The sequence below is a fragment of the Chelonia mydas genome, chromosome 2, assembly GCF_015237465.2.
Source record: "Chelonia mydas isolate rCheMyd1 chromosome 2, rCheMyd1.pri.v2, whole genome shotgun sequence".
Taxonomy (NCBI): Eukaryota; Metazoa; Chordata; order Testudines; family Cheloniidae; genus Chelonia; species Chelonia mydas.
This window is the reverse complement of record NC_057850.1, coordinates 25,924,194-25,996,282: the sequence shown is the minus strand read 5'-3', so window position 1 is coordinate 25,996,282 and position 72,089 is coordinate 25,924,194. Positions and strand designations below refer to the sequence as shown.

Below are 72,089 nucleotides of genomic sequence, written 5' to 3'. Positions count from 1 at the left end.
AGTGACATTCTGGACTAGCCTTCCAAGGGAAGCAGTGGGGGCAAAAGACCTATCTGACTTCAAGATTAAATTCAATAAGTTTATGGAGGAGATGATATGATGGGATAACATGATTTTGGCAATTAATTGATGTTTAACTATTCATGGTAAATAGGCCCAATAGCCTGTGATGGGATGTTAGATGGGGTGGGATCCGAGTTACTACAGAGAATTCTTTCCTGGGTATCTGGCTGGTGAATCTTGCCCACATGCTCAGGGTTCATCTGATCACCATATTTGGGGTCAGGAAGGAATTTTCCTCCAGGTCAGATTGGAAGAGGCCCTGGGGTTTTTCGCCTTCCTCTGCAGCATGGGGCATGGGTCACTTGCTGGAGGATTCTCTGCACCTTGAAGTCTTTAAACCATGTTTTGAGGACTTCAGTAGCTCAGATATAGGTGAGAGGTTTATTGCAGGAGTGGGTGGGTGAGATTCTGTGGCCTGCATTGTGCAGGAGGTCAAACTAGATGATCATAATGGTCCCTTCTGACCTTAATATCTATGACTCTATGAGATCAGTAATTCTGAGGCCTTGTCTACATTAGAAAGCTGTCCTGGTAAAAGTTCTGCTGCATTGTGCCACCACCAAAGCTATTTCAGAAGAGTGTGTTCACACTTGGCTGCTTCTGCCACTGGATTGTGTCCACAGAGCACCAGGCTGTATTGGCAAAAAGCATATTCCGTTGTGGGTATGTATCCAAGCTTCTGTGCTGCATTCAGGCTGCACTACCTTGTGGGTAATTGTCACTGTGTACTGTGGAACAGCCACTGTGCGTTATGGGATACCTGCACACTTCTCAGGGAATTGTGGCAGTTGGGGTTCAAATGCCCACAATCCCCTCTGTTATATCCCATAATCAATGGCTCATGTGTGTCATTTAAGAATCTGCTGCTACAAACATGGATGCATCACGGAGGAGCACAGCTCTCTTCTCCTTTGTAAGGTCAGGGCGTACAAAACTGTTGTATTTTGCAAAGATGCAGAGCTCAGACATACTCAACTGAGAATGTCTGAATAGTGAATAAATGTTTCACTGCTGGAACAGGACTTGGCATGAGACATTCAGACTGTGTCTGGGGATTTGGCCGAGTATTGAACAGTTCCTGACTTTCGGCTGTACTTTTCCATGCTGTCCACTTCCTGGTTGATGCACGTCCATCACACCTTGAGAGCTTCCTTCCTCTTCACCAGGATGCAAAATATCTGCGGTGGTTACAGGGGGGGTGGTCATGGCTCTGGAATTCTCATTCTCCTTCACCTTCTGGAAACCCTGCCTCAGTTCCTTTCCTGTTCAATGGCACTGGGGTCCTCTCTTTCCTTTGCTGTGTCATTGCAAATATTCTTATTCCTATGGGAGTGCCATAGCTGTGTCTCCATATGCTCCTCCTCCCCTGAGTGCACTGAAATTGAGCACCTCCTTCCTGCACCAGTCAGCAGCACGGGAACCAGAGTGAGGAGCCATGCTTTCAGCAAAAAGGTAGTAGGTAACAGGAAAAGAAGTGGCTGAGAAAACCACACCGGTCCTTTAAGAGCAAGGTGGACTTCTGCACACTGTAACCTGTGTGCACTAAGGGCTATGAGAAGGTCACTCCTGAAAGCAATGTTGCATTGTGGGATTACAGCTGGAGGACTGCTAAAACCAGTATGTGTGCGTCCAGACTGTCACTGTCCTGATAGAACTGTACTAGCAGGGGGCTTATATCACACCATAAAGCAGAATAACTGCGAGAAATCTCTCAATCTCTCCCATTTTATTTTCTAACATATTTACTCCTTTGCCCATTGCCTGGAATTCACCCCCTATTGAGAATAAAACTTTTGTCAGTAAAACAACATTTTTAGGTAGGATGGCAATCTTTAATCTTAGTGCCCCTTTTTTGAAAGTCATGTCTTGTGTTTGATCACTAATCCGCTTCTGAGCATTTCTTACCTTGTGGGTGGCTTCACCAGTTAGCCCCACAAAGGGACTGCTTCTTAAGGTTTTTTGTTTGTTTGTTTTTGAATGAGGCTTCTCTGCCATTGTCACACAGCACAGTGGGTCATCCAGAAACACAAGGAAGCAGCTGTGTCACTTTCAGAGCTTTACTTTAACTAGAGCCACACTGCTTACAACATAGGCACACAACTCCTGCATCAGAACCATTCTTTCCAGGTCTCTGCATTCCACTCAGCCTTCAGTTTCTTCTGTAGCCTTTGAAATTTCAGTTAGAAATAGTGACATGGGTACAGTTTCAGAAGAATCCTTTACAGCTCTCCAACTAACAGCCTCAGTTTGTTCCTCAGTGGAGGACTTTACCCCTTCCCTTGTGGCTTAATGCTCATCGTACAGAGAAGGACAGTTTAGGAGTTAGGGCACTGAACTCTCAAAATCTGAGTTCAGTTCCTAGCTATACTACAGACTTGCCCTAGTCACATAAAGTATATCTACACTGCATAAGAAACCTCCAGCAGGGGGTCTCTGAGCCCAAGTCAGCTGACTCAGGCTTGCAGGGCTCATGCTAAGAGGCTAAAAAATAGCAGCGTAGATGTTTTGGGCTTGGGCTGGAGCCCAGGCTTTGAGACCCTCTGTGATGGGTTGGATCACAGAAACCCCCTTGGGGCTGCCAACTGATGTGCCAAGACTACTTCTGCCCCTGCTTTCCTTCCCTGGCACCTTGGGACTTCAGTGCCCTGCCTGGTTTGAGCCAGACCTGCTAGCCTGCTGCAAACCCAGAACCAGGTCTGAACCACGTCCCCTAACAGCTGTAGGCTTAATTGAAAGCAGTTTAAGAAGTGTTCCTGTCTCTAACACTCAGATGCCCAACTCCCAATGGGGTCCAAATCCCAAATAAATCTGTTTTACCCTCTCTAAAGCTTATGCAGGGTAAACTAATAAATTGTTCGCCCTCTATAACACTGATAGAGAGATATGTACAGCTATTTGCTCCCCCTCACCACCCCCCAATATTAATACATACCCTGGGTTAATTAATAAGTAAAAAGTGATTTTATTAAATACAAAAAGTAGGATTTAAGTAGTTCCAAGTAATAGCAGACAGAACAAAGTGAATTACCAAATAAAATAAAATAAAAACACGCAAGTCGAAGCCTAATACAGTAATAAAACTGAATACAGATAAAACCTCATCCTCAGAGGTTCTCCAGTAAGCTTCCTTTTACAGACTAGTCTCCTTCTAGTCTGGGTCCAGCAATCACTCACACCTCCTGTAGTTACTGTCCTTTGTTCCAGTTTCTTTCAGGTATCCTTTGGAGGTGGAGAGGCTATCTCTTGAGCCAGCTGAAGACAAAATGGAGGGGTTTCCTACAGGCTTAAATAGACTCTCTCTTGTGGGTGGAGACCCCCTCTTCTTTCCTATGCAAAGTCCAGCTCCAAGATGGAGTTTTGGAGTCACATGGGCAAGTCGCATGTCCATGCATGACTCAGTTTTTATAGGCAGCAGCCATTGCCCACATGCTATCTTGACTGTCTCCAGAAGACTTCTTATGTGGATTGGAGCCTTCCAAGATCCATTGTTCAGTAAGTGTTTCTTGACTGGGCATTTAATTTGCACATTCCTTTCTCAAGAAGCTGACCAAATGCTTTACTAAGGCTACATAAAAATCAAGCAAGTACACAGCCAATATTCATAACTTCAAATACAAAAATGATACATGCATACAAATAGGATAAATAGATTCAGTAGATCATAACCTTTACAGAGATATGTTACATGGCACATGTAGCATAAAACATATTCCAGTTATGTCATATATAAACATTCATAAGCATATTTCCATAAAGCCTTATGCAGTGCACCATCACACCCTGCTCCCTCACTGGGTTTCAGATCATGGGGTCCAGCCCCAGCCCAAATGTTTAAACCAGTGTTTCTCAATTTCTGGCCCTTGGACCAGTGCTGGACCCTGAGATCTCCCGACACAATTTAGGAAGGCAACAAGCTGGTCCTGGTATCAAAAAGGTTGAGAAACTCTGGTTTAAACTACTATTACAAGCCCCATGAGCCTAAGTCAGTTGACCCAGGCTCTGAGATTTGCTGCCGTGGGTTTTTTATTGCAGTGTAGACATATCCTTAAATTATCCGTTCCTGATCCGTAAAATGGGGATAACACTTTCTTTCTCCCATCCACTAGCTGTTTTGTTTATTTAGATTGTAAACCCTTTGGGACAGACTTGAGACTGTCTCCTACTCTGTTCGTACAGCACCTAGCTCAATGGGGCCATCATCTCAGCTGAAGTCTCTAAACACTACTGCCATACAACCCTCCAAAAGTTCTTTGATAGTCCACAGTGCAACAACCTTCCTTATACATGCTGCTCTTGTTCCTTGTCCAGCCAAAAGGGTTGCTGCAGAGTGACACAAATGGCTCTCTTCAAGAGTTCAGGACTTTTATGGAAGCACCTTGCTAGTCATTGTTCATGATTCCATATTTCAGTCTTTTTAATTACTTTCTAGCTGTTGTCAGCCTGCCTGTAAAACAAAAGCTTGGACCAAAGAATCAAAGCTGGTTATCTCATGTGCTACTAAAGTGCCCTGGCTACTTGAAGGTTTTTTTGTTTTTTAACCAAGTGTCCTTAGGAACAATTTATATAGATTTTCATGTAAGTTGCTTAGCAAAACTGCCTAACTGGAATCTGGCAGAATTCATATCCCATGGGGGCATCAGTACAACAAAGAGCTGTAAGAGAACCAGATCTTTCATTTCGGGGGCCGAGGAAGTTTCACAATTTTGAAATTTCTTCCATTCTGGAATGGACTGAAAACAATACATTTCTAAATTTCCTCCCAACTGAAATTTTAAAAAAAAGAAAAGTTGCTTTGATAAAATTAAATGTTTTGTTCTGATTTCAACTTTTTATTTTAAAATGGAAGTCACTTTGCCATGGAAAATCAAAATGTTCCCGTAAGCACTTGCTTTTACTGCCATAGCACCCACCCCTGCTGGCAGGAAGTGGCACTGAGGTGGTCTTCACTTCTCGTGCTCCCTGGTGACCACTTCCTTGGCCCCATGATGGCCTGTAAGTCCAAACAAATATCTAAACTAATAATTCTTCTGCCTCTTTTGGCTACGCTGATGTTATCTGCCTTTTTTGCCCCTGCTCCTGGGCCCTACGGAGTTTCTCCTATGCTGCTTCTTCCCAGCAGGTTCTGCCACCAGGATCTCCAGCAGCTTATCTCAGGGATCTCCATGCTCTGTACAGATCCTATCGCAGGGCCACCCCACAGGATCCTGTCCTGCTCCCCATATCACCTCCAACCTGACTCCATCAGGCCTGTTCCCAGAGTGGAAGAAACCCCTGGCTCCTCTCTCCCAGGTCTCCTCTCTGGACTGAGTTTAAGTAGTGCTCTCTGATTTTTCACCGCTGGGGTCAGCCATTATAATTAAGTCTCCATTACACTCAGCTGGGAGGGTAGCTGGCTGGTCACAAGCAAGGTTGAGCCCAACTTGCTTTAAAGGGGTAGCCAGCCTGTGCCAGTTCCATTCCTTCTTCAATTTTTCTTTTGAAAGGAATTTTCATTGAAGGTGACAGGTTTCTGAGAAATGTTTTGCTTGCAAAAAATCAGCATTTTTTGACAGAAAAAATGTTCGGCTGGGGAAATTTCTGAACCGCTCTAATCATAATGCAATGGATTTTGTGGCTGATAGGCTAGGGCAGCTGGAGTACAAAGGTAGGTGGGGGAGAAATCAGCGCAACCAAGCATCTGTACCAGTTCATGACCAAGGACTTCAGAATGCGTTTGGAAATGTTAGTTCTACAAGTCAGGGTTAGACTAACCACGGGCCTTTTTAACTCACACAGGGATACAGCAATTGTCATATCAGGTCAGACCAGTGGCCCAATTTCTCCAAAATCCTATCTTCAGTGGAGTTCAGTAACAAAAACTTTAGAGAAAGACCCCATAATTGCAAATAATAGTCTTTTAACTCAAGTGGTAGTGGCTTATGCTTTTAGTACTTAGTGGCCCCCAGTTCAATCCCCCCTCCCTTAAAAAGTGGGGTCAACTCCATTCATATCAGTGATTTTGGTTTTAGCCAGTTTCTACTCTTCATTCCCCAATGAGAATGTGTATGAACCCAGAAGCAGTGATTATCACTACAGTGAAATTTAAGCCATTGGGAACAACATAATGAGAAGAGTTTGCTGAAGCAATTCTCTCACTTTATGCCAGGAATCCAATCTGTTCTTGGCTCTTACCCACTTATGAAGGCTGTGTTCAAATTTAGGTCTTACCATATATGGTCAAATACGGATCATATCTGTGCCTAAGGAACATTTTGTCTAACGTTATTTTCTACTGTTTCTTTCTCCTCCAGCTAAGTAACACTTCAGTTATTCTGAGAACACTCTCCCCATTATAAACACATCAGTATATATTGGCATGTTTTCTTCATATATGTCAATATGGAGAATGTTAGCAGCAGCGATAGAATTCCCATAGTCCAATTACTCTCCTGACATTTACTAAATAATTAACAGCCAAGACAAGACATGAATTGCTATAGTTTTCCTATAACCCTGTTAGGACAGATAGGCAAACATATTTGCTCAGCTGTTTCTCAGAATTTGTCACACACGAACTAATGGAGTGGTCAGAGAGACAATTACTTTTCCTCATCTAACTTTTGGATACCATGATTTACTTTTTAAAGGTGATCAGTAAGTATAAAAAAAATTACCCCAAATCCTAAATATAGGTTTAATTGCTGGATGCCTTATATATGAGTTGCATTTAGCCACACATAGGTGATTTTAAATTCATACACATCTTCTGCCTCTGCAAGTTTAAAAATCACTTATGTGCTGAATGACTTTTTAACGCTTTCTGTTTGAAAGGGTCAATATTAATCTGATTTTTCTGTCAACTTTGCAGCAATTTCAATAATAATATTACTTATTATTTAAAGTGAGATATTTACCTGTACTTTGAATCTCATTTGCTCAAAATTAAGCACATGCTGAAGTACTTTCCTGGATCAGGACCAAAGAGACCACTTGAGAGGATTCAGAGAAACAGCCGTGTTAGTCTGTATTTGCAAAAAGAAAAGGAGTACTAGTGGCACCTTAAAGACTAACCAATTTATTTGAGCATAAGCTTTCGTGAGCTACAGCTCACTTCATCGGATGCATACTGTGGAAAATACAGAAGATGTTTTTATACACACAAACCATGAAAAAATGGGTGATTATCACTACAAAAGGTTTTCTCTCCCCCCACCCCACTCTCCTGCCGGTAATAGCTTATGTAAAGTGATCACTCTCCTTACAATGTGTATGATAATCAAGGTGGGCCATTTCCAGCACAAATCCAGGTTGTCTCCACACACACACACACCCCCCCACACACACACACAAACCCACTCTCCTGTTGGTAATAGCTTATCTAAAGTGATCACTCTCCTTACAATGTGTATGATAATCAAGGTGGGCATTTCCAGCACAAATCCAGGGTTTAACAAGAACGTCTGGGGGGGGGGGGGGGGTAGGAAAAAACAAGGGGAAATAGGTTACCTTGCATAATGACTTAGCCACTCCCAGTCTCTATTCAAGCCTAAGTTAATTGTATCCAATTTGCAAATGAATTCCAATTCAGCAGTCTCTCGCTGGAGTCTGGATTTGAAGTTTTTCTGTTGTAATATCACAACTTTCATGTCTGTAATCGCGTGACCAGAGAGATTGAAGTGTTCTCCGACTGGTTTATGAATGTTATAATTCTTGACATCTGATTTGTGTCCATTTATTCTTTTACGTAGAGACTGTCCAGTTTGACCAATGTACATGGCAGAGGGGCACTGCTGGCACATGATGGCATATATCATATTGGTAGATGTGCAGGTGAACGAGCCTCTGATAGTGTGCCTGATGTTATTAGGCCCTGTGATGGTGTCCCCTGAATAGATATGTGGGCACAGTTGGCAACGGGCTTTGTTGCAATGATAGGTTCCTGGGTTAGTGGTTCTGTTGTGTGGTATGTGGTTGCTGGTGAGTATTTGCTTCAGGTTGCGGGGGCTGTCTGTAGGCCAGGACTGGCCTGTCTCCCAAGATTTGTGAGAGTGTTGGGTTATCCTTCAGGATAGGTTGTAGATTCTTGGTAATGCGTTGGAGGGGTTTTAGTTGGGGGTTGAAGGTGACGGCTAGTGGCGTTCTGTTATTTTCTTTATAAATATTTTATATTTTATTTTATAGTTCTTTATAAATATTTCTGTTTATTTTCTGTTATTTTCTAGTGGCGTTCTGTTATTTTAGGCCTGTCCTGTAGTAGGTGACTTCTGGGAACTCTTCTGGCTCTATCAATCTGTTTCTTCACTTCTGCAGGTGGGTATTGTAGTTGTAAGAATGCTTGATAGAGATCCTGTAGGTGTTTGTTTGAGGGGTTGGAGCAAATGCGGTTGTATCGCAGAGCTTTGCTGTAGACAATGGATTGTGTGGTGTGGTCAGGGTGAAAGCTGGAGGCATGTAGGTAGGAATAGCGGTCAGTAGGTTTCTGGTATAGGGTGGTGTTTATGTGACCATCGTTTATTAGCACTGTAGTGTCCAGGAAGTGGATCTCTTGTGTGGACTGGACCAGGCTGAGGTTGATGGTGGGATGGAAATTGTTGAAATCATGGTGGAATTCCTCAAGGGCTTCTTTTCCATGGGTCCAGATGATGAAGATGTCATCAATATAGCGCAAGTAGAGTAGGGGCGTTAGGGGATGAGAGCTGAGGAAGCGTTGTTCTAAGTCAGCCATAAAAATGTTGGCATACTGTGGGGCCATGCGGGTACCCATAGCAGTGCCGCTGATTTGAAGGTATACATTGTCCCCAAATGTAAAATAGTTATGGGTAAGGACAAAGTCACAAAGTTCAGCCACCAGGTTAGCCGTGACATTATCGGGGATAGTGTTCTTGACGGCTTGTAGTCCATCTTTGTGTGGAATGTTGGTGTAGAGGGCTTCTACATCCATAGTGGCCAGGATGGTGTTATCAGGAAGATCATCGATGGATTGTAGTTTCCTCAGGAAGTCAGTGGTGTCTCGAAGGTAGCTGGGAGTGCTGGTAGCATAGGGCCTGAGGAGCGAGTCTACATAGCCAGACAATCCTGCTGTCAGGGTGCCAATGCCTGAGATGATGGGGCGCCCAGGATTTCCAGGTTTATGGATCTTGGGTAGTAGATAGAACATCCCAGGTCGGGGTTCCAGGGGTGTGTCTGTGCGGATTTGATCTTGTGCTTTTTCAGGGAGTTTCTTAAGCAAATGCTGTAGTTTCTTTTGGTAACTCTCAGTGGGATCAGAGGGTAACGGCTTGTAGAAAGTGGTGTTGGAGAGCTGCCGAGCAGCCTCTTGTTCATATTCCGACCTATTCATGATGACAACAGCACCTCCTTTGACAGCCTTTTTGATTATGATGTCAGAGTTGTTTCTGAGGCTGTGGATGGCATTGTGAGAGGAGGAATTCATTGAAGGGACCAGGAGTGGCAAGGTAGGCTTGTGAACTGTCAGAATACAGATGGTAACTGAAGCTGTGTGAACCGATGAGATTATGCATAGAAATTGTATAGAGAAAGAGACAATGCAGGGCACTACGACCAAGCCTTATGGGATCATCACAGAAAGCAGCATTAAGGAGGAGGACCTGCCAAAAGAGACATTGAAAGGGCCTTTCTCTCCATCCCCTGGCATCTTGTGTGGAGATCAGCACAGCAGTATTTTATACCCCTTTTGCACAGTCTTGGTGTAGCTATATGTCAAGGTTCCTTCCCCACCCTGAACTCTAGGGTACAGATGTGGGGACCTGCATGAAAGACCCCCTGAGCTTATTTTTACCAGCTTAGGTTAAAACTTCCCAAGGTACAAACTTTGCCTTGTCCTTGAACCGTATGCTGCCACCACCAAGCGTTTTAAACAAAGAACAGGGAAAGAGCCCACTTGGAGACGTCTTCCCCCAAAATATCCCCCCAAGCACTACACCCCCTTTCCTGGGGAAGGCTTGATAAGAATCCTCACCAATTTGCCTAGGTGAACACAGACCCAAACCCTTGGATCTTAAGAACAATGAAAAATCAATCAGGTTCTTAAAAGAAGAATTTTAATTAAAGAAAAGGTAAAAGAATCACCTCTGTAAAATCAGGATGGTAAATACCTTACAGGGTAATCAGATTCAAAACATAGAGAATCCCTCTAGGCAAAACCTTAAGTTACAAAAAGACACAAAAACAGGAATATACATTCCATCCAGCACAGCATATTTTACCAGCCATTAAACAAAAGGAAATCTAACGCATTTCTAGCTAGATTACTTACTAACGAACAGGAGTTGTAAAGCTGCATTCCTGATCTGTTCACGGCAAAAGCATCACACAGACAGACAGACCCTTTGTTCCCCCCCCCCTCCAGATTTGAAAGTATCTTGTCTCCTCATTGGTCATTTTGGGTCAGGTGCCAGCAAGTTTACCTTAGCTTCTTAACCCTTTACAGGTGAAAGGGTTTTGCCTCTGGCCAAGAGGGATTTTATAGCACTGTATACAGAAAGATGGTTACCCTTCCCTTTATATTTATGACACTATAAATGATTACAAATGGTGCAAAACAGTGGAGAATCAGGCCTACAGAATAGCCAGAGTACATAATACTTGACATTTGTAAAATCAAATTCCATTCATTATCTAAACGTGGATCCAGATTTTGGAAGTGGCCCTGCATTTACTGTATTTGGCTGAACCAAATCCCTGGATCCAAAATTTCCCAAGCTTTGGAATGTTCCAAATCTCAATTTTAAATTTTGCCGATCAGATTGCAGCTCTAGTGAAACCTAGATGAGGTTTATCCATGGTTATCCTTCTCTCAGAGCTTGTCTACACTAGCCCACTGAATCAGTGCTGTTGCATCAATGTAGCGGGTCTGGTGAAGACGTGATAAGTCAATGGGAGAGCACTCTCCCATTGACTTCAGTACTCCACCTCCCCAAGAGGCGGAAGCTAAGTCAGCGGGAGAGCATCTCTCAATGACATAACATGGTGTAGACACCACGTTAGGTCGATGTAAGCTACGTCGCTCGGGGTTCAAGTGATTTTTTCACACCCCTGAGCAAGGTAACTTACATCAATTTAAGTAGCAGTGTAGACCAGGCCTCAGTCTCAGAAACATTTTAGCATAATACAAAATGGGGCAGATGTTCAACTGGTGTAAATTGTCAAACTTTGTTGGCTTCAGTAGATAACTCTATCTGAAGTCAATGGAGCTATGAAAATTTACACCAGTGGAAGATCTGCTCAAAGGTATTCATCCTTCTTTCTGTTTACACTGACTGTGATGTAGTATCTGTTAATCAGTCCTATAGCCAGATTCCTAAAAAACTGAATCACTAAATATTGCCAAACAAACATGAGAAAAGTAACTTAAAAAACTTCTCATAAAGTTGGTGGAGGAAATGGTTTTATCTTGTTCAACTTAACCAACAAATGATGAAACATTGACCTGACTTTTGCACTGTAGTTTTCTTTTCTTGCTTTAGGATAAGCATTTCATTCTTCCCCATATATGCCACTATTGCTTAGTAGATACCACCTGCTGAAAGGCCTCTTCCCACACCCTTATAATACTGTATGTTTGCTCTGTCACTTCTGACACTAATGGAAACAGCATTCTAAATACATTTTTACCTTTGAATATTACGATTTTCTAGAAGAGAAAAACAGATGAGTGGTAGTTTGCATCTCTACTTTTGTTCTGGCAGTGAGTTTGAAGGATATATGAACATACAGTTCCAAGCAAAGGGTCTTCTTACAGCATGTGAAACACATATCAGACAGGTGAATTTTAATCTTTCCAGATAAACTTAAAATTCTTTTAATCTCAACTTCAGAAGCAGCAGCAGGACACTTACTTTTACCTGCATGCACTCTTTCTAGACCAAGGCTTTGATTCTGTAAAGGTTGTGAAAAGGATTTCACAGATTGTATGATTAAAGAAATAGCTCTTTTATGTGTTCTTTATATATGCCTTTTTATGTATGGTAATTTGGCATTTCTACCTGAGAAGCAGAGAGAAAGAGATTTAGGGTTGATCCTGCCTGGTTCTGAGCATCCTCAGCTCACCCAACAGGAGCTAAATATCCTGAGTACCTCACAGAAAGCATTCAGTGCTTTGTGATAAAGCCCTTAGAAACTTATTTTATCTGTTCCTTTTTGCAGTGATGCATGGACTATTATTGTTGTTGCCAGTATTGTGGGAAAGGATTTCTTTCTTTTTTCATATCTGATGCCCCTTTTGTTGATATCCACAGGGATAGTATTTATTGAAGTTTTTGAAAATGTATTATCTTAAAGGACCAGTGTCTGGTTAAAATGAAGTTAAACAAAACAAACAAAGAAAAAAAATCCCACTTGCCCAAAGTCACAATTCCCATCACATGTTCCTGAGTATTAAACCAGAAGATTTCAAACATCTAAATGAACCCACACTATTTAGGATGTTTATTTTTTGACTTCCTCTTTGCTTGAATCTTGATTACACAATTAGTCTATTTCATCTTCCTTTGTCACTTTTTAGTAAGTTTCACTTTAAGATGCTATAATATTTGTGTCGCAAATAGCGCTAATCAAAAACTTTCCATCAAAACATTTTTGATGGAAAATGGCTTTTCAATTAAATGAAAATTTGTGTAGAAAAAAGTTCTGTTTTTTTTTACATCAGTTTGAACAAAAACAAACAAAAAAAAAACCCCAACATTTGGGGAAAAACACCTTTAAGTGGCAACAGGCAAACATTCATTTTCACCAAAATCTTTCCAGGGCCAGAGTGGGGTGGGGAGGGAGAATATAGTTTCCTGACCAGTTCTAATTGCAAACACTGCAAGAGAGTTTCTAATGGAATGTTGAAAACAAATAATGGCAACATCTCTACCGGGCTTATGTTTGGTAAAAACTAATTTTTACAAAACTTAAGTTTAGGGCCAAATTTGTTTTAACAGTGTTCTTCTAAATTCCAATAGTACTGTCCTGGTTTAAAAAATGATAGCATATGAGGGATCTCTGTGACAGCTGCTCTAAGCCCTAGCACGACAGGGCATTGCATGTATGTACACTATGGTAGCTCCCTGCCCCCATGTGCATCCACATCCCTATCTATGATAGCAGCCTTCAACAATGTGACCATGAAGCAACTTCCACCCCCAAGAAGGGCAATAGCGCTGAGGAACAGAAGGATGACCATACTGGGTCAGACCAATAGTCCATCTAGCCCAATAGCCTACCTTCTGACGGTGGCCAGTCAAATACAATCTGACTTGCAACAGAGATCTGCTTCAGATAAATTATTTGCTGTGGGAGCTTTAACAAATTATGTTAAGAGAAATTGTTGTATTTAAACTGGTTGAGCTTCCTTGAAATCTCCACCTTGCTATATCACTGGTGGAATAATTTTTAGGTCTGCTGCCCTTCCACTTCATCTCTTGTGTAGTCTCTGCTCCTATCCCTTGTGTGTCCTAAATACACTATCCCCAGCCTCATCTGTCTCCACCCCAGCCCCGCTCACCTCTGTAATTGCAGATGTGCTGCTTTGCACCGAGCAGTGATCCTGATACACCTGCCATGGGAGAACATGAGCCCCTGGAGAATAGATGTAGTCATTTGCAATTATCTCTAGTGGCCATATACAAAACAAAATGATGTTGACTTTTGAGGTTTATATGAAAAGCATTCCATATCTTTCTGTTGTTGTTTTCAATGAATGGATTCAAGTGACAAGTTTTATTATTAAATGATGTGTGGCCAACTGTCCTAAATATATCTCTTCCTCTTCATCGTGATCTCTTGACATAGCACCATGGTTGGGCTTTGCATGCAGCTCTCAAAACTGTGCATGGCTAGATGAGGAGGAGAAATGATGTTCAGAAGCTGTCTGACAAGTTCTTAATAGTAGCAAGCCCTTTACCAGAGCTACTTGTTTGGTCAAGTGGAGGCGAGTCTCAGTGTGGTCACTAGAATGGAAAATTCAGCCGATGCTGGCCTGCACCCAGGACATTATGGAGGACCTGTTACACCTTCAGTCTTCTGGTCTTTCATTCAGTTCATTAAGAGTACAACTGGCAGCAATCTCAGCATTTCATCTGCTCATCCAACAAAAGTCAGTATTTTTGAACTCCATGGTAATGACATTTCTGAGAGGAGTTACTCATCTCCACCTGCTAGTTAAAGAGACAGTTCCTTTGTGAGACCTTAATACTGTCCTAGCGGCTCTTCTGGGACCTCCGTTTGAGCCTCTGGCAACTTGTTCTGTCTCTTCTGTGTCCAAAAACAGCCCTCCTTGTTGCAACAACATCTGCAAGGACAGTGTGTGAGTTGTAGGTTTTGATCACAGAGCCGCCATACATAGAATTTTCCAAGGACAAAATGGCCCCGCAGCCATACCCTAAAGTTTTGTCTAAGATGTTTTTTCAGTTCATCTGAACCAAGTCATATATTTACCAGTATTCTTCCCTAAACCACATGCAAATTCGAATGAGAAGCAACTTCATTTGCTGGATGTCAGTCAATGTGTGGAGTTTTATCTGGATAGGACCAGACCTTTCTGTTCTTCACCTCACCTTTTGGTCTCTTGTGAGGGCCAAATGAAAGATCAAGCAATCTTTGTGCAGACAGTCTCCAGGTGGATAACTTCCTGCATCATGACAGCACATGAAGTAGCTCAGACTATATCTCCACAAAGATATAGATTACAAGCTCATTCCACAAGAGTCCAAGCAATGTTAATAGCGCTCCTAAGTGATGTTTCAATAATGGATATTTGCAGGGCGGTCACTTGGTTCTCTCTACATGCTTTTACCAAGCACTATGTCATTACTAATGTGTCTAGATCAGAGGCAAACTTTGGGAAGGCTGTCCTGCAGTCATTTAAACAGACCCCAAGACCCGCCTCCTATGAGTACTGCTTGTGAGTCACCTAAGTGGAATACATGTTTGCATCCACTCGAATTAGAAAAATAGTTATTTACCTGTACTGTAACAGTTGTTCTTTGAGATGTGGGTGAAGATGTGTCATGGAATACCCTGCACCCTTGGTCCCCTCCAGACAACAGTCTCTACCATGGATGTGTGGTGCAAAGGAATTTAGCAGGGCCAGGGAGATGCTGCCCTACTATGACCAGGGGAGGGGTGAGTGGCACAAGGTATGAGTTCTGCTAGGCAAAGTTGTCCGACATCAGTGCACTGGGCATGCGCACAAAAGGTAGGATATACATCTGCACCCACAACTTGAAGAACAACAGTCACAGTATAGGAAAATAACCATTTTTGATAGTGGATCACAAGTTGCATATGCATCGGCAATGTGAAAAGGCTAATATTCTGGGAGGCATTAATAGGAGTGTCATATGTAAGGCACGGAAGGTATTTGTCCCACTCCGCACAAATGAAGCTTCAGCTGAGGTCCAATTCTGGGTGCCACAACTTAGGAAAGATGTGAACAAATTGGAGAGAGTCCAGAAGAGCAACGAAAATGATAGATTTCAGAGTAGCAGCCGTGTTAGTCTGTATTTGCAAAAAGAAAAGGAGTACTTGTGGCATCTTAGAGACTAACAAATTTATTTGAGCATAAGCTTTTGTGAGCTACAGCTTATGCTCAAATAAATTTGTTAGTCTCTAAGGTGCCACAAGTACTCCTTTTCTTTTTGAAAATGATAGAAGGTTTGGAAAATTAGACATATGAGGAAAGGTTAAAAAAAACAGGGCATGTTTAATCTTGAGAAAATAAGACTGAGGGGAGACCTGATAATTGTTTTCAAATACGTTAAGTGCTGTTATAAAGATGATGATGATCAATTGTTCTCCAGGTCCACCAAAGGTAGGACAAGAAGTAATGGGCTTAATCTACATCAAGGGAGAGCTAGGTTAGAAATTAGGAAAAACTTTCTGACTATAAGGATAGTTAATCCCTGGAATAGATTTCCAAGGGAGGCTGTGGAATCTGCATCACTGGAGGTTTTAAAGAACAGGTTAGACAAACACCTTTCAGGGATATTTGATCTGCCTCAGCCTAATGGGTTGGACTAGATGACCTCTCAAGGTCCCTTCCTGCCCTACATTTATATGATTCTTATATTGGCAGCTCTCTCCTGCTCCCTACCACGGGAAAATTTTGAATTTGGAAAATATTGGTCTTGCAAGTCTTGAGAGCACAGTTCAAGGGTAAATTGTTATGGACCTTTCCATTGGTAAAACTATGCACAACATTACTAGGAGGAAGGTGCACATGGGTATAGTTCCCAGAGCAGGGCACTTGAGGCCTCCAACACAGTACAGCAGGGTAACTGCGAGCATCTTGAGGCACCCATGGTACCCACATTGGAATGCATCTAACCCTGCTCTGAACTGGGTTAAAGGACATGGTAATAAGACAACTGACAAGCTGCATCTGAGCCTATTTGCTTACTTAGGCTTAACACCTTTAAAAATGGTGGGTTACTTTCAGAAGAGGAGGGTTGTATTGTCTGAAAATAGGGTAGAAAACTCTGAAGAAATATAGAAAGTACTGTGTTTGGATTCTGTTTATTTGTAATGGAGCTAGAAGCTTTTGCATAGATAGTGTCAATGTGGGTCAATCCACAATCCCTGAAGTGACACCCAACCTGCAGAGGGATGATTTGTGTTCAAACCTGTGCCTCCAGTGATTTTTTTTTTCTCTTATCATTCTACTCTCTAGTCTTGCTGCATGCAGCCTTAGCGCATTGGAAGGCTATCAGCAGCTTTTACTTCTTCATTGGAGAGATGATAGCTTCTTGGATGTGAGCTATTAAATTAAAATGTGCGTATTCTGATTACTTATGCTGCATTACCTTCTATAATGCTCACATCTTTTGTCCTAAATTAGGCCACTTCATCATCCTTATCCAGCTTTCCCTAGGCCCTCCTTAGCCTATCCTCCTTTGTGCTCTGAAATAAACGATCTCTGGATTGTACACTACTAAGGGAGAGATTGTTTTTGCTGTGTTTGCACAGTGCCCAGCACAATGGGTGCTGCCATACTATAAATATTTACTACTACTAATATAAGCCCTCATTTTTTTAACAAATTGTAAAGCTACCGCTAAGGGGGAAAAAACAAAGAGACAAGTGCACGTTGGGATGAATAAATGATGTGGTTGAAGGCACAAGTAAGAGTGTGAGACAGGGAAGGGTTGCATATATGGGTGAGCAATTGAACAGAATGCAGAAAACTCACAGGACCAGATTTGTAGCATTGTCAGAGGCTGGTTTTACATGCTCATTATTAACTGTTTTACATGCTATTCAGGCTTTGCACACAAAATCTGATTCACTTGCAGCAAGGGTCGTGGAACCTGAAAATAAAACAGAGACCATAAAATCCAAATTGATTGACAGCGAATAAATAGCAAATCATATTGTTTATAAGAATGGTTTATAAGTTGAAAAGGCATTTTATGCCACTGTTACTGTGTGTGCCCTGGAGCAACGATGAGTCTAACTAGGCAGTGAGAATGTGAACTACCTGTGCAATCCACTAGTGGATACCCAACTCCTCAAAAGACAAAGCACTAGTGAACTGGAATGGGGTATATTGGCCCCTTTAAGGCCAGAGTGGGAAGTCTCAGGGATCAGTCTACCCATTTCTGGAGTTCTAGTCCAGATAGAGACCAAGAGAATGACAGACACTGAGAGAGAGGAAATGGTCCCCAGGCAACAACTGGTATCTGGAAAAACTCCAGGCTACTGTTCCTATCAGGGCCTAGAACTTTTAGTGTAGAGCAGGGCTGGCCTCCCCTCTCTCAGCCAAGCAAGACAAGCTCCCCCTTGCTTTCTCTAACATTTTGCAGAATACCACAGGATGATAATGATACTCACATTGCTGACTGCATGTCAACAAGACCCTCCACTTTGCTTTAGGCCACCAAAATGCACATTGTATCACCATTTTGCACCTGCTGAGTCTGTAGTAGAACCACCAGCTGTCAGGATTTGTGTAGTTGGCTAGGGCTTCATAAACTGGGGGAGAAGTGGGTATGCACGGTCTCTGAAAATTATGGTGGAAAGACAGATACCATTAATAGCTATGATGGAGGGCAGGAAAGAGTGCCACTCCTGAAAACCCCATGGTTCTTACAAATTCTTTGCTGGCCATACTGTAAACATTCAGAAACTGGCTAAAATGCCCCACTGAGGCCCATATATCATACAAACATAGAAATTGCCAAATTTGCCATACGGATCAGACAAACCCTCCAACTAGTCCAGTATCCTGCCTCTGACAGCAGCTAGTTAGTGCCAAATGCTTCAGAGAAAAGTAAAAGAACCCTATAGTGGGCAGTTATGAAAAAAAGCCTGCTCACAGATGTTTCTTCCTAACCTCAGGTGGTTAGTAGTTGCCTTATGTCCTGTAGCATGAGGTCTTATATCAGGGGTGGGCACACTTTTTGGCCCGAGGGTCACATCAGGGAATAGAAATTGTATGGCGGGCCATGAATCCTCACAAAATTGGGGTTGGGGTGCGGGAGGGGGTGTGGGCTCTGGGGTGGGGCTGAGGAGTTTGGGGTATGGGAGGGTGCTCTGGGCTGGGACTGAGGGGTTTGGAGGATGAGAGGGGGATCAGACCTGGGACAGGGGTGCGGGAACAGGTGCAGGTTCCGGCTGGGGGTGTGGGCTCTGGGATAGGCTGGGGATGAGAGGTTTGGGGTGCAGAAGGGTGCTCCAGGCTGGGATAGAGGGGTTTGGAGAGCAGGAGGGAGGACTGGGGCAGGGGGTAGGGACGTGGGGAGAGGCACAGGGGGTGCAGGTTCCGAGTGGCACTTACCTCAACCGGCTTTTGGAAGCAGTGGCATGTCCCTCCTCCGGCTCCTATGCAGAGGCGCAGCCAGGCAGCTCTGCATGCTGCCCCATCCGCAGGCACCGCCCCTGCAGCTCCCATTAGAGCGGGGCTATGTTGGCTTCCGGGAGCTGCATGGTGCGGCCCCGACTCAGCGCCTCAGCTGGAGCAGGGCCAAGCCGCTGGTGTGGCCCCCAACCCAGTGCCCCAGCCAGAGCGGGACCAAGCCTTGTGGTGTGGCCCCAACCCAGCGCCCCAGCCGGAGTGGAGCCAAGCCGCATGGTGCGGCTCTGACCCAGCACTTGCTGAGCCATGTGGTCCAGCCCCGATCCAGCACCCTGGCCAGAGTGCCGGACCAGGACTGAGATGGGTGGTCCGGCCCCAACCCAGCGCCCTGGCCAGAGCGCTGGAGCGAGGCTGAGCCACTAGTGCAGCTCGCGGGTCAATTTAAAATGGCTCATGGGCAGTAGTTTGCCCACCCCGTCTTATATCCTTTCTACAATAATTTATCCCATATAGCCCAACTGTGGATGTACTCGGCCTCTATAAACGACTGTCTTTGTGATTATACATCTTCAATGGTGGAGATAAAACTGTGGCAGTAAGCTCTTCAACATGATTCCTTTGGCCTACCAGCAGAAGCTGTTTGCATAGTGTTTGACTTCAGCCATCTTTTCCTCATCTCTTGTTGACCAGACCCCAAGATAATTGGGTGACATGGCCTTATCATAGTTTAACAGACTTGTATGCTCTCTACATACTATTGGCAGCTGAATCAGTGCAGTCTCACTGTTCCTCCTAGTAGCTGCATGTAAACATTGAATCAGACAGTGGGGAGACTAGAACCCTGTGGTTCTGTTTAAAACATTTCCTTGTACCCTTGCCACTTCTCTCAGGCAGGATAGCAGCATCCAGTGATCAACTGTACAGAATCCTGTGGAGGGATCTTAGAGTATGAATATGGATGTTTCCTCTTTAGTCATGAAAAAGAAGAGATTGTACACCAACACCTTAAACCTGATTGGGAAGGATATAGGGGCAGACATGTGTCTGGAGACAGCTTTTTGCTAGATTTTCGGTGAGTCTCCTTAGATACAGAAATAAGAGAGATTTGATGCTGTGTGAAAATTAGCAAAGGCCATTGTATCCACAGACACTGGTTGAACCAATGCCATAAATCAGCATGGATGTGAAGGAGGGATTGTCTGAGCTGGACACATTTGGCCAAAACACACAGACAGTATTGTGTGTATTTGTTTTCTGGTTTAAGTGGGGGAAAGAAGAGCAGTTCTGGTTCAAGCAGGGAAAAATATGAGGCAGTTCCTGCTCCCTTGCATTGGCACAAAAGATCAGAAGGTGTAATCCTGACAAGATTCAGAGAATTCCAGACCCCTGTCAGGTAAGAAAAATGTTAGGACTCTGAGCAAGATTCTCCTGCAAGCTTCACACACCAATTTTGGACACTTAGATCAGGAAACCATGCCCCTTGTGCTCAAGCCAGCTGCAAAGCTAGAAAAGTGATTGCAGGCATCCCTATGTGCACAACGTAAAGCCTCCCAGCAAAGAGGGACTGAACTAAGTCCCCTGCAGAGAGGGCATTCTGTTTCTCTAGGTGCTGGAGCTACATCTGCCAAGTGTTGACCACCCAGACATGTTGGGCAGTATTTTTTTATTTACTGTTAGTAACAGTGGGAGCCTGCTGGCCTGGAAATATATTCCTCTTATTTTTACACAGAGCCTCCACACAATCAATTTACGAAAGCAGCTTTTTATTTAGAAGTTGTTTTTATCTATATCTATACATACACACATTGCGGGGGGTTTACATATTTAAGCCATTAATATAAGAGGGCACTCAGTAAACTTTTTTACACAACTACTGACTTGACTATGGGAATCAAGTTTGATAGTTTAATCCTTAAAATAGTTGTATAATCGCTCTATACATCTTAAAAAGAAAAGGAGTACTTGTGGCACCTTAGAGACTAACCAATTTATTTGAGCATAAGCTTTTGAAGTGAGCTGTACCTCACAAAAGCTTATGCTCAAATAAATTGGTTAGTCTCTAAGGTGCCACAAGTACTCCTTTTCTTTTTGCGAATACAGACTAACACGGCTGTTACTCTGAAATCTATACATCTTAGAAAACATTATATTGCACAGCTTGATTAATGCTAATATCTTTGTTAGAATCATTTGTGCTGTGGTTTGGCTAGGGGAATGTTTTAGAAAGAAAATTACTACTTATTTAGTCCGCCAGGTCAAAGCTTCATTTATTTGTTTCAAGTGGATGAGGGCCGGATACCTAACCTCAGCAGCAGCTTAGTTCTGGTGGCAAGTCTGTCCCTAATAATCTTTACTGGTTGCTTTCTTCTTCCTAAACACTGAGCATGGTATACAACCTGACTTTCATTTGTTACCAGATTTACAAGCATTATGCATATCATACAGAAGACTGTACATGCCATCAGTATTAATATAGCACAAACACTTTAGCCCTGTACTTTGATCCAACACATTAAATTAATAAAAAGCCACTGGTGTCTAAGTGCACCCTTCTGGGTTTTCATGTGGTCATTGTCAGAATCACTGAAGTGAGCTGTAGCTCACGAAAGCTTATGCTCAAATAAATTGGTTAGTCTCTAAGGTGCCACTAGTACTCCTTTTCTTTTTGTCCTAACTATGATAATTGTGGAAACAGGAACTTTGATTTTTATCAAGCTAACACATGCAGAAACTTGACCGCCTTTACAAAGAAAGGAAGCAAACACTGGCACTAGTTCATTTTTCCACCATATGGAGACAAGTATATTTATTAGTACTCAAAGACATTTTTCATCAGTACTTCCAGCACTCTGAATTTTAGTTTTCTAATGTGATTGCATTTTTTACCCTAAATGTTTGTCTATATAGCCCTGTTCTTCAAAGGTGATGAAGCAAAAAGTTTGGGAATTGGAATGGGGGGGCAGGTTCCTGATATTACATATTTATTATATAATTTTTCTGGCAAAAAACACAATTTTTGGAGTAACTGCAAAGAGGATTCATACCCCACCCTGCTTCTTCCAGGCAGCGTATTTCTATTTTCAACATGCTAGAATTATCTCAGGCCTTGTCTGCATTCAATTATATCAACATAAAGGTGTTTGAGGGCTTGTCTACATTTGAAAGTTAACACTGATTAAGGCAGGGTATGAATTAAAGTGCAATAGCTGTTTCTAGTGGGGTAAAGTAAGCAGGAACACAGCACTCTTAACCCCAAAGATAAGCGTTCACACACAGTTAACCAGGAAAAATTCCATGTGTAAACAAACCTTAAGCTTATTCCCATGCAGGAAGAATACCCTATACCTGTATAAAGTACTTTTATACGGGTATAAATATATACACTGCAGGGATTGTACCAGTATAACTACATTAGATAAAAAAAAATCACTCCTCACCTAGTTATACTGGTTCAAAATCTGTATGTAGACCAGGCCTCAGAATGAGTTGCCAAAAATTTATGGGCTGCTATAGTAATATAATCTCACAGGAAAACTGACAGGCTTAAAGGCTAAATCTTATTTGCCTTATTCACAAGAATAATGCTATTTGGATGAGTCAGGTGAGACGAATTTGATCCTAAATATTCAACCTAAATAGACAGATGAAAAATAGCATCCTGTGTTGCCACCTCTTGCATTAATTGGGATCTTTCTTAAAGCCCCAGCTCCTAGAGTCATGGGAGTTCATGAGAAATTCAGCTTTCATTTTTTTTTTTAAAGTGCACTTCTTTCTAGCCCTCTCCGTTGCAGAGAAAGGCATGAAAATATGAAACAAGTGCACCCCAAAACCTCAAAAACCAGAAGGCCAATAATATGACCTGAACGGTTGCTGTTGTTTTTTAAAAATCCCACAATTTTTAAACCAATCATGATATTTCAGGAGGCTGATGTCTTTAAAAAAAAGTACTTGGGTTTGGCATCACACCAGCGCCTCCTGGAGCCCCAGCCCCTGGGTCCAGCCCACCGACCCAAACCTTCCCTTTCTCCTCGGCCGTTGCTCTGTGGAGAGCCAAACCGAAGCAGCTTGGAAGTTCGCATTCACACCAGGCTTCCCGCCTGCTCCGGCGCCCCAGGACAAAACGCTCCTGGACTGGCCCGCGCAAACAAACCCGAGCCACGGGGCTCTGGGGCGGCCCCAGTCCGCGTTTCTCGGCCGGCCAACAAGTCGCGCCCCCGAAAAATCGCACCCTCCACCCCAGCCGGGACGCGGCCCTGGAGACCACAGGGACGGCTCTGACCGCGGGCAACGCAACGCGCCTCGAGCCGCCTCGCGCCAGCACCCCGACCCGCAGCATTTGCCCCCCTCCCCCGCGCGCTCCGCTCCCGCCTTCCCAGCCACGCGCCGCGCCCCGCCCCTTCCTCTGGCGTCACTTCCCGCGCGGCCTCGCTTCCGCTTCTGTCTCTAGTCCGGTCATCTCCTTCCGCCTGGCTGTTTCCAGGGTAACTAGCCGCGCCGGTCGGAGACGGCTGTCGCCCGCCCGCCGTAAGTAGCTCAGCAGCGGGCTAGGGATGCAGCCTGCTCTCAGCGACCTCCTCGGTGGAGGGGAGCCCTGCCCTGCCCTTCTTCCCCGCGCCCCCGAGGTAGAGCAGTGTCCCTCCCCCAGAGGTGTTAGGACTGCCCCCCCCCCTCGGGCCAGGAATCCCCCCACCCTCAGAGGCTGCTCCTCTTCCCTTCCTACCCCCCCACCCAGGTTCTTGGGACAGTGCTTGACCCACAAGAGATCAGATTCACCCCCACCCCGCCCCGAGGACTGCATTCCCCACAGGGGAGAAAGTCTCCCCTCCTTATGAAGTGGAGGACTGTCCCAACCCTCCACTCCCCTCCAGCGGTGGGTCTCAACCTTTCCAGACTAATGGACCCCTTTCCAGGAGTCTGATTTGTCTTGTGTACCCCGAAGTTTCACCTCACTTAAAAACTACTTGCGTACAAAATTAGATATAAAAATACAGAAGTGTCACAAAAAGAACCAGGAGAACTTGAGGCACCTTAGAGACTAACAAATTTATTTGAGCATAAGCTTTCGTGGGCTAAAACCCACTTCATCCGATGCATGCAGTGGAAAATACAGTGGGAAGAGATATATACACAGAGAACATGAAAAAATGGGTGTTGCCATACACACTATAACGAGAGTGATCAATTAAGGTGGGCTGTTATCAGAAGGAGAAAAAAGCTTTTGTGGTGATAATCAGGATGGCCCATTTCCAACAGTTGACAAGAAGGTGAGAGTAACAGTGGGGGCTGGGGGGAGAATAAGCATGCAGAAATAGTTTTACTTTGTGTAAAAGTGTCACAGTACGCTATCACTGAAAAATTGATTATGTTCTCATTTTTGCCATATGATTATAAAATAAATCAATTGGACTTTAAATATTTTACGTACATTTCAGTGTATAGTATGTACAGCAGTATAAACAACTCACTGTCTGTGTGAAATATTAGTTTGTACTGACTTTGCTAGTGCTTTTTATGTAGCCTGTTGTAAAACTAGGCAATATCTAGATGACTTGATGTACCTCTGGAAGATATTTGCACATGGGCCACGAGTATTGAAGGCAGGGGAAGGCTGTGCCTCCCCAAACAACCTTGCATGGCCCCACACACACTCTGCCCCCAGACTCCTTCCTGCTTCCCGGGTTGTGCTGCGGGGGGGCTAGAGGGCTAACGGTGGCTGGTCTGTGATCTGGGGTTGGGGGAGGGAGGCCATGCTGCCCGCCCGCCCAGCCCTCCGGTGCTGTGGGGGGCACCGCACGCTCACCCCCCTGGCATTCCGGGGCTGGCGGGAGGGCAACACCGGCTGCTCACCCGCCCGTCATTTCGGGGCTAGCGGGGCCTGGGTGGCTGGAGGCGTGGGGGGGAAGCTGGCTGCCGCGCCAGGAGGGGGTGGACTCTGGGCTCCAGGGGGAGAGGCCTCAGGCAGAAGGGGTGGTCCAGCCAGGGGCTAGCCTCCCTGAGCCAGGGATTCACCCGCCACGCATGCCTCTCTCCTGGTTGAGAGCCACTGCCCTTGAGGTCTCTGACTGACACCTCCACCCCTCAGGACAGTGGTGGGCAACTTGCAGTCCGTCAGGGTAATCTGCTGGCGGGCTGCGAGACAGTTTGTTTACATCAACTGTCTGCAGGCATGCCTGTCCGCAGCTCCCAGTGGCTGCCATTCATCGTTCCCAGCCAACGGGAGCTATGGAAAGTGGTGTGGGCCTGCAGATGGTTGATGTAAACAAACTGTCTTGCGGCCCACTAGCTGATTACCCTGACGGACCGCAGGTTGCCCATCACTGACTCAGGAGTAAAGGACTGTGCCTCCTGCCTCCCCTGGAACTGCCCCTCCCGCCCCTGAAGCAGGAGCATAGGGAATTGGTCCCCTCCCCAGCCCAGCAGAATAGGAGACTGAGTCCCCACTTAAGTGCGAAGGACTTCCCGCCATCTTCCACTCTTCAGAGTCCGGTGACCTCAAAGTATGTTGCAGCCAGGAGGAAAGGATGGGGATTGATAACCCCCACACACTGGGTGTGGTGCAGCCCTTACAGTAACTGAGTAGTTGAGCCCATGTGTTCTCTCATTCTTTCCCACTAAGCTTCTGGTGGGCAACCCTACTGCTTTGACATGGTGCCCAGGCATCAGAACCATCTTCCTTGGGGTAGAAAGTTTTGGGCCTGCTTGCCTTTTTCTAGATGTTTGTACAGTGTGTAAAGCATCTAGAGTGCTAGAGAGGAGCTTGATAACCTAATGAAACAATATCTAGATATGGAATTTATTTTAAACTTTTTATTACACTTTTCATCCCAAAGGTGTTCACGGACTACACATACCGCCTGAAAAACAGCCACCTCTGAGGTGGAGAGGACAGCAATTGGGCTGACATCAGTCGTACAAGACAACAGTGGAAGGAAAGGAGTTTTGGCCAAAGGTACTAGGACAAACTCCTACTTATAGGAAAAGTGCCCTAGAATCTTTCATATCCACATAGAGCAGATAGGAGACAGGACTCATCCAAATAATTCCTTTATAGTATGAACGGCATAGATATAAGTTGCTAGAATTGAATTCGTCCTACTGAGTTATAAACCTGTGGTTCAAGGAAGCTGAAGGTATTTCAAACCTGATGTTTAAAACACCAATCTGTCTTTTGCCTGTTTAGTAATGTAGTTTGTTTTTCATGTTTGGGATAGGGATGTCATGAGGAAAGGAACAGTATAGTGACCGTACAGAGTTTTAATTGAGAATTCATGAACTATACTTCAGCATCTCTTTCTCCCTGTCTATGTGCAGCCTTATTTTGTGGGATTGATTGGAGTCAGATCATGTCCACTCCTCCTCTTGCTGGGGCAGGGATGCCTCCTGGTGCTTTCTCAGGACCACAGGCTCAAGCAGCCCGAGAAGTGAACACAGCTTCTCTCTGTCGCATTGGCCAAGAAACTGTGCAGGATATTGTATTTCGGACAATGGAAATCTTTCAGCTACTGAGGAATATGCAGGTGAGATGCAGAAAGACCTTCCCTTTTCATACTCTTCTGTTCCTTTCCCATCTCCTACCAACTAGTTGTTAAAAAAAAAAAAAAAAAAGGTAATACAGTTGGAGGTGATCGGGTACATCATAGCATGTGTAGAAAGTGTTTTCAGTATTTGAGGGGGTAGTTTAGCTTAGAGCAAGTTCTTGACCAAAGTGCTTTCAGGGGTGAGAATATGTTGTCTGTATATTGCTGTTGGATTATTTCTGTAAATCTGTTCTTCCATCCTGGTTGCATAAGCATTGTGAATTAGAGAAAATCCTCATTTAGTGTACTGTGGGTACACGCTAAATGTAAGACTTTTGTCTTTATGTTTCTATTTTCTTTTAAGAAATAACAAAATTTGTTTGTATGCTAACTTCTTTTCTGTATTCTTGCTGGCCTTTGTGGATTATTTTGCCAGAGATCTTTTGGTCATCTTACTATAGAATAACATTTTCCATCCAAAACTGGGTGAAATTCTTAACGCTCTTTTTATACTCAGAAAGTGGTACAAGTAATTTTCAGTGTGAGGCTGGTTACTGAGTAAATAAACAAATAAACCCCAAGATGTAATTGTATTTAAAGAATAGAATCTGAGAAGATGAATTGGAATATAATCCTTTTATTTCTTCCTGTGACTATGATTTTATTTTTTAGTTGGACGTTCTTATATTGTAATTTTTTATCTATATCTAGGTATTTATGTCAAAAATTATTGCTAAAGCATTTTGATACTGAGCTTGATAACATCTCATAAAATTTTAAGATGGCATCCAATATCACATCTTCTACATCTTGTATAACCAATTTAAGCATTCTGATGTTAAGAAGAATAGCACTGAGTTCATCATTAAACAGTCCCAGATCTTGGAAGGAGCTTTGCTCACGTAAACTCCTACACCTGCACAGAACCCTACTGACTTAAGTGATGGCAGGAGCGCTTCTATGAGGAGCACATTGTAGCGGTCGGGTCTAAAAATAAACTAATGGCTGCTAGTGGTCACTGCATATTGTAAAAAGACTGCATATTGTTAGGGTATTTGTAATAACTGTTAACATCACTCTTCTCCTACTGTTTGAAATGACCCTTTGGAAGCTTGGATTTTATATATATATATATATATATATATTTTTTTTTTTGGTTGCTTATGTTCTTCTCCTGCTGAGTTGAAGTCCTGTGCTTATTTTTATTTGTTTTTACTTGTACTAGTTGTATCATAGCACTTGTTTTGGGAGGTGAGAGAAATACTAGAGGCCAGGTACTTGTATCCGTGGGAAGAATCCAACAATTATTGAAGTAAATGGGAGCTGAGTAGAAACATTTTTGAGTATAAGACAGAATTTGGCCAACGAAATGGAAAAGCCTTTGTAAATTAATATATAACAAATTAAAAAGTTATAGCTTGAGAATTATTGCATTTCTAAGAGGTTTTCAGGAACTGTGAATCTTACTAGAGTTGCATAATTTTTTAATGAACAAGTTATTTTTTTAAAAATCCAGATTTAACGATGAAGAGTCTCATTTGAGCTTCTTCACTATATTTGAATAAAAGTAAAGTGAGAAGGTTTGTAAAATAACTGCAAGAAAAATATATATCCTTAAGGAGTATTGCTTTTAGCAATGGCGAATACAGTTAGATTAAGTATTGCAAATCCTCTATTATTGTAATGACATTAATATGATGCTATCCTTAAGTTAAAAGTAAAGGTGAAAAAAGAACAATTTATTTGTGGACTAAATAAGAAAGTAGTACCAGTGTACAGGTTGTACACTATTATTAACAGGACATAATCTAGTTGTTTGAAAATGTTCCTTAGATCAGAAAGGGAGGATACAAAAAATAATTTCTGAATAAATTGTTTTTACAACATTTAAACACAGTGAAAGAAACCATGGCTTCTATGAAATTCAATCCAATTCACATAGCCTTGAGCTGTTAAAACCCTTTGAGCTATAACTAGCAAATATATACAGTCTATCTTAGTTCTCTTTTCAACTCTTAAAGAAATGCTCACGCATTTGGTACAGCTTAATGAAGTAATTAACTTAGATATAGGGGAAATAATGTTATTCAAAAATAAATATTTTCTGTGTTATGTAACAGTACTAAAACCACTTCTGTAAAGTAAAGTAATGCACATTGGAAAAAATAACCCCAACTATACATACAATATGATGGGGCTAATATAGCTACAACTAATCAGGAGAAAGATCTTGGAGTCATCGTGGATAGTTCTCTGAAGACGTCCATACAGTGTGCAGCGGCAGTCCAAAAAGCATATGGGATGTTAGGAATCATTAAAAAAGGGATAGAGAATAAGACGGAGAATATCTTATTGCCCTCATATAAATCCATGGTACGCCCACATCTTGAATACTGCGTACAGATGTGGTCCCCTCATCTCAAAAAAATATACTGGCATTAGAAAAGGTTCAGAAAAGGGCAACTAAAATGATTAAGGGTTTGGAACAGGTCCCATATGAGGAGAAATTAAAAAGGCTAGGACTTCTCGGCTTGGAAAAGAGGAGACTAAGGGGGGATATGATAGAGGTCTATAAAATCATGAGTGGTGTGGAGAAAGTGAATAAGGAAAAGTTATTTACTTGTTCCCATAATATCAAAACTAGGGGCCACCAAATGAAATTAGTGGGTAGCAGATTTAAAACAAATCATAGAATAACAGAGTTGGAAGGGACCTCTGGAGGCCATCTAGTCCAACCCCCTGCCCAGAGCAGGACCAATCCCAACTAAATCATCCCAGCCAGGGCTTTGTCAAGTCTGACCTTAAAAACTTCTAAGGAAGGGGATTCCACCACCTCCCTAGGTAACACATTCCAGTGTTTCACCACCCTCCTAGTGAAAAAGTTTTTCCTAATATCCAACCTAAATCTCCCCCACTGCAACTTGAGACCATTACTCCTTGTCCTGTCATCTGTTATCACTGATAATAGTCTAGATCCATCCTCTTTGGATTCACCTTTCAGGTAGTTAAAAGCAGCTATCAAATCCCCCCTCATTCTTCTCTTCCGTAGACTAAACAATCCTGGTTCCCTCAGCCTCTCCTCATAAGTCATGTGTTCCAGACCCCTAATCATTTTTGTTGCCCTTCGCTGGACTTTCTCCAATTTCTCCACATCCTTCTTGTAGTGTGGGGCCCAAAACTGGACACAGTACTCCAGGTGAGGCCTCACCAGTGTCGAATAGAGGGGAACGATCACGTCCCTCGATCTGCTGGCAATGCCCCTACTTCTACACCCCAAAATGCCATTGTCCTTCTTGGCAACAAGGGCACACTGTTGACTCATATCCCACTTCTCGTCCGCTGTCACCCCTAGGTCCTTCTCTGCAGAACTGCTGCCGAGCCATTCGGTCCCTAGTCTGTAGCGGTGCATTGGATTCTTCCGTCCTAAGTGCAGGACTCTGCACTTGTCCTTGTTGAACCTCATCAGATTTCTTTTGGCCCAATCCTCCAATTTGTCTAGGTTCCTCTGTATCCTATCCCTACCCTCCAGCGTATCTACCGCTCCTCCCAGTTTAGTGTCATCCGCAAACTTGCTGAGGGTGCAATCCACACCATCCTCCAGATCATTAATGAAGATATTGAACAAAACCGGCCCCAGGACCAACCCTTGGGGCACTCCGCTAGGTACCGGCTGCCAACTAGACATGGAGCCATTGATCACTACCCGTTGAGCCCGACAATCTAGCCAACTTTCTACCCACCTTGTAGTGCATCCATCCAGCCCATACTTCTTTAACTTGCTGACAAGAATACTGTAGGAGACCGTGTCAAAAATTTTGCTAAAGTCGAGGAATAACACGTCCACTGCTTTCCCTTCATCCACAGAACCAGTTATCTCATCATAGAAGGCGATTAGATTAGTCAAGCATGACTAGCCCTTGGTGAATCCATGCTGACTGTTCCTGATCACTTTCCTCTCCTCTAAGTGCTTCAGAATTGATTCCTTGAGGGCATGCTCCATGATTTTTCCAGGGACTGAGGTGAGGCTGACTGGCCTGTAGTTCCCAGGATCCTCCTTCTTTCCTTTTTTAAAGATGGGCACTACATTAGCCTTTTTCCAGTCTTCCGGGACTTCCCCCGGTCGCCATGAGTTGTCAAAGATAATGGCCAATGGCTCTGCAATCACATCCGCCAATTCCTTTAGCACTCTCGGATGCAACGCATCCAGTTCCATGGACTTGTGCACGTCCAGTTTTTCTAAATAGTCCCGAACCACTTCTTCCTTCACAGAGGGCTGGCCACCTCCTCTCCATGCTGTGCTGCCCAGTGCAGTAACCTGGGAGCTGACCTTGATCATGAAGACAGAGGCAAAAAAAGCATTGAGTACATTAGCTTTTTCCACATCCTCTGTCACTAGGTTGCCTCCCTCATTCAGTAAGGGGCCCACACTTTCCTAGGCTTTCTTCTTATTGCCAACATACCTGAAGAAACCCTTCTTGTAAAAGGAATAAAAGGAAGTTCTTCTTTACTCAGCGCACAGTCAACCTGTGGAACTCCTTGCCTGAGGAAGTTGTGAAGGCTAGGACTATAACAGGGTTTAAAAGAGAACTGGATAAATTCATGTAGGTTAAGTCCATTAATGGCTATTAGCCAGGATGGGTAAGGAATGGTGTCCCTAGCCTCTGTGTGTCAGAGGGTGGAGATGGATGGCAGGAGAGAGATCACTTGATCATTACCTGTTAGGTTCACTCCCTCTGGGACACCTGGCATTAGCCACTGTGAGTAGACAGAATACTGGGCTGGATGGACCCTTGCTCTGACCCAATATGGCCTTTCTTATGTTCTCAGGATTTCATAGTAGAGTCCTTTTTGCAGAAAGTTATGACTGTATTTCCTTTCAATATTTTGTGTTATGGAAATCCACCTTAGCCTCTTCTTTTCTGTTACGAACCACAGAAATGTGACACTGAGCCCTAGTCTACACTACAAACTTATGTCAGTATAACTACATCGCTCAGGGGTGTGGAAAATTCTCACCCCTGAGTGCTGCAGTTATGTCAACCTAACTCCTGGTGTAGACAGCACTTTGTCAATGGGAGGGCTTTTCCTGTTGACATAGCTACCTCCTCTCCGGGAGGTGGAGTACCTATGCTGAGTGGAAAAGGTGTCCTGTTGGCAGGTAGCATTTTCATTAAGCATTATAGCACTGCAAGTGTAGACAAACCCTTAGTTCATCACATGGCTGAGGTGGCCAGCTAGATGCAGAGATCTCTAACTATTCATGATTTAACTTCAGTTACAGAATTCATATTTATAGTTGTGAGTATGATCACCTCCCAAATGAAAATAATGAAACAAATTCTTTCTCTCATTTCCGTCAGTGGGGAAACTTGAAAAGTAGAAGACATTTTGTTTTGTGATGAATGTGTATATGAGTCTGTGTAGAGAGCTTATTGTGGAAAAGCTAAGTTGATGAGGTATATTTTGTATTAAGTTCTAATTTTGGAAGTTCTGTAAGAGGGAGTTCCATAGTCTAGGTCAAGACACCCATTCTCTCATCTGTGTCATGATCCTCCTATCTTGGTAAACAGTTTCGTGGTTCCAGTACGATTTAGCTATCAGTGGAGAGAGAAGTGATCTTAGGTAACAAATGTTAACCCCACAGAGAGCTATGAATTTTAAAATTAAAGCTGGTCAAAAAATGCCAAAAAACCACAAAATTATTTCATCAAAATGTTGAATTTTCAAAAAGTTTCAATCCTTTATAAATTGGTCATAAACAGAAACAATAATTGAAAAATTTAGAAATATTTTGCCTAAAAAATGTTGTTGAAACTTTTTTTTTTTTAAATAACTATCTAAAATGAATTGAATACAGACTCCAGTGCCTTTGCTAAGTGAGCAGACTGCTGCACTCTGCATTATGGAGCCTCTTTCCCTAATATAGTGAATATGTCTGGGGCATAAGTGTGTGGATTACTGTGGTCAGATCTGTGGATGATACCAGAGAGCACAGTTTTCTGATTAGTCACAATAGAAAAGATGTTAGCATTTGAAAAACTATTTGAAGATATTAAATAAGAAGTTATTGACTATATAAAGGGTCTGTGATTACATAGGACTTGGGTTTGGCATATAGAATCAGTAGATATGATGCAAATTTTTAATGTAAAGAAAGTGGCTGGAACATCCATGACTGTTAGTCGGAGAGAAAATGTGAAAAATAGGTTTGTCAAGAACTTACAAAAATTAATTGCGATTAATCACAGGATTAAAAAAATTAATCGCGATTATTATTGTTTAACAGCGCGACTGGAATACCATTTATTTAAATATTTTTGGAAGTTTTCTACATTTTCAAATGTATTGATTTCAATTACAACACAGAATACAAAGTGTACAGTGCTTATTATTATTTTTATTACAAATGTTTGCACTGTAAAAAACAAAAGATATAGTATTTTTCAATTCACCTAATACAAGTACTGTAGTGCAACCTCTTTATCATGAAAGTTGAACTTACAAATGTAGAATTATGTACAAAAAATAACTGCATTCAAAAATAAAACAATGTAAAACTTTAGAGCCTACAAGTCCACTCAGTCCTACTTCAACCAATCATCCAGACAAATAAGTTTGGTTACAGTTTGCAGGAGCTAATGCTGACCGCTTCTTGTTTACAATGTCACCTGAAAGTGAGAACAGGCATTCACATAGCACTGTTATAGCCAGTGTCTCAAGATATTTACGTGCCAGATGCGCTAAAGATTCATATGTTCTTTCACGCTTCAGCCACCATTCCAGAGGACATGTGTCCATGCTGACGACAGGTTCCGCTCGATAACGATCTAAAGCAGAGCAGACTGAAGCATATTTATTTTCATCATCCGAGTCAGATGCCAAAAGCAGAAGATTGGATTTTCTTTTTTGGTAGTTCGGGTTCTATAGTTTCCACATCCAGTTCCTCTTTTAAGACTTCTGAAAGCATGCTCCACAGCTTGTCCCTCTCAGATTTTGGACAGCACTTCAGATTCTTAAACCTTGGGTCAAGTGCTGTAGCTATCTTTAGAAATCTCACATTGGTACCTTCTTTGCATTTTGTCAAATCTGCTGTGAAAGTGTTCTTTAAAACGAACATATGCTGGGTCATCAACCGAGACTGCTATAACGTGAAATATGTGGCAGAATGCAGGTAAAACAGAGCTGGAGACATACAGTTCTCCCCCAAGGAGTTCAGTTACAAATTTAATTAATGCATTATTTTTTTAATGAGCATCATCAGCATGGAAGCATGTCCTGTGGAATGATGGCTGAAGCATGAAGGGGCATACAAATATTTAGCATATCTGGCACATAAATATCTTGCAACACCAGCTACAAAAGTGCCATGTAAATGCCTGTTCTCACTTTTAGGTGACATTGTAAATAAGAAGCAGGCAGCAGTATCTCCCATAAATGTATACAAACTTGTTTGTCTTAGCGATTGGCTGAACAAGAAGTAGGACTGAGTGGACTTGTAGGCTCCAAAGTTGTACATTGTTTTGTTTTTGAGTGCAGTTATGTAACAACAAAAATCTACATTTGTAAATTACACTTTCACGATAAAGAGATTGCACTACAGTACTTGTATGAGGTGAATTGAAAAATACTATTTTTTTTTACAGTGCAAATATTTGTAATAAAAAATAATAATGTAAAGTGAACTCTGTACACTCTGTATTCTGTGTTGTAATAGAAATCAATATATTTGAAAATGTAGAAAAACATCCAAAATATTTAATAAATTTCAATTGGTATTCTTTTTCTATTGTTTAACAGTGTGATTAATCACTATTAATTTTTTAATCACAGTTAATTTTTTTGAGTTAATCGCTGAGTTAACTGTGGTTAATCAACAGCCCTAGTAAAAAAGAACTTTTTATAAACACTTCATTTTAGTTGATGGGATAGAAAGTTTGTTTTAGTAACTTTTTTTTGTTTGTTTTATTTTGTTAACTGTTTTCCTTTTTAAATTGTTTGGCTTCTTAAGCTACCAAATGGTGTTACTTATCATACTGGGACATACCAAGACAGATTAGCAAAGCTGCAAGAACATCTCCGTCAGCTATCAATACTCTTCAGGAAACTGAGATTAGTCTATGACAAATGCAATGAAAACTGTGCAGGGCTAGATCCTGTTCCCATAGAGGTAAGTATTTTCTTTGATATGTATGATTGTTGGGTCTGATTTTTATTGTTTGTTTATGTTACAGTAGCACCCATTCCTTCAAATTGCTTGTTATACTCAGCTGTTGTCTCTGATTTTAAACAAGACTGTAAACCAGTGGTCCACCAACTTTTTCTTTTGTGGCCTCTCTTACCCATGACGGAACCTGTCCACCCCCTACCCCTACCCCCACAACTACGGTTGGGAGCAGGACCGGAGCCATAGTCAGGAGCCGGGGCCATGAGCAGAGCCCCAGTTGGGGGCTAAGAGTGAGACTGGGGGCTGGGACTGGGAGCCAAGGCCAGGACTGCAGCTGGGGCCGCAGCCAGGGGTGAAGCCATGACCAGGACCCGAACTGAGGCTAGGGCTGGGGGTAGAGCAGGTCTGGGTGGCACTCCCTCCCCACCCCATGTGGGCTGTCCTGGGCCCCACAACGCCCCCCACCCGAGGTTCCTCTGCTCCCCCCGAGGGGGCGCACCCCACAGTTTGGGGACCACTGCTGTAAACTCTTCAGGGGACAGATTGTCACTTTGTGGAGCTGGTTGAAATTTTGAAGCTGGTTTTTTAATTTAAAAAAAAATTAAAAGAGAACTAAATTTTTTTCATTTAGATTGAATGAGGGTTTTTTTACTTTTGGAAGGATGAAAAATTTGAAACATTTTTTTAAATGAAATTAAATTTCATTTCAGATTTTGGAGTAGTCTTTGCCCCGTAGAAAAAAAGGAGAAAAGGTTTTGGGGTTTTTTTGTTTTAAAAAGCGGGAGAGAGTGAGACAGAGAGACAAACTGGGGAAAAACTTACTTTCTGTGTATCTTTTTTTATGCTTTTCCAGGGGAAAGAAATACATTTAGAGGGAAAAAAGTTAGAGTGGAGGTTTTTAGCCACTACTTTCTCTCACATTTTTTCTTTTTCCAGTTATTTTCCAGTGGGGAAAAAGTAGAGGAAGAACACTGGATGGAAAATCTTTCTTCCATTCCAAAATTCCAAAAGTAAACAGAAAACCTGAGACAAAATGAGAGTTTCTCCTTGATTTTTTTAATCTTTGTCAAATCTACCTTTTTTTCCTTTGAAATTTAGACATGCCCTACGTACTCTGAGTTTACTGTGTAGCACAATGGGGCACCTATCCTCATTGGGCCTCTGGATACTATTGCTGCTTCTGTTACTACTAGTAGTAGATTTTTGGATTTTCTACACCGTTTTACTCTTGTATTTGGGGGCAGTTTAATATAAACATGGTGTTATATGTTTTAAAATATTCACTAAACAGGGACAAAGAAATATAGGAAATTTAGGATCAGACCAGTGGTCCATCTAAACCAGGGGCGGGCAAACTTTTTGGTCTGAGGGCCGCATCGGGTTTCTGAAATTGTATGGAGGGCCGGTTAGGGGAGGCTGTGCCTCCCCAAACAGTGAGGCATGGCCTGGCCCCTGCTCCCTATTTGGCCCCGCCACTTCTCGCCCCCTGACGGCCCCCCCCGGGACTCCTGCCCTATCCAACCCCTCCATTCCCTGATGGCCCCCTGGGAACTCCTGCCCCATCCACCCCCCTTCCGACTGCCCCAGACCCTCGCCCCTAACTGCCCCCCACCACGTCATTCAACCCCCCCCTCCTTCCTGACTGGCCCCCCGGGACCCCTACCCCATCCACTCCTCCTGCTCCCTGTCCTCTGACTGCCCCCCACCGCCCCATCCAACCCCTCCTCTCCTTACTCTCTGCCCCCTCCGGGACTCCCGCCCCCATTCAACCCCTGTTCCCCGCCCTCTGACCGCCCCAACCCCTCTCCATGCCCCTGACCACCCCCCGAACTCCCCTGCTCTCTATCCAACCCCCTCTCCCCCCGCCCCGCTCCTTACTGCCTGGAGCCACGCCGCACAGCACAGAGCTCTGCAGCCCCGCCACCCAAAGCATTGCACCGTGCGGTGGCGTGGCTGTGGGGGAGGGGAGACAGCCTCCCAGGCCAGGAGCTCAGGGGCTGGGAGGACAGTCCCATGGGCCAAAGTTTGCCCACCTCTGATCTAGACCAGTCTCTGACAAGATTACCGCCCGCTTTAGAGAAAAGTACATGAAACCCTGCAGCAGGCTGTTATGGGATAATCCGCTCCATGGAAAGTTTCCTCCCAACCCCTGATAGATGGAGTAGACTTATGCCCCATAGCATGTAAATTTATATCCCTTCTTGGAGATTGTTTATGGGATTTGGGGTTTTTTTAAGCATTTGCTATTATATATATATGGATATTTTGTTATCCATATTAATGTCCAATCCCTTTCTGACTCCTTCTAATCTCATGGCCTCAGTGATATCTTGTTAAATGAGTTTCATTGTGCTTTGTGTGGAAGAAGTTTCATTTTATTGGTTTTGAGTTTGCTACCTTTGAGTTTCATTTTGTTCCTCTTGTGTTTTATGAGACAGGGTGAATAGAAGCTGAATCTACTAGACCATTCACTATTTTGTGTCCCTTTGTCATATTCCCTCTTAGGGCCTTTAATTACCTTCTATTATGAAAGTGAAAAAGTACAGTTGGTACAAACAGTATCTTGAAGAGGTAGAATTTGGGGCTGAATATAGCAAAATGGTATTGCATTGGTGAATGCAGAGAAATTGTCCTCCGGTTTAAAAGGAAGTGTGTGTGTTAAGTCAAGCACTCTTCCAGTTCCCAGATATCTATAACTAACATTCTATCAATAAAACTAGATTAAGAAAAGGTCGCATAACCATAACTCTGTCCCCTTGTGCATTGCTTTTGATGTAGTCTCTAATTACATACTAATACAATATAGTGTTCTACTTATATTAATTAATTTATATTAATTTAGCTCCCGTCCTGCCACTGATTCCATCAGAACCAGTTGCAGGATTCTGGCTTTAGATTACATGTGAAGCATCTTGGAAAAAAAATTTTTTTCATTGTTGCTATACTCTGTTTTCATTGGCAATCTTTATTTACTTAAATGTTCTAAAATAAATCTCTCTTCAATTTATATATGTTAGTATAGTTGGTATCCTTGTACTGTTCAACTCCTTTTCAACCGACAGATCAGTACGTGAGGCAATTAACTATGAAGCTGGCCTAGCTACCAACTTTCTTTGCCTGAATTTCCTGAATGTTGAGTGCTTAACTGTTCAATTTGAATGTTCTTAGTCGCTTTTATCAAAAATTACATTTGGTTTAGAGATCAAAGAAATTTCATAGTGTAGAATATTTGGCTGTATGCTACCAGAATGCCTTCTCCTTGCCTTGCAGGGTAGTAAAGGAAGCCCTCCTCCAGAGAACCTTAGTAGCTAAGTAGCTTCTGCCTTATAGGATGCAAATATTATAAGTCATGCACTTTCATTACATTTTCACTCTACAGCTTAGATGCACATATGTAGTGTGGAATTCATTGGCTGTCCACTTTAACAAGATTAATGAAAATTCTGTGCAAAATGTATTTCACGTGCATGAAATTCAATTTTCAATAGGTTAAATCAGAGCTAGTTTTCACCAGTATATTCAAAGGTGGTCATTTTAGAATGAGGACTCCTACATGCCAAATTTAAACTTCCTGCCCACATCCATTTTACTTCTAGAGTTGTAAAAAAAAAAAAAAAAAAAAAAAGGCATTTGATTTTTTTTTTTAAATTGGGGATGTCTGAGGAAGATGGGAGGTTCCACTCTTGTACTTTAAAATACATTTAATGTCTTTGCTCAACTTAAAAAAATAAAAACCTCCCTTAAGCAGAGACCAATCCTGCAAAGTTATGGTACAAGGGGTAACTGTTTCAGTAAGTTATGAATGTCTGAAAATGGGTTAGGATGGAAATTATCATGCTATCTGAGGTTTAACAGATATATTTGGACCGCATAAATGATTTAGTATTCATGATTTCTCTTCCTTTCACATTCCCTCAGCATAAATGGTTCAGTTTCCAATGTAGCTGAATAACAGATGAATGTGCATTTGATTGAGAACCTATTCCCTAATCCTTAACCCTTGTCTTCTCCTTACACATTTTCAGTAATTACTAGTCTTAGTTTTGGCTGTTCTCTGTTTAAATTTAAGAGGATCTTATTCTACTAGCAGCTTCATCTTTTCTCAGTGCCTAACGTCTCAGGACTCAGACATTGTGTTGACATTTAGAAGCGTTCCATATTCTCAATTTTTTTCAGAAATGGGAGTTTAAAGACGAAACAATGGACTGTGTGCCTTCACATACAAGTTCCATTAACTCTAAGATCTAATTCTAAGTTGTTGTAGGGTACTGCTTTTGAATCAGAGTAGTATTTTTTTGCTATGCAGAAAAATACTTTTGTCTGTAATTTTTATATGCAAATTGGTTGGATTTTCTTTTAAAGGAAGGATATGGGTGTTAAAGTTCATTTAGGGCTCTTCATCAGATTTTGTGTTCAGGCTGTTTCTCTTTATAATGGCAGTTTGTAGGAAATGATGAAACATGGGTTATTTGATCTGATCACAATGGAAAATATTTAAGACAAAATTCATATTTGACATATTTTTCTGTTAAGATCTTTCTATTTGAATCAACCTATAATGGTCAAAAATACAAAGACATCATAATATAGACTTCTTAAAATATTAAAGGCTAGATTTTGCCTCTTTGTAAACCACAGCCCATGTTGAGGCCTGCATAAAGCTGCAGTGGCACAAGCATATGTCTGTGAGGCATTGTGCCTATTTGAAGCACAATACCCTTCCCTGGTGTACGGGGGTGCTTGCTGGAGCCATTCTGTGGGCCTTTGTGGGGGAAGGGAGGTGTTGAGTAAGCCATGTCCCCACCACCTCCCTTTAGGCAATTTGAACTCCCAGAGAAAGCAGTGATGTCTTTGCTCTCTTATGCACCTATCCAAAGGCTAAGGACAATCTGGCCCTAATATTGTACACCTGTAAAAAGAAACTTTCCTTCTTATTCTCTGTCTGCCACTGTTCCTCTTTCCCTCTTCTCACTTACTTCCCCTTCCTCCCCGCCCCACCAAAAAAAAAAAAGGGAAACAAAGGAGTGGTTCAGATTAAGAACTCTGTATTTGCATATATTCCAGTGCAGAGCTCCCATTGCCCACTGAATGAGAGCTGCAGGGTTAGCATATTTTAAAATCAGCTTCTTATGTTCCTTGATTCTGTAAAAAATACTGTTTACAAGCTTGACAGTGTTAAAATAATAATACTAAATAGTCCTTTACAAACATAAACTTCAGATCAGGAAACTTGTTAAAATTTCTGTTTAATATATTTAAACTACTGAGAGCAGAGGTTTATAATGGAAATGACATTGGCACAGAAATGCTTCATTTTGACTGTATTGCCATAAATGTAGATGAGAAGTTTATTTTGGCCCCATAATTCTGGAGCATATACTATCGTTCTCTTCAAATTTTTAGCATACATAGCAAAAATAGTTTTTTACTTGAACTTTAACATTTGGTTCACCTTTATAGCAACTTATTCCATATGTTGAAGAGGATGGATCCAAGCATGATGATCGTGGTGTTGCAAGCCAGCTTCGTTTTGCTAGTGAGGAAAGAAGGGAAATCATGGAAGTAAATAAGGTAACAAAGTTGAGATTGACTTGCATGACGCAGAAAATATGTTGCTTTGTCCATGTGAAGCTTGTATTACTAGATTGCTCCATAAAATGCAGTGTGTTTGCTCTTTGGCCCCAAGTAACAAATAGTTCAGGAGTAAACATTTCTTGTGTATCAGGATTTCAGCGTTCTCCATCATAGAATCATAGAATATCAGGGATGGAAGGGACCTCAGGAGGTCATCTAGTCCAACCCCCTGCTCAAACCAGGACCAATCCCCAACTAAATCATCCCAGCCAGGGCTTTGTCAAGTCTGGCCTTAAAAACCTCTAAGGATGGAGATTCCACCACCTCCCTAAGTAACGCATTCCAGTGTTTCACCACCCTCCTCGTGAAAAAGTTTTTCCTAATATCCAACCTAAACCTCCCCCACTGCAACTTGAGACCGTTACTCCTCGTTCTGTCATCTGCTACCACTGAGAACAGTCTAGATCCATCCTCTTCGGAACCCCCTTTCAGGTAGTTGAAAGCAGCTATCAAACCCCCCTCATTCCTCTCTTCCACAGACTAAACAATCCTGGTTCCCTCAGCCTCTCCTCATAAGTCATGTGTTCCAGTCCCCCAATCATTTTTGTTGCCTTCTGCTGGACGTTTTCCAATTTTTCCACATCCTTCTTGTAGTGTGGGGCCCAAAACTGAACACAGTACTCCAGATGAGGCCTCACCAATGTCGAATAGAGGGGAACGATCACGTCCCTTGATCTGCTGGCAATGCCCCTACTTATACAGCCCAAAATGTCATTGGCCTTCTTGGCAACAAGAAGACAACAACTGTTGTCTCATATCCAGCTTCTCGTCCACTGTAACCCCTAGGTCCTTTTCTGCAGAACTGCTGCCTAGCCATTCGTCCCTAGTCTGTAGCGGTGTATGGGATTCTTCCGTCCTAAGTGCAAGACTCTGCACTTGTCCTTGTTGAACCTCATCAGATTTCTTTTGGTCCAATCCTCTAATTTGTCTAGCTCCCTCTGTATCCTAACCCTACCCTCCATCGTATCTACCTCTCCTCCCAGTTTAGTGTCATCTGCAAACTTGCTGAGGGTGCAATCCACACCAGCCTCCAGATCATTAATAAAGATATTGAACAAAACCGGCCCGAGGACCAACCCTTGGGGCATTCCACTTGATACCGGCTGCCAACTAGACATGGAGCCATTGATCACTACCCGTTGAGCCCAACAATCTCGCCAGCTTTCTATCCACCTTGTAGTCCATTCATCCAGCCCATACTTCTTTAACTTGCTGGCAAGAATACTGTGGGAGACTGTGTCAAAAGCTTTGCTAAAGTCAAGGAACAACACATCCACTGCTTTCCCCTCATCCACAGAGCCAGTTATCTCGTCATAGAAGGCAATTAGATTAGTCAGGCATGACTTGACCTTGGTGAATCCATGCTGACTGTTCCTGATCACTTTACTCTCCTCTAAGTGTTTCAGAATTGATTCCTTGAGGACATGCTCCATGATTTTTCCAGGGACTGAGGTGAGGCTGACTGGCCTCTAGTTCCCAGGATCCTCCTCCTTCCCTTTTTTAAAGATGGGCACTACATTAGCCTTTTTCCAGTCGTCCGGGACCTCCCCTGAACACCATGATTTTTCAAAGATAATGGCCAATGGCTCTGCAATCACAGCCGCCAAATCCTTTAGCACTCTCAGATGCAGCGCATCCGGCCCAATGGACTTGTGCTCGTCCAGCGTTTCTAAATAGTCCCGAACCACTTCTTTCTCCACAGAGGGCTGGTCACCTCCTCCCCATGCTGTGCTGCCCAGTGCAGTAGTCTGGGAGCTGACCTTGTTCGTGAAGACAGAGGCAAAAAAAGCATTGAGTACATTAGCTTTTTCCACATCCTCTGTCACTAGGTTGCCTCCCTCATTCAGTAAGGGGCCCACACTTTCCTTGACTTTCTTCTTGTTGCTAACATACCTGAAGAAACCCTTCTTGTTACACTTAACATCTCTTGCTGTCTGCAACTCCAGGTGTGATTTGGCCTTCCTGATTTCACTCCTGCATGCCCGACCAATATTTTTGTACTCTTCCCTGGTCATTTGTCCAGTCTTCCACTTCTTGTAAGCTTCTTTTTTGTGTTTAAGATCAGCAAGGATTTCACTGTGAAGCCAAGCTGGTCGCCTGCCATATTTACTATTCTTTCTACACATCGGGATGGTTTGTCCCTGTAACCTCAGTAAGGATTCTTTAAAATACAGCCAGCTCTCCTGGACTCCTTTCCCCCTCATATTATTCTCCCAGGGGATCCTGCCCATCAGTTCCCTGAGGTTGTCAAAGTCTGCTTTTCTGAACTCCAGGGTCCGCATTCTGCTGCTCTCCTTTCTTCCTTGTGTCAGGATCCTGAACTCGACCATCTCACAGTCGCTGCCTCCCAGGTTCCCATCCACTTTTGCTTCCCCTACTAATTCTTCCTGGTTTGTGAGCAGCAGGTCAAGAAGAGCTCTGCCCCTAGTTGGTTCCTCCAGCACTTGCACCAGTAAATTGTCCCCTACTTCCAAAAACTTCCTGGTTTGTCTGTGCACCACTGTATTGCTCTCCCAGCAGATATCAGGGTGATTGATGTCTCCCATGAGAACCAGGGCTTGCGATCTTGTAACGTTCGTGAGTTGCCGGAAGAAAGCCTCGTCCACCTCTTGCCCCTGGTCCGGTGGTCTATAGCAGACTCCCACCACAACATCACCCTTGTTGCTCACACTTCTAAACTTAATCCAGAGACTCTCAGGTTTTTCTACAGTTTAATACCAGATCTCTGAGCAGTCATACTGCTCTCTTACATACAGTGCAACTCCCCCACCTTTTCTGCCCTGCCTGTCCTTCCTGAACAGTTTATATCCATCTCCATGACAGTACTCCAGTCATGTGAGTTATCCCACCAAGTCTCTGTTATTCCAATCACATCATAATTCCTTGACTGTGCCAGGACTTCCAGTTCTCCCTGCTTATTTCCCAGGCTTCTTGCATTTGTGTATAGGCACTTGAGATAACTTGCTGTTTGTCCTGCTTTCTTAGTATGAGGCAGGAGCCCTCCCCTCTCGCGCTCTCCTGCTCGTGCTTCCTCCCAGTATCCCACGTCCCCACTTACCTCAGGGCTTTGGTCTCCTTCCCCCGGTGAACCTAGTTTAAAGTCCTTCTCACTAGGTTAGCCAGCCTGCTTGCAAAGATGCTCTTCCCTCTCTTCGTGAGGTGGAGCCCGTCTCTGCCTAGCACTCCTCCTTCTTGGAACACTATCCTATGGTCAAAGAATCCAAAGCCTTCTCTCCAACACCACCTGCGTAGCTCTTCATTGACTTCCACGATTTGACGGTCTCTACCCAGGCCTTTTCTTTCCACGGGGAGGATGGACGAGAACACCACTTGCACCTCAAACTCCTTTATCCTTCTTCCCAGAGCCACGTAGTCGGCAGTGATCCGCTCAAGGTCATTCTTGGCAGTATCATTGGTGCCCACGTGGAGAAGCAGGAAGGGGTAGCAATCCGAGGGCTTGATGAGTCTCGGCAATCCCTCCGTCACATCATGAATCCTTGCTCTTGGCAAGCAGCAGACTTCTCGGTTTTCCTGGTTGGGGCAGCAGATAGATGACTCAGTTCCCCTGAGGAGAGAGTCCCCGACCACCACCACCCGCCTCTTTCTCTTGGGATCGGTGGTCGTGGAACCCCGATCCCTAGGACAGTGCATCTCATGCCTTCCAATCGGCGGAGTCTCCTTCTGTTCCCTTCCCTCAGATGTATCATCTAGTCCACTCTCCGCATTAGTTCCTGTGGAGAGAACATGAAAACGGTTGCTTACCTGTGTTAGGGGACTTATTCCTTCACCCACTTACTTCCCTGGTCCTTCTCGCATGAACAGAGAGCAACAATACCCGAAGTCCAAAGGTGCAAACAATTCGACATTTATTGGGGTGAACTTCCAGCAAGCATGATTCCAGTTTCCTTCCTTAGTATCCTCCTTCCCAGCTCTGACACCACAGAGCCTTACACCTGTGTCCCTGTTCCCATTCCTGCCCTTAGCAAAACATGATTCCAATTTCCTTACTCCCATTCCCTGTTCCCATCTCCCCCACCTACACACCCATCCCCTCCCACCCACGCCCACTCACTTCCTCATTGACTACAGATTATATAGTAAAACTTGAGTTCTGCTTAGCTATACCTTAACCAATCATTTTCCTGAAATTTAACTAATCAATCCTAACATATTGTAACATGATTATGTAACCAATTATATCCCACCACCTTAATTAGTTTACACACAGCAAAATTAATTATACAGCAGACAGGAACAATCACAGAACCAGACAGAGATTATACAGACAAACAATAGCAAAGTGGGAACTATAATGACAAAACAATACAGAAGTGAGGATTTCACATCCCAGTATTGATAAGTGAGTTCTTGCCAGACAGGATGCTGTTTCCTTTTACATTTTCTAGGCACTTCCCTTTCTCTGGAGGTGATAGGCATTATCAGGACAGGATTGTATTCCTAACAGCCCAATAGCACCTTCTTTCAATGTGACTAGTTTGGAATGTGAGGATGTGACCGGTCGCTTCCTAGCTTATGGCTGCCTCTGCTGCTTAGCCAAAGGCCTTAGCCTAAGCACAGGGCCTCAGACTGTCACAGTAAGAAAAGGCCCTTACACCGGCAGACAGTGATTTTGATTCTCTTTTGTACCTCTATAACTAGCCAAGTGATAAGAATACACCTAAATTCTTAGAGTGTAGGCCTTTACAGACAGGCCTGAATATCTATATCCTAACAACCTGTATCTGCATTGCTGGTACATGGATGCACCCCTTTCTTCTTCTGGAGGTCACATGCTGCCAAATTTCTTCACTGTCCTCCTGTCCCCGCTGCACAGCCTGCTCTGAATCTTCAGAACATTGTGTTCGTAGAAGCATATCCTGATGTCTGTCCAGGAAATCTTCCGTTTCTCTTATGCAACGCAGGGTCGATACTTGTTTCTCCAGACCTTGAACCTTCTCTTCCAATATGGAGACCAGCTTGCACTTTGTACAGACAAAGTCGCTTCTGTCCTGTGGCAGAAAGACAAACATGGCACATCCGGTTTGTTCAGCAATTTTTGATTTTGTTCTACTGGTTGATTGCAGAGTTAAGGCACCCCAACAATCAAAACTCTGTTGCTCTCTACAATGTTTCCTAGCCAGTGCTGTGAGATTTTCATGAATGAGGTACATTTGGGTTTGTACCTAGTAGTTCTATTTAGTGTTTGGCGAGCAGATTGGGATGAGATCATAGTTGGGTTCTCTGTGGCTTTGAAGCTTCTCCAGGAATGGTGGATAGCAGAATGTATATACAATGTAAGATGTGAAAATATTATCAGAACTATGTTGTGGATTAATAATGAACTGTAGGGCTGCCACTCCAACACCTTTCATGAGTAATAAATTCCTTGTTTGAAGGGAAAAAAAAGGGTCTGCTTTTTGTATTTCGAGAAATTGAAGAAGAGCTTTTCTTTTGTCAAGTGTAGCATTTATGAAACACTAACTGGTTCAAGAAAATGTATCAGATATGCTAAAGATGCTGTTAAATTTTCAGTCTGAATGGCAGGTATAGTTACTAATTAAAATTTTATTCAAATCAGTGTAGAAAGGTTACTAAAATATACAGCATCACTAAAGCACAAGTAGTTGGTCCTTCAAATTGTAAAACATAAAGATAGGATTAAATATTTGAAGGGCTGAAATAGACATGTAAATACTAAGCAGAAAGCAGTACAGGTATATGTAAAATAGACAGAAAACAACTGAACAAAAGAAATATCTAGATTCCAAGTAATTAAAATAAGTGGTAGAGGGAAATACCAGAAAATCCACTGAAAATATTTCTTTGATGTTTCAACTTTTCAATTCCCAATTAGAGAGGGAAAGATATTACATAAAACCCTATATTTATTCACACACTGTATAGGCAAAAACATGGGGACAGCATGTGAATTGAGAGAAAAGCAACTGAAAGCTTTTCTGTTGTATTTTATCTTCTTATATGTTGATGTAGCGGGATTGTATATATTAAATCCTGTATAATGTTATACTGTGAATTTATGCACATTTATTTGCAATCTTTAACTGTTAATAAACATAACTGTCTGTATTTACTGTGTGTTTGATAGTTTTATGACATGTTTTTACCCTTGTTGTTTTACTTGTATGCAAATTGGTTTTTTAAACCTCCTTGGCATGATCTTGTGGAATTTCATAAATGTTTAAGCTTTCTTTTAGCAAAATAAATTAATAATAATAGAAATGTAGGACTGGAAAGGATCTCAATAGGCCATCTAGTCCAGTCCCCTGCACTGAGGCAAAACTGAGTACTATATCTAGACCTCCCTGACAGGTGTTTGTTTAACCTCTCCTTAAAAACCTCTGATGACAGAGATTCTATAACCTCCCTAGGTAATTTGTTTCAGTGCTTAACTACCATTACACTTAGGAAGTTTTTCCTAATGTCTAACCTAAATCTCCCTTGCTGCAATTTAACCCCATTACTGCTTGTCTGTCCTCAGTGGATAATGAGAGCAATTTATCACCCTCTTCTTTATGACAATCTTTTATGTACTGGAAGACTGTTATCCTGTCCCCTCTCAGTCTTCTGTTCTCCAGACTAAACAAACCCAATTTTTTTCAGTCTTTCCTTGTAAGTCATATTTTCTAGACATTTAGTCACCTTTGTTGCTCTCCTCTGGACTTTCTCCAGTTTATCTGCATCGAAGTGTGGTGCCCAGAACTGGACACAGTACTTCAGTTGAGGCCATATCAGTGCTGAATGGAAAAATTACATCTAGTGTCTTGCTTGCAACACCCCTGTTAATACATTCCAGAATAATGTCTGCTTTTTTGCAACGGAATTTCATTGTTTACTCATATTTAGTTTGTGCTCCACTATAACACCCAGATTCTTTTTTTCAGTACTCCTTCCTAAGCAGTCATTTCTCATTTTGTTTTTGTGCAGTTTATACTCCTGGGGGAATTCTGCACCAAAAAAATTAAAAATTCTGCGCACAATATTTTTTAAAATTCTGCAAAATAGTGCATATTTTATTTGTCAAAATAACACAATATAATGGTGCCAGTTTCCATTATTTTGATAATTTATTTCAAAATATCCACTAGCAAGTATGTCTGTAACAATACAGTCCAAAAAACCTGATTCTGGTAGAGTTTTTTTGACAAATAGATTCCTTATTAGGCATATTAATACAGAACTTTGAGTAATTCATTTAAATTAAAATACAGAACTGTATTTCCTGCACCTGTCAGAAGCAGCGCAAAGGCTTGGGGGGCGTCAGGGGTAATGGAGGAGTTGAGGGAGAGGGAAGGAGCCTGGAGTGAACCTGGAGGGTTGTGGGGTGTGGATGGGAGAAATATAGTATAGGTTTTTCGTGGGGGGAAGGGTTGGGATTGTTAGGGAATTGAGGAGACTCCCCCATTCAGTCAGGTACATCTGCCCCTGTCCCCGTATTCCCCATCCCCATGGGTCTCTGCAGCCTCCTCCCCCATCTTCAGGCTCAACGCTGTCACCCTACTAGCTCCTGAGTCCATGCCTCAGTCTGTTCCCCCACTAGCCATTCTGACTAGTCTCTGACACCCCCGCAGCAGCCCTGTGTGCCCCACGCTGTCCTAATCTGGCTCCGCAGGCAGGGTGCTCTGATGAAGTTCTACTCCTGGGGGAATTCTCTGCCACTGGGCATGTACAAATGTTTTTTTCCCCCCACAGAAAATGTATTCTGCCCCAGAAGTGCTGCAGTTCCACCTTTTGCCCACCAGAAGCCGCTGTGGTGCCCGAACAGCCAGCTGCATTCATGCTGCTAACTGTTCTGATGCCACAGCAGCCTCTGGTGGGCAAAAGGTGGAACTGCAGCATTTCTTGGGCAGAAATATATTTTCTGCGGGGAAGAACTTAGTTTGATGGGAGGGCTTCTCCTGTCGACATAGCTACTGCCTCTTAGGGCCTGTCTACACTATCCGCTGGATCGGCAGGCAACGATCGATCCAGTGAGGGTCGATTTATCGCGTCTAGTATAGATGCGATAAATGGACTGCTGAGCGCTCTCCTGTCAACTCACCGGTACTCCACCAGAACGAGGAGTGCAAGTGGAGTCGACGGGAGATCGTCAGCTGTCGACTTACTGCAGTGAAGACACCGCAGTAAGTAGATCTAAGTACGTCGACTTCAGCTACGCTGTTCACGTAGCTGAAGTTGCATACCTTAGATTGACCCTGCGCGGTAATGTAGACAAGCCCTTAGAGAGGTGGAGTACGTATGCTGATGGGAGAAGCTCTCCTGTTGGCATAGATAGCATTTTCACTATGCACTAGAGCGGCACAGCTGCAGCACTGTAAATATAGACAAGCCCTGATTTTGCTGGTCCCCTAACCCTACGGTATTTGTGTACCGCAGAATGTAGAATGAATAGGATGCCCTATTTGCTGGCCTGCACATCAGTTGTAAATCGGGGTTGAGCTGCTTTGGGAGAGCTGTTGAAAAAACTTGAACAGCTCTTTTCCTCACACTATGCCTGGTTCAGACCACCTCAGTTACAAACCCCTCGGGAATGGAGGTTGTTCAGAACTCTGAAATGTTCGTAACTCCGAACAAAATGTTATGGTTGTTCTTTCAAAAGTTTACAACTGAACATTGACTTAATACAGCTTTGAAACTTTACTATGCCAAAGAAAAATGCTGCTTTTAACCATCATAATGTAAATGAAACAAGCACAGAAACAGTTTCCTTACCTTGTCAATTTTTTTTTAAACTTTCCCTTTATTTTTTTTAGTTTATGTTTAACACAGTACTGTATTGTATTTTCTTTCTTTTGGGGGGGAGGGGGAAGTCTATGCTGCTGCCAGATTGCGTACTTCCGATTCCAAATGAGGTGTATGGTTGTCCGGTCAGTTCCTTAACTGGTATTTGTAACTCTGAGGTTCTACTGTACTACTAATCCACCACTTTTCTAAGCACTCAATTCACACAAAATATGCTCACATAAATTTACCTGTTCCCCCTTACACCATTTAACTAGTTCAGACTGTGCAGTTTTTTCTTCCTACAGAAACATGCTTTTCTTGCTTTAAGGGCTTTGCTAATATCTTCTGATGCCCACAATCACTCAGTTTTTAAAGGAGCTTGTTTGTGTTGTGAGAGACAAGGGTTCTGACCAAAAGACTGTTGTGAAAAGAAACAGTATTCCCACAGCACTCCTTAATTCCTGGTTTTTCTAATCCTCTAAGAATACATTTTAAAGAGAGCATGGCATTCAGTTGATGACGATGGGAGCACTGATGTGTGAGAATAAACCCCCTGTGCTACATTATGTAGTATGATTATTTTTTTTTAATTGAAATTCCAATTACATAGTCTGGGCTTGATCAAACACCACTTGATAAATTCTTTCTTTTCACAGAAACTGAAACAGAAGAATCAGCAGCTGAAGCAAATTATGGATCAATTACGGAATCTCATTTGGGACATAAATGCCATGTTGGCAATGAGGAACTGAACTATGATACAATTTAAGTATTTTTTGTAATTATGAAAATAGACTTTCTTTATTTTTTTGAAAATACATAATTTCTTTTTTCTAAAAAGCCATTCATTTTCCCCTCTCCTTATCCCACTGGTATACAAAACTCCTTTAATGTTACTATGTGGTTTCTTTTGTGATATTTAAATGTATTGGTTCTGTTTATGTAAACAATTCATCATGTAATTTGTACACACAATAGAGACTCATTTGTGTTTACTACAATAAGCTTTGTAACCTATAGTCATATTTTGGTTAGCATTCCAATTCCGCTGTTTTGGGTTTTTTTTAAAGCTGACTTCAAAACTTGTGTTTTTAAATAAATTTCTCAATGTTTAAACAAATAAAGCTTTTGTTTAAAATATAGTCAGTATTTAAATACGTTCACTGTATTTTCAATATTTTCAGTGGTCTGTAGTGAAAAACACTCAGGTGGGAAAGAAGGGAATGTAAGTGATACTAAGGAAATTTAAGATAAAGAATTATGGTTCTTATGTAAGTAATAATTGGATCCTAGGATGATTCATAATGGGAACATATGAATTGTCATGCCAAATCAGATGATTAGTTCATTTTGTCCAGTGTTGTGTGTCTGACAAAGGACAGAACTGGATGTTTCAGAGCAAAGTGCAAGAAGCCACATACAGAACAGTACTGGAATAACCTGCCTTTAGGGGATGCTGTAGTTTCCTCCTAACTCTTGTCCTTGACTAAAGAGTTACACATCCTGAAACATAAACATTTGTGTCTCTGATTTTTATCTTGTCTACTGTAACTGTAGATGTTCTTATTATCCTTTATATATGTCTAATTTTCTTGAATCCTTCTAAGCTGTTGAATTCAGAGTTGTCTGTGGCATTGAGTTTGACAGATCAATTACGTAATTTGGTTTAAAGATAGTATTTCTTTTTATCAGTTTTAAATATATTGGCTTTCAGTTCATTGGATAGCACTCTTATTCGTATATTCTGAGAAGGGATCACCGTGAGTGCCTGATTTCTTTTCCTGTATATCATTCATTTGTTCTATATTTATGCTGTCCCTAAATTGAGCAGTCTTATTCTTTTCAATCTCTCGCTATAGAGGTCTCCCCATTCCTCATTTTTTGTCCTCTTCTCTGAATCTCCCCTCTGCCCCCGCCTTATGTTTTTTAGATGAGGTGACCAACCAGAAGTTGAATGCAGTATTCCAGGTGAGCCATGTACTAGTGTGTAATGGAATTTGTATACTCCTACCTGAGTGTTTTGGTTGCTGCAATTGCCTGTTGTGTTTGAGCAAATTTTTCATTAAATTGTTCAGCATGACTTCCATGTTTTTCCTTAAGCGATTACCATTCATTTAGAAACCAGCAATGTATGTGAGTAGTCCATTGTCTTGCATTAGTCATCACGTTTCATTGGTATTTGTGCTGCCCATTTGCCTAAATTGGTTAGGTCACTCTGGCATTCCTCACAGCTTTTCTCTAGTCATAAAACTATCCGATTCTTAAATAATTTTGTGTCATCCACAGATTTTGCCACTTAAATGTTAACCCCCTTTTCCAGACCAATGAATGTTGAACAATATTGTTCCCACTGCAGATTGCTAGGGCACTCTACTGTTAATATTTAGCCACGTTGAAAACTGACCATTTATTCCTACTCTGTCTCATAGCCAGGTTATACTATTACTTTACTTTTCATCCCTAATTAGGATGTCTAACTAATGTCTAGTTTCCTGAATAGGCTCTTGTGAAAGACTTAGTCAAAACCTTTTTGAAGTCCACATATCTACCAGCTGTCCTTTACTCATAATTCACTGATACGTTCAAAGAATTCCAATGGATTAGAAATACACAATTTTTCTTTACAGAAGCTGTACTGCTTTGTTTTTACATCATGTGCAAGGTGTCTGTTTGCATCTGACTATCTCAGCAGAGGATTCATGACTGCGTCCTTTCCTCTCAGTAGAAGATGCCCTCCACTAAAGCTCTTTATTTCCTCTTTCAATCAATTTCCCTCTTATTGGAGGTAAGACCATTGGTGTGTAATTCCCAGGATCATCACTAGCATCTTTTTTTTTTAATTCATTCAGTTTTTTCAATAGCTCAGTTCATTTTAAAATTCCCTCCGAACTTTTGGATATATCCAATTCAATCCTGGTGGTTTGCTATCCGTTTGTTTCAGTCTCTTCTTTTATTACCTAAAAAGAGGAGGTCTGAGGTAGGTATCTTCCTAACCTCAGTGTTGAAGGCTGTTACAGATATATCATTTAGGTCCTCTGCAGTGTCCTTTGCTGCCTTAAGCATGTCTTGACTAGGAAACAAAGCTGAGTTTAGTTCAGGTTTAGCTAATGGAAGTTATAATCTAATTTGACCTGCTGTAGTAAAGCTAGTGGTTTTGCCCTATATCTACATTAGGAAAAGTGGTCAAATTTAGATCAGCTGAGCTAGCTCATGTTAACTAAACACAACCTAAATTCATCCAAGTTTCCTAGTCTAAACAAGTCATTAGTTGCTCCCTTCACTCCTCCTTTGGTGTCTGAAAGTTTATAGATAGCAGGTGCCCAGATTATCTTGTCTCTGGACTCACAGATTTAGTGGACACACTGATTGGATTTTGGTTCAGATTAATTTAGTTTTGATTAGAGGCCTAATTGGAAGAAATGATGATCTAATAATATGCCAGATACCTCAACAGAAACAATACTGCTACTCAGCTCAACTGAGCGAGGGTGAGCTCTTGGTGATGATCTGGAGTTGTACCAAATATAATGGCAAGTTTGTCTGCCTCTGGACACTGCTGTTGCTGTACTGTGAAAAAAGGGCAAAGCTAGTGAAGATCCTCTTCAGAACAATAGAGAGTTGCACATGGGTGACAGCGTTTGGGCATCTTTAAAAAGTGCACGCTCTAGTCTACACCTTGCTTCTAATTTATGGTGCAGTAGCACTTCTTTTCCAGTTGCTTGGGTGAGCGTGTGGGCATGACTATATGCCCATTAAGTGCACAGCAGGCTGGTGCACTGTAGATTTGCACCCTGGCTCACTGCAGGGTGGCTGTAGGGGAACCCAGGCCTGTCCTCCACTCCAGATTCTTGTCCAGGGACATTCAACCCAGCACCTCTGGGCTTTTACTCTCCAAACCCTTACTGCTCCTTCCCTCGACTGCTTCCTATTCTGTCCTTGCAGCTCCCTGCTCTTCCTTCTTCAACCCAGGAGTGCAACTGCAGGTTTCCTCCTAGAAGCCCGCCAGCCTCCTCCCTTTATAGATCCTGCTCAGCTCCTCCCCGCAGCTGGACTTCATCTGCCATTAGGCCCTTGCAGTCCCTAGGTTTTCTCCAGTTGCAGACTAAGGTTAATTGGCCTAATTTACCCCTTCAGGGCTTGTGTGGGATGGACACTGCATCACAGAGACCTTTTCTTTGTGGTGTTGCCAATAGGAGAGGAATTCACAATGGGTGTAAAATGATGCCACCAGTGTAAGTGAGAGGGGAACTCTCATTTGCTGATATTTTATACTCACTTTGTTATTGGTGTAAATGACTATAGGACAGGGGTGGGCAAATTTTTTGGCCTGAGGGCCACATCGGGGTATGGAAATTGTATGGCGGGCCATGAACGCTCACAAAATTAGAGGTAGAAGTGCGGGAGGGGGTGAGGGCTCCGACTGAGGGTGCAGGCTCTGGGCTGGGGCCAGAAATGAGTAGTTCAGAGTGTGGGAGGGAGTTCCGGGTTGGGGTGCAAAGGGAGGGAGGGTTGAGGGCTCTGGGGTGGGGCTGGGGATGAGAGATTTGGGGTGCAGGAGGGGGCTCCATGCTGGGATCGAAGGGTTCAGGGGGCAGGAGGGGGATCACGGCTGGGGCAGGAGGTTGGGGTGCGGGAAGGTGTGCAGGCTCTGGCTGGGGGTGCGGGCTCTGGGGTGGGGCTAGGGATGAGGGGTTTGGGGTGCAGCAGGGTGCTCCGGGCTGGGCTCGAGGGCTTTGGAAGGCGGGAGGGGGATCAGCGCTTGGGTAGAGGGTTGGGGCATGGGGAGAGGCTCAGGGGTGCAGGCTCCGGGTGGCGCTTACCTCAAGCGGCTCCCGGAAGCAGCGGCTTGTCCCTTCTCTGGCTCCTACGCAGAGGCACGTCCAGGCGGCTCTGCACCCTGCCCCATCTGCAGGCATCACCCCGCAACTCCCACTGGAGTGCCGGAGGGGGGCCACACCGCTGCTTCTGGGAGCAGCGTGGAGCGGGGCCATGCGGCTGCTTCCAGGAGCCATGTGGAGCGGCCCCCAACCCCACGCCCCAGCTGGAACACCGGAGCAGGGCCATGCGGCTGCTTCTGGGAGCCGCGTGGATGGGCCCCCCCCCCCCCGACCTTGCTCCCTGGCTGGAGCGCCAGAGTGGGACAAGACCCAGACCCCGCTCCCCAGCAGAAGTTCGAGGGCCTGTTTAAAACGGCTGGCGTCTCGGATCCGGCCTGGGGGCCATAGTTTGCCCACCTGTGCTCTAGGAGATGCAGAGTAGTGGAGACTAAGGCCCATTATGGGTGACTGTGCTTGTATTTTTGTTAAAATTTCCTTGAAGCTAGTTGGATTCTTTTCTGTGGTGGTTAATCAGTAAAAACAGCCTAATACAGGAATAAACGTGCAACCGACTGTTAGGAACCATTAGGAATGTTAAGGAATTGGCAGTGTGTTTGTGTGGGAGCCCCGCACAGGCAAGTACACTCCTTTGTACATTTTCATTCTCGTTCAGAATGTTGTGGTGTTGATCCAGTGCTTCCAGAGACAGTACGACATGCCTGACTTCAACTCCAAGTGACAATATAATAAAGTTAGAAAGATGTCTATTGGGGAACAAACAGTCAAATGTATGTCTGCAGAGGTTCCAAGTTACATGCAAGACAAAGTACAAACCTCTGCCACTTTCAAGAAGGCTGCAGAAAGCCTACTTTTGCCCTGCCGTAGAGGCAGCAAAGCCACACCCTGCTGCCCTTCTCTAGACCATAAATTTCTCCATTAAATACAGATTGCCTTCACTCAGCTAGAGGAGCCTCGCTAGCCTTGAACTTCTTCCAACTGAGAATTAAAAGGGAAGTTGGAACCTGTGCCCAAGTGCTACTTGAATTCACTAGGGCAAAATAGTGGGTTCACACAGTGTGGTAATACAAAGGTGTTGGACTTTAAGAAAGCAAGAATCCAGCAATGTGCAAGATGGCTGAGCAAGCCTCAGCCCAAAATAGGCCACAACGGACAATTGCTCTGAAAAAAAATGCTAATATTGCTCCATGAGTAGTAGCTGTTCAAAGATCTGAAGTTAAGAAACCCTGTTCTGGCAATGGGAAAAGGAGAGAGGCAAACTCAAGCATGAATACTATGAGTTAGTTAAACTTTACAGGAAGTAGATTAAAAACTAATTATATAATGCTAACCAAAGGAGTCCTGGGTAATCAGGGAATTCACAAATACAGCAGGCTAGAAAGAAGTACTTGGGAAAAAGTAAGTACTGTATTAGTAAATGAGGGGGATAAAATTAATGAGGACTGAAATGGCAGAGAGAGAGAACTTTTTTAAAGATTTATCTTCAACAAGAAAAATGTCTGTATAAATGTAGGTATGATAGGGTATTGAGGGAATTAGCAAACAAACCTATTGTACCACTGACCATTATTTTTGAAAAATCATGGAAAACAGGATGTACTGAAAGTGTGGAGAAAAGTAAATAAAGTACCTTGAAAATTACCACCCAGTAAGTGTAACTTTTATTCCTAGTAAAATAATGGACTGTGAAAAGAATAAATCCCTAAGGGACTAATTCTGGGGCTCTGTTACGACAGCAAGTCATGAGTAACTACACTAAAGTCAGCACAGTTATTCTGGATTTACACCAGGGTAATTAGAAGCAGAATTTGACCTTGGGTTTCTAAGAGCAGATATTACCAGACAAAGTAGGATTATATATAATATAGAATTACAGTACATGTGAACTTATTTTGATTTTATTGTAAAGAAATGGATACTATCACATGAAATGTTGTTTGAAAAATTAATTCAAATTGGCTTGGACAGGAAGACATGTGGCTTGAAAATTGCCTGAAGGACTGTAAACAAAGAATAATGACAAATGTCAAAAAAATCAAAATGGGGAAGATATGTAATTGTGTCATGCAGAGATCAGTATTGGATGTGGTTTTATTTAGCCTTTTCACTAATAATCGGAGTGGGAGGGGGGAGTAAAAACAGCTCGTTAGTGAAACTTGCAGATAAAGTGAGTGGAGCTTGCAAACAGTAATGAGGATAGAGAAATAATACAAAGAAACAGTTGAGAAATAAACTGAAATACAGACTGTCAAAAAGGATCTTGGGGAACAGTAATGCCATGCCAAGAGAGACACAGAAGTGGTAATAAACAACATATTAGACATGAGATTGGAGTGATATGGGTGCAAAAAAGGCCACTGCAATTTTGGGGTACACATCCAGAGATGACATGTTAGAATACTGAGCAATAGTCCCACTCGCAGGGCCCTGATGTAATTCCACCTGAAATACTGCATTCATTTGGAGGCACCCAGTGGCAGCAAATTACTGATAAATGAGGTGGAGGTCAAAGGAGAACAACAGAAGTTTTGTTTCATGGTCTCTGTGTGTATATAATGTCTTCTGCAGTTTCCACGATATGCTATGCATCCGATGAAGTGAGCCGTAGCTCACGAAAGCTCATGCTCAAATAAACTGGTTAGTCTCTAAGGTGCCACAAGTACTCCTTTTCTTTTTAAAAATTCTTAGTGGAATTAAAGTATGAGGCAGAATTTGAAGAGCTAAATAACATAGTTTGGAGAAGAGAGGACATGACACAAATCTACAAATATTGATGGTGTACACAAATGATGGAGAATTATTATTTGGAGTGGTTCGCGGGGCTTATAACCGAGTAATGGAAAGAAAGTAAGAGGTGAAATTGAGGCTGAATACCAAGAAAGACCTTTCTGTCAGTGAAATATACAATATTAATCTCCTAAGGTGTGTGGTAGAAGCCCTACAAGGTGCTGGGGACTTTTAAAACTAAATGGCACAAAAGCCTACCTAAATATGTTGCAGACAACTATCTTGCTTTAGCAGAATGATTATGTGGATTGAGCTAACTTGTCTTTCTCATCTTTAATTTCTCTGACTATAATGACATTTGTGTGTCAAATGAATATTTGTCAGACCATTAGCTCTTCAAAGCATCTGAACCAGCCAACACCTGCTGATGTTAAACAAGCTTCTATGGCTTCTTTTGTGTAAAGATTTGTTGCAGAATTCTTCCTTCGCTTAAAGTGCTTTCCTGGAGTATGGATTTAAAATGAAGTGAAGAAGAAGAGGAAATACAGGATGTAGCAGCATCATGTCTTTGTTCTTCATTCCCTCGTGATGAAGAATTATCCTGTGATCTCTCTACAAAGTCACAGTAGCAGCTGGTGTCAGTTGACTAACTGGAGGATCCTGTGAAGCTATTTACTCATTTGAAACTTGAGAAGCTAATGCTTTTTTCTTCTTCTTCTTCTTCTTCTTCATTAAAAGGAAGCTGTAACACTCACGTGCCTTGCAATGTAAGATTTTTACACAGTCCAGGTAGTAAGGATATGTTTGTTCCTTTGCATAGTTGGGATTTTTTTTTTAATGGGTGGTGTATATGTCTATGCACTGTAACATGAAAAGGGCTGCTTTTATATTTGAGTTAAAATATGATCACGTAAAACATATGCTGCTTGCATAGCATTCATATGTTACGTATATTTTTGTTCAACGTGGGAGGTTTTAAATACTTTCTAGGAAATGGGAACTTCGTTGAAAAGGTTTTGAATAGTTTCAAAAAATAGTTTCAGCAACCACATCTGAAGTGCCCTCCTGCAGTCACAGAAACCAGAAATAAGGATGGAAGTAGACCACAGTAGACCAATGCACTTTCCCAAAAGAGCAGATGTTTTTTACAGGTGTTTACATATGATTGAATCAATCGTAGGTTCTCATATCATTTGGTTGCTTAGGGTTTATAAAAATGAAGAGCCCCATATCATCTGGAAAATGATAATCAGATTCAAGCCAATTAAGGCAAAGACAGTTAATCTCTTTATTTTACAGCCAGTTGAAGGCATGGAGGCTTACAACAACTTAAGCAAGGTTAACCAGATCTGAGCACAGAGCTAGTGCAGAAGTGGGGCTGTAGCAAATTAACTCAAAGAGAGTATGATCTTTACATTCAGGCTTTGGACCAGGACAGCTTTCATAACCCACAACAAGCAAATACAAAGACAATAAATTCTTCAGTGGTATAAAGTAACACCATAAACAAAAGCTTATCCAAAATAGGTCATAAAGTGACAAATAATCAAACCTGTGACTTTCTGGAATTCTGTTGTGTTTCAAATTATGAAGTAAGGCACTGCTCATATTATTTGTTGTGTTTGTACAGTACCTCACACAATGTTCCCTGTTTTGGCCTCCCTAATGCTGCCACAACACAAATAACACTCAACAGGAATAGAGGTAGCAGAATCTATCCCTGAATTGATTTAGCTATTTAACTTCCTGATTTAATGCACAAACATTTGTTCCTGAAATTGATTGTGCCGTCAGCTGTAAAAGTTCAAATTCCTTTTAAAATTAGTCTCTGGTTAAAAAAATAAGAGGTATTTTACAAACACGTAGACAGAGGAAAGGGTGTACATTAATCAGTCAATCCCTCATTCCCCTTACGGTTATTCGGTAAATATATTTCCATTTATGTACATGGGGCTGTACAACACAGATAATGAGGGATTTCTCTGCGCCAAGGAGTTTTACAACGTAGGAGAGTGAACAAGAGGAGATGACAGGTTTCAGAGTATCCTCACACCTTCTTGTCCTCAACTGTCTAAATGGACCATCTTGATTATCACTACAAAAGTTTTTTTCTCCTGCTGATAATAACTCCTCTTAACTAATTAGCCTCTCACAGTTTGTATGGTAACTTCCAACTTATCTGTATGTGTATCTGTATTAATATATGTTCCATTCTATGCATCCGATGAAGTGGGCTGTAGCCCACGAAAGCTTACGCTCTAATAAATTTGTTAGTCTCTAAGGTGCCACAAGTACTCCTGTTCTTCAAGAGGAGATGGTGACACAGGGGTGGAGAAGCAGCAGTAAAGCTGGGGGGCCACTATACTTCTACCCTGACGCAAGGACCTAAAGCATGGATCTGTAACAAAGGTTATGTTGTTATCCTTTTGTTTTAAATATTTATATTTGTCAGTTTTTATTTGAATATGTAAGAGGCTGTCAGTTTATGCAGAGATGTGTGCAACTGTTCAGATCCTGATTGAATTGTTTCCAAGGTTCAGAGGCATTTGGATCTTTGGATTCAGGCTGTTATGAAGTCAGGACTCAGGAGCTGGCTACAACGTTCAGATCTGACCCTGGAGTGGAACTACCCCAGAGTGTAGAAATTCATTAGCTCCAGGGTTTGGGGTGAGGCCCATGTTGCACTGTTTTCACTTTCTATTCTTTGCACATCTTATACAACTTCTGTATCTTAAGCGGAAAGAAAATACAGAGATGATAAACAGATCTGTGCTCTCAGTGGAGTGACTAACCTTTACCCTTCATGGATGTTCAAGGACAGCCACCACTGTAATTAAACTGTTTGTTTTTAAAACATGGAAAAAATGTACATACAACGCAGTGAAGTACATTTCCCAAGCATTCTGCAATGTACATCTTTGTCTATTCAGATTCCCATAGTTATTACCAGATAGAAATTAGCTCCAGCAATGGTCAGTATGATGCTCTCAGCAATACAGTTTACTTTTAAATTTAAAATGGAGTCTGTCATCTGCCTCGTACCAGCTATTAACTTTACTGTCATCCTCACAAAGCCATCAATCTCAGAATGTCCCAAATCTATTTTCTATGTAGAGCCAGTTTCCTTCCCACTTAGTGCCTACACATATAGATTTTAAATCACCTTCTCTTCTACTGCATAAGACCAATGTTTAAGACTGTAAGTCTTGGAAGTTTGTGATTTTATATATATTCAGCATCTCTTACTAGATGACAGATTACAGCTACTTTCTGGCTTTTATCATGCAGGTCAAAAGAGAATAGCCTGTATGAAATGGGTGAAATCCTGGCCCCACTGAAATCCATTGCAAAACTCACTTGGACTTCAGTGGTGCCATGATTTCACTCTATAAGTTTTAATATTTATTTAGATATTTGCCATAAAGAGAAAACACTAACGGAAAATGTCCTTTATGGGCTGGATCATGTGTACCTCAGACGCTGCCTCTGCTTGCACAATACCACAGCATCTGAGATCAGCAGAGATGCTCCAGCTAGGTTAACCCGCTAGGTTAATAAAGCAGGGCTTGCTACCAGGGCATTTTGAATGAAGAGCCCTTAATTCTGGAATTTTCATCCCTTCTGGGTCCAACCAAGCCCAAGGATGTTATTCATTGAGGGACAGAGGGAATGGAGAATAGAGTGATTGACTCTATAGCCTGGGGAATAGAACACTTAGCTTGGAGTTGGAAACCTAGGTTTCCGTCCCTGTGCCAATGAATAGTTAAGTATTTCATGCAAAAGGTAACAACTTCTACAGGAGAGACTCAAAGAGACCCACTCCTGGAGCCAAGCAGTTAGGGCACTCAGTTAGGAGGTGAGCAAGTTGGGCTCAGCTCCCTATTTTACATCAGGTAGAGTGGGGATTTGAACCAGGTCTCCCTCATCCTGGGTGAGAGCCCTACCTATTGGGTAAAAGGAGGCTCCAGGTATGTTTTGTGCAAGGCCTGATCCAGTAGTCTTTCTCTAAAGTGGCCTCTACTGTATTGGGCCCCACAGGAGAGACCATACTTTGTGAATCTTTTGGGGGTTTAGGCATGAGTTAGACTCCAAGCTTCTCAGAAGTGTCAGGATGGAGGGAGCTGTGCGTGTACCCAGCAGCAGAAATTTAGGGAGTTAAGATATTTTATCAGTGAAAACTTAGGCACCTAGGAAATTTCCTTGCCTACAGGATTAGGTGGCAGCTGAGTTGGGGTGCTGTGAATGAATGCCAGTGATGCCTAAATGTTGGACTTGGGCAACTGAAGTGCTAGTTAGTGAACTAAGTCCCACTTGTGAATCTGGCCCGTAAAAGCAAGCTTCACCAATTTAGACGAGACCCTCATTCAGTAGCTAGACTAGCCTGAGAGTATGCATTCACATTACCACAGAGGCAAGGCTCAAACTTGGAGCTCGAAGCTAGCAATAGTATGCGGGGTACCTAAAAGGAGCCTGCTCCCAGGCCAGTAGGAGTGTTGATAAGCTTGTCTCAGCCTGAAGTTTCTCTTTGCATAACTTACAAGCCATGCTAAAGTGAGCTAAACGCAAGCTTGTATAACATTGTGAAAGTGCATAATCTGCAGCCTCAAAGTGTTCACTGAACATTTGCACAGGGGGATTACAAGAGTAAAAAATTGTACTATTCAGTGAGAAACCAAATAAGCACTTCCCGTAGCACAGCAGCAAAAGGTAAAGCATGGGCAGAGCACCTTTTGTACAGAAAAGGAGTACTTGTGGCACCTTAGAGACTAACCAATTTATTTGAGCATAAGCTTTTGTGAGCTACAGCTCACTTCATCGGATGCATACTGTGGAAAGTACAGAAGATCTTTTTATACACACAAACCATGAAAAAATGGGTGTTTACCACTACAAAAGGTTTTCTCTCCCCCCCACCCCACTCTCCTGCTGGTAATAGCTTATCTAAAGTGATCTCTCTCCTTACAGAGGCATCTTGAAGCAATTTGGGACTGAATTTTTGTACCTTTGGATTATATACCCAAGTGCAATCAAGCTCTTCACTTGTAAAGGCCGTATTGACAAGGGTTGCCTGTAAATCTATACTGCGGTTAAAGGAACATCACATTAAATACCTGAAGTACCTGTTTCCACATTTGCAAAACAATCTTCAGCATGTGCACAAATGTAGCAATTCATCTTGCTAACATTGCTGGGTACCGTGTTTACTCCCGTGTGTAGCCTGTTGATGTCACGGTCATAAGTACTAGCACCAGGCCATAATTAGGAATTGAGGGCCAGATTGTCACCTTGGAAATTGGTACAGCTGTATGGAAACGAATGAAGTGGTGCTGGTTTTCAACAGCTATGGATTTGGCCTTGAAACATGATTGTGATATCTCACCACATCCCTGCAAAATTGACAAAAAAACCTCACTCCCATCCCAACCCCTTATAACCAGTCCTTCACGCATATATCAACAGCCCCCTGGAGCATCCCGCACTCCCGCAGACACAAACCTGCCATTCTCTCCCTTAACACACACACATACAGCACCCCTGAACATACACTCACTCTGCCTAACCCATGCACCTCTGCACCTCTACACAGAATCCCACATCTACACCATCACATTCTGGCACCCACATTCACACACAAACATATCCCCTCAGCCCCCACTTGCCCACCATTCATCCCCAACTCATCAATTCTCTGCTCTTCTATCTCATAGTCATCAGATCTCTTTTGTCTTCTCCCACCAGATTCACCAGCTGTCTTCTGTTTCCTTTCCCTCCCCTAGATGCAATGAATTTCCTTTCCCTGCCCAAGCTATTATCCTCAGAAGTTTCTTCCCAACTGCTGCAGCCATCTCAGCCCCACTCCCACAGTTGGGATGAAAGTCTTCCCTGGTGGCAGCATGCGCCTCCCCTCTCTTGGCTGCTCCGCTGGCAGTGCCCTGACCCTAACTCCGAGGAGATGCTGAGGGTCTTGCTCTATCACCTGCCCTGGTTAACGAGGCCGGCAGAATTTCTAGGACCATCTTCTTTTCCTTGGAGAGCATATATGGTGCCAGTTGTCTTTTGTTCTCCTCCCTACTCACAGGAATGGGGCTACTGGAGCTCAGCAGGAGAAGCTGGGGCCAATTATGGGGCAAGGTTTTAAGGTCAGAAGAAAAGCTGGTGAATAAGGAGAGAACAGAATTAGCCCAGGATAGTGGAGAATTCTGAGGAGCCACCAGTCTTCATTTTCTCGATGTGTGGACTCGGATGCCCAGTGTGAGATATGAAATCTCATCTGTAAAAGGAGGATAATGATAATACTTAACTTTATTGCAGGCCTCTTACTTATATTATTTGTTGATCGTTGCAGATGCGCTCAGAGGCACAGAGCATGGAGAACACAAGGCCTCTACCTCCAGGGGTTCAAAACCAATAAACAACAGATACGGACATGCAGTTTGCCAATTGACCAGGATGTGAAATCATTACATAGCAGCAGTCCAGGCCATGTTTAGCTTTTGAGTGAATAGAACTGTTGCCTCAAGCGCGTTAAGACTGATGAGCTGCACTGAGGAAGTGTGGGTTTGGATTTGAAAGGTTGGGGTGGGCAGCATGCTGCATTGTGATCAGGAAGGCATTCCAGGTGTTTGGGCAGCATGGAGCCAAGAGTGGAAGAGGTGACAAAGGGAGTGCTTAAGCTTGACGGGCTGGCAGGCAAAGTGGGAGTAGAAAACACTGCAGTCAGTGATGTAGGTCAGAACAGAGTTCTAAAGAGCCTTGAAGGGACAGACAAGTAGCTTGAACTTGACACAGAAGGCAAGAGGGAAACTGAGGAGGAATCCAAGGAGATGAGTGATGTGGTTAGTGCAGTTGGTGAGGAAAATGATTTTCACAGAGGTATTTGAAACAGAGTTAGGTGGAAATGAGGAGGAGGTTGCAATAGCATAGGTGAGAGATGACCAGAGCATGACCAAGGCCCAGACCCCCAAAAGCATTTAGGCACCGAAATCCCATTCATTTCAATGGAAGTTAGGTGACTAAATATCTTTGAGGATCTGCAGGAGAAAGGATACGTTTTAGAGAGGTTTGTACATGAAGAAGTAACAGAATTTGGCAACAGCCTGCATGTAGTGGCAGACTCAAGTTACGAGGATGGGTCTTGTGAGATTTAATTAATCAATGCAGCACAACACTTAGGGATCTGTGGAGGAAAATAGAAAAGTGTTATTATTCCAGAGACTTTCTGAAGCAACAGAAATGGCAATCAAAGACTGTCTTGATCTCTTGATCTCAAAAAGATATTCATCTAGCGGGGCCGCTTACACTTGACGTCCAAGTGGCAAACTTACCTATCTCCTCCATACAGAAACAGAAAGTTCAACTCACCCCTCCTTGGGCCTCCAGAAGGTTATCACTGAATTATGTCTGAAACATTGCTCAATAAATCTTTATGGAGAGAGTCTGTATAAACTGTATATTTATTTCAAATTGACTTGTAATAGACAGACTTTATATCCAGTAGCAAAGCTTCAGTTCTCAAAGCATTTGCACATGTTATTGCATATCCCTATAGAAAATGCAATGTGTCCGTTGATGGGTGGGGGAGGGATCTGAATTTCTAAGAGAGAGAAAACAAAACTGTAATGCCTTTTAGGGTGAGAGTCTGTTTGGAATAGGTGGATTCAGGCAAAGCAGAAAGGGTACCAGCTTCCTGGGTTCAAAATTGGTAGAGTTTGTTAAAGGAGCTTTAAATTCAAGAGGAAGGAGAGAGGAGGACTTTTCACCTGGTTCAAATAATCAGACATATACCTCCATCCTATAAATAAGGCAGAAGGAGTAGTTCCGAAACAGAAGATAAAATAATGGTAAGGTACTGAAGTGTCTACACAGGAATGCAGGTAGCATGGAAAATAAGCAGCGGGCACTAGAAGTGGTACTATTGGATGTAGATTATGAACTAGTGGGCATAGTTGAAAGCAGGTGGTATGATTCTTGTAAATGCATTGAATGACAGCATAGAATGATACAATCAACATCAAGGAAACAGAAAGTGAAAGAGCAGTGGCCTTATATGTCCAAATTTTCTCAGTGGTGTTGTAAATGCAATTGACTTTAAAAGGAGTTATACTTGCATAACAGTGGCCCAAAAGAGGTGGAATGCTAGGAGTGAAAGTGATGGGTCTGGGATGATTCCCCCCCCCCCCCCAGCTCCTGGGAGTTCTTAAACCCCTGAAGTCTTTGAACTAAATGGTTATAAAATGGTTCTCATAAAAGTCAGTTCAAACATTTTTAGTCTAACCCACATTTACATTTGTTAAGTAAAGCTACATAACATAATACTGGATGCTGTACTGAATGTTGAGTGTATTTGTATGAAGTTCCTTAATTGTAGTAATTAGTACCAGCCTTGGGATGGGCCACCCACTTGCCTTTCCTTCTTTGATGTCAGCATCTTAAGGAAGGAATAAAATAGAAGCTAGAACGAAAAGAAAAATACTCAGTGAGGCCTTTGGCCCCAATATCATAGCCCTGAGTTACTGCTTTAGGCTGAATGCCACTCGTCTAGGACAGAGAATTACTCCATAAATTATGAAACCACAATTAAAACATTCTATTCAGCTCCCAGGTATAAACAGTTTTTTCATGAATTGTTTGCACTTTTCTTTGTACCAACAACATTGTCAATCACTGAAATCCTGCATCCAGCCGCTAGCTTTCATAGAATCATAGAATATCAGAGTTGGAAGGGACCTCTGGAGGTCATCTAGTCCAACCCCCTGCCCAGAGCAGGACCAATCCCCAACTAAATCATCCCAGCCACGGCTTTGTCAAGCCTGACCTTAAAAACTTCTAAGGAAGGGGATTCCACCACCTCCCTAGGTAACGCATTCCAGCGTTTCACCACCCTCCTAGTGAAAAAGTTTTTCCTAATATCCAACCTAAATCTCCCCCACTGCAACTTGAGACCATTACTCCTTGTCCTGTCATCTGCTATCACTGAGAATAGTCTAGATCCATCCTCTTTGGATCCACCTTTCAGGTAGTTAAATGCAGCTATCAAATCCGCCCTCATTCTTCTCTTCCGTAGACTAAACAATCCCAGTTCCCTCAGCCTCTCCTCAAAAGTCATGTGTTCCAGACCCCTAATCATTTTTGTTGCCGTTTGCTGGACTCTCTCCAATTTTTCCACATCCTTCTTGTAGTGTGGGGCCCAAAACTGGACACAGTACTCCAGATGAGGCCTCACCAATGTCAAATAGAGGGGAACGATCACGTCCCTCGATCTGCTGGCAATGCCCCTACTTATACATCCCAAAATGCCATTGGCCTTCTTGGCAACAAGGGCACACTGTTGACTCATATCCAGCTTCTCGTCCAGTGTAACCCCTAGGTCCTTCTCTGCAGAACTGCTGCCAAGCCATTCGGTCCCTAGTCTGTAGCGGTGCTTTGGATTCTTCCATCCTAAGTGCAGGACTCTGCACTTGTCCTTGTTGAACCACATCAGATTTCTTTTGGCCCAATCCTCCAATTTGTCTAGGTCCCTCTGTAGCCTATCCCTACCCTCCAGCATATCTACCACTCCTCCCAGTTTAATGTTATCCGCAAACTTGCCGAGGGTGCAATCCACACCATCCTCCAGATCATTAATGAAGATATTGAACAAAACCGGCCCCAGGACCAACCCTTGGGGCACTCCGCTAGATACCGGCTGCCAACTAGACATGGAGCCATTGATCACTACCCGTTGAGCCCGACAATCTAGCCAACTTTCTACCCACATTGTAGTGCATCCATCCAGCCCATACTTCTTTAACTTGCTGACAAGAATACTGTGGGAGACTGTGTCAAAAGCTTTGCTAAAGTCAAGGAATAACATGTCCACTGCTTTCCCTTCATCCACAGAACCATTGGCCTGATTATGCCACCATGGCACAGATGACTTGGGAGCCAGCTATAGCTTGTAGCTGGGAAACAGACCTGTGCTCAGTTGAAGTCACACAAAAGTAGCATGGCAATGGAACTCAAGTGGACACCTGACTGTGAAGCCAACTTAATAGTGGAATGACTGTGTTATACAAGCACCACAAGGGGGCACCTACTTACCTCATCGTCAGGGTCCGTGCAATGAGATTTCCATACCTGTTGGTTTCTGTCCCCAAATAATTCCTTCTCCAGCAATGTGGGCAGATGCAGGCTCCTGCAAATTCGTTGGAATCTGTGCTTTTGGGAAGCCATTGAAGGGGAGGGTTCTCAACACTAACAAGGAGCTTCTGCAATAAACTCCAACGCAGGATACTCTGTAGTAGGAAACCTAGCCATAATAGGGATCATTTAGCAGCCAATGTTGCTGCTTCTGTTGCCAGCACAAGCCATCATTAAGCTATAGCAGTTAAAATTAAGGCAGCTTCCTCAGCATCTGTTGATTCTTTAATGGGCATGGTGCCCTCTCTTAGCCACCACCCTGCACTGCTTGTGCACTGACTAAATTGAGCACAAATGAATCAGACAATATTTGGGAGCTCTGTGCTCCATGCTCTGAGTGCCTTTGTGTGGAGCAGGTGATGGTAGAGTCCTTGTCCTGTGACTCTCCCATTCTGAGATCAGGGTTGGTTCAGTCTGCAATATTTTCAGAAAGATTTGCTACTCTCCAGTCTTCTATTTTCTAGTCATATCTTTTAGCTAGTACCTATTGATAAAAATTAAGACCATTACCTCCCACAGATCTAGGAAAAGCAGTAGTATGACACCCTAACATTTGACGGTACTTGTCCTCTCCTATATGCATCTGGTACCTATTGTTTGGAGGTGCCTACATTACCCACCAAAGGTAGTGCATCCATGTTAGATACACTGAATTATGTGCAATACTTGGGAATAGGTACTAAATTAATTACTAGCCCCCTGAGGAGTGATACAGGGTTGGATGGTCTCCTCAACGATCTGAGATCTAGAGCCCTCTCTGACTTTTTATCTTTTTGGAAGTACTCGGAGGACTATCATATTTTCACAGCACATCAATATCTCTGATAACAACATCAGTTAGGATGATGAGTGCAACTCAACAGCCAAGAGCTGATACTGTTTTTTCTCAAACCAGCTAGAAGTGACATGTTATGTAGAAACTTGATCTGGCATGGCACAGGGTAATGAGTTCTGCTTCTTTCTGTCCACAAGCACATTAGGAATTGTAATAAATCTGTTAGTATTTAAGGTGCCACTGGACTCCTTGTTGTTTTTGTGGCTACAGATTAACACGGCTACCCCTTGATACTTGATTAGGAATTGTGGCACATGGCACGGAGCCGAGAATGGAGGAGATGGTGTAGGGAGAGCTTAGGCATGATGTACTGGTATTTTTCACCCTCTCCCACTTCTTGTCCCATTGGGAGTCAGTCACAGAGCATGACTACTGCTCTGCAGTTATCAGATCCAGCCAACTTCAGTTATACTGAGCAGGAATGCAGAAGGTAGCTAATACCTATGAGCAGAGATGCAGGAACTAGAAGTGCTGGGGGTGCGGCAGCACCCCCTGGCTTGAAGTGGTTTCCATCATATATAGGGTTTGCCATTTCGTTCAATGGCTTTCAGCACCCCCACTATAAACATTGTTCCAATGTTACTGCCTGTGGGCTAGATTCTGTCACCCTTGCTGAATAGATCCATACTTTATGAGTTGTCTCACTGAAATCATAAACTGCATATGAATGTGAGTGACAGAACCGGACATTCAAATGGGGACTTGGGCGCTGCAACACCTAACCTTTAGGGCCCTGCTGCCTAGTGGAATTCAACCCCAAATTAGGTGCCCAGAGTCCCTTTACAATGACTGGGGAGAATTATGCACCTAAAAAAAGGATTCACAGGAGCTGGGAGCTTCCTGAGTTAGTAAGAATTACTGAGGCGAGAGGTAATTTTGTGAAAACCAGTGGCACCTAAATCTTGGGCTTAGGCACCTAAAGTGGAAGGTAGGTACCTAAATCCCCTTTGTGAATCTAGCCCTAAAATTTTTGCAATCAGGTCTGCTTGTCTTCTGCTGAATGTGAAAGCGTAGTGCGATGTTGAAGAGTGGTTGTAAAGCTAGCAGAGGATGGTTTGTGGGTTGGAGGGAGGCAGGTGGAAAGGTCCAGGATGGGGATCTACAAGGTACTTTGCATAGGAGCCTCCATTCCACAGGAATTTGTTGGGTGAAGAAACTCCCCATGTATCCTGATGCTTATGATGCTCTCTTGCTCTCCAAGAAACTGCTTTTTCCTCATCCTCTGCTGTTTGTATCGCTGTACATGTTGGGGGTCATTGGCCAAGATGAATGCAACGCATCTCCATATGCCCCAGAGTTGACTTGATGTCATTCCATTTGCATCTTGTACTTTGAAGTCTCTGTTTCACTAGTTTTGGAAGACAGGAAATGCTTGTTTGACTAACCTACCCAGAATTCTTTAACAGGAAGTTGTATGTGTCCGAACTGGAGAGTGAAAGATAAAAGGATGGTGGCTTGTTAGCTACTTGTGTTTTTTATTATATGTTGCAGTCTGCTGTGGATTTTCCAAACATCCATGTTCAAAACAAAGCAGCTCAGCTTTCTGGAACAGATTTGGAGGGGGTGAGGGTGGAAATAAGAAATATGATTGGAACAAGATTTTGCTCTTTATGATTGCTCCGTGAATACAATTAAATTAGGGTTTTCAAATATAAATGCCATGTGGGATTGTCAATGCTAAATATATCAGTCACAAGCAGAGATCTGCTGGCACCCTGCAAATCTTATTTGCATGAAATCAAAAATAGTAGGAGGAAATCTGCTCACAGCAGACTTTCAGTTTGTGTCAGTCTGCCAAAAATCTTTCAGCAGAACAAAGTCACCACATGAATACTTAGTCATTTTCTTCATTTAGCAAATGGGGAATGCAATGTTTGGCTGCCTAGCCCACTGAAGGTACATACATAGGATTTCGTTTCAATGCACTATCTGATGATATTGCATCCCAAAATGAGAAAAACACTTAAAAAATGTAAAACTATACAGACCTGGGGTAAAATTTCAAAAGCGTCTCAGTGACTTAGAAGTCTAACTTCTACTTTCAAAAGTAATTTAGTCTCTTAGGGCTAGATTCACAAAGTTACTTGGGTGCTACAACACCTAACCTAGGCAACCTGCTGACTAGTTAAATTCTCAGCCCCAAATTAGACACCCAGGTGCCCTATGCTTTGCATGGGGAGAGTTAGGACCTAAGAAAGAGGTTCTCTGGAAGTGTTAAGGAAAAGTTAGCACATGTGACTCCATTTTGGTTTGGGAACCACCATTGTTTAAATGCCAGCACATCATACACCAGGAGGAGTAATCCTTAGATACTGAATTCATGTGAAAATCCTCCTCCTTGTCTCCAGCCTGCCTTGATTTGCAGTATCTGGTTTTTGTCAGTCTCTAACTCCCTGTCTCTTGGCCTTGATGTGAGGCCTCCCATCCTGATAATAAAAGTTACTGATGCATGGCTTTAGGACCATGCTGTGTAATTAACATACTGGTATAGCACGAGGAATGCACCAAGCAGGGATAGGTGGTAGATAAGACAAGGGTTTGTTTATTGGCTAAGGTTTCCGATGCACAAGGGCAACATGCTTTGCTAAAAGGTATATAACCTTTGTATAATTTGCAGTCGGGGTCCCCTCCTGGCTAGCAGGGGGGCACCACGCTCGAGCGTAATAAACTTAGTGTCTTTTGGGAACTCTGCAGTTGTGGACTTTATTTCTGTGCCTCAGCCTAGATTCGAACTGTGCGTGACCTATCAGGTATAATTCGCAGCATTGGTGTGCGTGTCCTATCAGGTATAATTCGCAGCATTGGTGTGCGTGTCCTATCAGGTGTAATTCATAGCACTTGTGTGCGTGTCCTACCAGGTGTAATTCGTAGCACTTGTGTGCGTGTCCTACCAGGTGTAATTCGTAGCATTTGTGTGCGTGTCCTACCAGGTATAATTCGCAGCAGTTGTGTGCGTGTCCTACAAGGTGTAATTTGTAACAGAAGCCAGCAATCTCAGCAGGGACCTGCCTAAGCTAGCCAGGAGTCAAACATAAATGAAAGGGGAGGGGCTAAGTCTGATTGATTTGGGCCTGAGTCTCCCTCCACACTGGATTCTGAGCCATAAACCCTCTCCTGGAGTTGAGTGCCTAAGCCATGCCAAAGCAGATGAAACCCAGATTTTTTTTGTGGAGAAGCAAAAAGAAAGAGACCTCCCTCCATGCCAAATAGCTCAGTGGGTTAGACTACCCATCCAGGATATGGGAGACCCAAGTCCCTGTACCAAATCAGGGAGAGTCGGATTTACAAATAAGTCGTCCCCCATCCCATCTGAGTACACTAACCAGTGAGCTATTGGGTGTTGTGTTACACATGCATGCCCACCCCCAGCTATCATTTGTGCCAGCTCTAATCCTCTAGGAGTGTTCTAAGCATGCCTACCAGATCGGACTTTGCAGGCGAGATAGGTGGGGGAATACCTAGTTGGAAAATCCTGCCAGGGCTTAGGTGTGAGAGAGGGTGCCAAGCTACTTAGTGGTACGAGAACTTATGTGGCTTTGCACATGCCCACCAGTGGAAACTTAGTTGCCATAGGGATTTAGGTGTCTTCAGAGTTGGACTACAGCTAAGCAGGGATTTTGAAAATTTCATTAACACCTGAATGTTGGACTTAGACACCTAACTCCCCTTAGAATTATAGAATCATAGAATATCAGGGTTGGAAGGGACCTCAGGAGGTCAACTAGTCCAACCTCCTGCTCAAAGCAGGACCAATCCCCAACTAAATCATCCCAGCCATGGCTTTGTCAAGCCTGACCTTAAAAACTTCTAAGGAAGGAGATTCCACCACCTCCCTAGGTAACGCATTCCAGTGTTTCACCACCCTCCTAGTGAAAAAGTTTTTCCTAATATCCAACCTAAACCTCCCCCACTGCAACTTGAGACCATTACTCCTCGTTCTGTCATCTGCTACCACTGAGAATAGTCTAGATCCATCCTCTTTGGAACCACCTTTCAGGTAGTTGAAAGCAGCTATCAAATCCCCCCTCATTCTTCTCTTCCGTAGACTAAACAATCCCAGTTCCCTCAGCCTCTCCTCATAAGTCATGTGTTCCAGTCGCCTAATCATTTTTGTTGCCCTCCGCTGGACATTTTCCAATTTTTCCACATCCTTCTTGTAGTGTGGGGCCCAAAACTGGACACAGTACTCCAGATGAGGCCTCACCAATGTCAAATAGAGGGGAACGATCCCTCGGTTTGCTGGCTATGCCCCTACTTATACTTTCCAAAATGCCATTGGCCTTCTTGGCAACAAGGGCACACTGTTGTCTCATACCCAGCTTCTCATCCACTGTAACCCCTACGTCCTTTTCTGCAGAACTGCTGCCTAGCCATTCAGTCCCTAATATGTAGCAATGCATGGCATTCTTCCATCCTAAGTGCAGGACTCTGCACTTGTCCTTGTTGAACCTCATCAGATTTATTTTGGCCCAATCCTCTGATTTGTCTAGGTCCCTCTGTATCCCATCCCTACCCTCCAGCGTATCTACCTCTCCTCCCAGTTTAGTGTCATCTGCAAACTTGCTGAGGGTGCAATCCACACCAGCCTCCAGATCATTTATGAAGATATTGAACAAAA

General features: G+C 42.9%; 1 protein-coding gene across 3 annotated transcripts; it reads left to right on the top strand.

Moving 5' to 3' along the window:
* The first annotated feature begins 23,235 nt into the window (after window positions 1–23,235).
* Window positions 23,236–50,037, top strand: MED30 (mediator complex subunit 30). 3 transcript variants are annotated; one of them, XM_037892087.1, is made up of 6 exons: window positions 23,236–23,362; window positions 25,669–25,787; window positions 26,150–26,355; window positions 34,364–34,522; window positions 39,980–40,090; window positions 49,552–50,037. In XM_037892087.1, exons 3-6 carry the CDS (start codon window positions 26,182–26,184, stop codon window positions 49,645–49,647), a joined length of 540 nt encoding a protein of 179 aa, XP_037748015.1. In that variant the 5' UTR covers window positions 23,236–23,362; window positions 25,669–25,787; window positions 26,150–26,181; the 3' UTR covers window positions 49,648–50,037. The 3 variants fall into 3 exon arrangements, with proteins under 3 accessions (XP_037748015.1, XP_037748017.1, XP_037748016.1); XM_037892088.2 differs by having other exon boundaries at window positions 23,254–24,102; XM_037892089.2 differs by lacking the exon at window positions 25,669–25,787 and having other exon boundaries at window positions 23,244–23,362.
* The last annotated feature ends 22,052 nt before the right edge of the window (window positions 50,038–72,089 follow it).

What these genes read in the sequence shown, in the direction of transcription:
- MED30 (XM_037892087.1), top strand. Translation starts at nt 26,182, where the DNA reads ATGTCCACTCCTCCTCTTGCTGGGGCAGGGATGCCTCCTGGTGCTTTC. An exon ending in AGCTACTGAGGAATATGCAG is followed by an intron (nt 26,356 to 34,363) that starts GTGAGATGCAGA and finishes TGGCTTCTTAAG; the next exon opens with CTACCAAATGGTGTTACTTA. An exon ending in TAGATCCTGTTCCCATAGAG is followed by an intron (nt 34,523 to 39,979) that starts GTAAGTATTTTC and finishes TCACCTTTATAG; the next exon opens with CAACTTATTCCATATGTTGA.